At 36.4% G+C, this 71,141-nt stretch overlaps 8 protein-coding genes across 8 annotated transcripts in view; 1 reads left to right on the forward strand and 7 right to left on the reverse strand.

Moving 5' to 3' along the window:
* LOC18768469 (uncharacterized protein At1g32220, chloroplastic) lies at window positions 15,285–20,189 on the reverse strand. The gene is made up of 8 exons (XM_020553615.1): window positions 20,061–20,189; window positions 19,779–19,825; window positions 19,636–19,691; window positions 19,298–19,391; window positions 19,131–19,210; window positions 18,883–18,925; window positions 18,500–18,572; window positions 15,285–15,594 (listed from the first exon to the last, which is right to left on the reverse strand). Coding segments are annotated over exons 1-8 (456 nt in total). The 5' UTR covers window positions 20,063–20,189; the 3' UTR covers window positions 15,285–15,533.
* LOC18768989 (carbonic anhydrase 2) lies at window positions 24,325–27,824 on the reverse strand. The gene is made up of 9 exons (XM_007201324.2): window positions 27,710–27,824; window positions 27,092–27,150; window positions 26,606–26,740; window positions 26,184–26,232; window positions 25,969–26,085; window positions 25,784–25,837; window positions 25,588–25,673; window positions 24,934–25,042; window positions 24,325–24,779 (listed from the first exon to the last, which is right to left on the reverse strand). Exons 2-9 carry the CDS (start codon window positions 27,133–27,135, stop codon window positions 24,606–24,608), a joined length of 768 nt encoding a protein of 255 aa, XP_007201386.1. The 5' UTR covers window positions 27,136–27,150; window positions 27,710–27,824; the 3' UTR covers window positions 24,325–24,605.
* Window positions 34,612–35,776, reverse strand: LOC18767386 (germin-like protein subfamily 1 member 7). The gene is made up of 2 exons (XM_007199344.2): window positions 35,617–35,776; window positions 34,612–35,270 (listed from the first exon to the last, which is right to left on the reverse strand). Exons 1-2 carry the CDS (start codon window positions 35,741–35,743, stop codon window positions 34,717–34,719), a joined length of 681 nt encoding a protein of 226 aa, XP_007199406.1. The 5' UTR covers window positions 35,744–35,776; the 3' UTR covers window positions 34,612–34,716.
* Window positions 40,073–41,160, reverse strand: LOC18767137 (germin-like protein subfamily 1 member 14). Its single transcript, XM_007201628.2, has 2 exons — window positions 40,994–41,160; window positions 40,073–40,806 (listed from the first exon to the last, which is right to left on the reverse strand). Exons 1-2 carry the CDS (start codon window positions 41,118–41,120, stop codon window positions 40,253–40,255), a joined length of 681 nt encoding a protein of 226 aa, XP_007201690.2. The 5' UTR covers window positions 41,121–41,160; the 3' UTR covers window positions 40,073–40,252.
* Window positions 45,976–47,000, reverse strand: LOC18766752 (germin-like protein subfamily 1 member 11). Its single transcript, XM_007201501.2, has 2 exons — window positions 46,812–47,000; window positions 45,976–46,574 (listed from the first exon to the last, which is right to left on the reverse strand). Exons 1-2 carry the CDS (start codon window positions 46,936–46,938, stop codon window positions 46,018–46,020), a joined length of 684 nt encoding a protein of 227 aa, XP_007201563.1. The 5' UTR covers window positions 46,939–47,000; the 3' UTR covers window positions 45,976–46,017.
* Window positions 54,970–56,201, reverse strand: LOC18766468 (germin-like protein subfamily 1 member 13). The gene is made up of 2 exons (XM_007200114.2): window positions 56,003–56,201; window positions 54,970–55,652 (listed from the first exon to the last, which is right to left on the reverse strand). Exons 1-2 carry the CDS (start codon window positions 56,127–56,129, stop codon window positions 55,099–55,101), a joined length of 681 nt encoding a protein of 226 aa, XP_007200176.1. The 5' UTR covers window positions 56,130–56,201; the 3' UTR covers window positions 54,970–55,098.
* On the reverse strand, window positions 59,241–60,523 carry LOC18768448 (germin-like protein subfamily 1 member 13). Its single transcript, XM_007199155.2, has 2 exons — window positions 60,308–60,523; window positions 59,241–59,964 (listed from the first exon to the last, which is right to left on the reverse strand). Exons 1-2 carry the CDS (start codon window positions 60,432–60,434, stop codon window positions 59,411–59,413), a joined length of 681 nt encoding a protein of 226 aa, XP_007199217.1. The 5' UTR covers window positions 60,435–60,523; the 3' UTR covers window positions 59,241–59,410.
* The window catches only part of LOC18768161 (serine decarboxylase), a 2,740-nt gene continuing 671 nt past the window's right edge, over window positions 69,073–71,141 (forward strand). Inside the window, exons 1-5 of the mRNA XM_007200950.2 lie at window positions 69,073–69,567; window positions 69,660–69,891; window positions 69,999–70,192; window positions 70,304–70,440; window positions 71,051–71,141. The exon at window positions 71,051–71,141 is cut by the window's right edge and continues 671 nt beyond it. Coding sequence (XP_007201012.1) covers window positions 69,255–69,567; window positions 69,660–69,891; window positions 69,999–70,192; window positions 70,304–70,440; window positions 71,051–71,141 — 967 coding nt within the window. The 5' untranslated portion in view covers window positions 69,073–69,254. The remainder of the gene's footprint in view (window positions 69,568–69,659; window positions 69,892–69,998; window positions 70,193–70,303; window positions 70,441–71,050) is intronic.

A 71,141-nucleotide genomic window follows, 5' to 3' on the forward strand; every position in this document is an offset into this window, starting at 1 on the left:
ACCACTACAACTTCTATATTTTATGGCATTAATTAATACCAATTTTTTCTTCCTAAATGCCATTGAAAGGATCTTTAATAACATTTTTACTAATTTTGATGAAAGAGTTTGATCTAAAATTTGGCATTGTGTATGAATTAAGAGTAATGCTCTCTATTTTTTAGTTAAAATTTATCTAAAAACATATAAAAACTATTTTAGAAGCTCTTTATAAAATTTTAACTCCAATCAAACTCTCTAGTTTATGGAGTAATAAATGCTATAACTCTTTTTTAATTGGTTCATCGTTTAAAAAAATATATATAATAGTTAGCATTAATTAAAGGTTTAAAATACTCATAAAATAAAGCAGCATTAAATTATAAGGAGCAACTAAGAGTCATTTCTCTCTCTTAAGTTTTTTATTTTATTTTTATTTTTAGAATTAGTGATAGATACATTGCATTGGAAAGGGGGACACTTATCCTGGGATTCGAACGGGTAACCAAGGGGGGGAAGGGGGAGGGACCTCACCACTAAGGTAAACCACTAGGTCCAAGAAGTCTCCCTATTTTAGGAAGTAGATAGAGAGTATGATTGGAGTTGTATTTTTTCAATTCCTCCCTAAATTTTTTTTTTTTTGGGTCGAAACATAGTTTCATTAAGCGAAAAGGAAGAGAGCCAAATACACAGCCCAACTAGCAGCAACACACCCAAATATACAGGAGCCAGACAAACATCTATACACAAACCCCAGGCAACACTACAAAGGGCGAAGCAGACCAGCTACACTAGACAAACCCAAAGATAAACACAAAAAACCAGCTAGGACAATAACAAAGTAGGATGCCACCCCAGTAGTTGAGTGTCAGATCCTAACTGGACAAAAACCTTACACTTGTGGAGGACAGGGAAATCCATCGCTTTGAACAAACACCAGGGAGGATGGGGGTTTGCTGATCCAGACCTCATCGCACATCTTCCTCTTTGCTTATAAAGCTGTAGCATCCACTGCTTTGTTTGCTTGCCTTGGGATCCACTTCTAGAAGCAAGAGTCGAAAAGACTGCACTTTTCCTTTAATGCAGCAAGAATTGTGTAGATTGTCCATCTACCTTTTTGAATATTCCCCTTAACGCATTGAATCAACTCCTTTGAATCAGACTCACACCCAAGATGAATGCTACCCAATTCCGAGGTGAGCACCAAACCATTAAAGCTGCATGGGCTTCAGTTTCAATAGGAGAAGAGGCCAATCTAACCATTCCAGCTCCCTTTATGTATCTACCATGCTCATCACGAATGACAGCCCTTAAGCCAGCAATTAAACTATTCTTGTCCCAGGTTGCATCCACATTTAGCTTTAGAGTAGCTTGGAGGGGAGGGAGCCATCTCAGGATTGTATCAACCACCTGAGGATTAGGCTCCTTCGCGCCAAACATTTTTTCCTTAAAAAACACAGGCATATATGCTCATCCATGAACTCTAACAAATAAAACTGATATGAAACAAACCCAATTAAGATTAGTCTTAACCAACTTACTAGTCACACAGAGAAGCCACTCGTCAATGTTGTTATACTCTGTATATCAACTCGGTAACTGAGCGAACTCCCAAACCAAACACTTGAAGTCCAACTATAGTGCAGCAATAAGTGCTCGACAGTTTCCGAAGTATTTTCACAAACCAGGCACAAGGGGGAGGATCCCAAATGCCTACGGAAAAAGAGAACATTTGTGGGAAGGCAACCTTTTATTGCACGCCACATAAGTTTTTAATTTTTGGAATCAAAGGGAAACACCAAATTAACTTCCACACCTTCTTAGAAACAAAGTGAGATCCTGAAGCACACATATTTCTTTGAGTGGGATGGTGGCAATGGTGAATCAAGTAATACCCAGTTTTAACAGAGTAGCAACCAGACACATTGAAAGGCCAAACCAACCGATCAGATTCGCAACCCCCTCCAATAGGCATGGCTTTTATCCTTCGAGCATCCTGATCTGAGATACTACCATTGAGATTCGATAAGTCCCAACTTTTTGTGATGGGGTTTATAATTTCAGACACAAAGGCATTTTCATCCACAAGCTTGTCATTTATATGGTGAAGCAGATCGTCTGGCGACACAGGACCATTTATCAGTCCATAGCCTAACTCTGGTGCCATTTAAAATTTGTCATTGTGAACCCCTCAACGATCACCTCCCTACCCTCTAACATGCTTGCTCACGCTTAAGAAGCACGAGCTCCTTTACTAGCTTGAAGAAAGTTGTAAGAAGGGAAATTTCTGCTCTTTATAATCAAAGCCCAAAAAGAATCTTGATCAGTAAGCAATCTCCAACTTTGTTTAGCAAGTAAGGCCAAGTTGAAATCATGAATATTACGGAAACCTATTCCACCCTCCATTTTGGGCATTCCCAACTCTGCCCAACTAATCCAGTGGATTTTATCTTTTTCTTCATTCCCCCACCCCCACCCCCACACTAGAATTTAGCAAGAATCCCATCCAACTCTTTGCAAAGAACTCATGGGAATAAGAACACAGACATAGGATAAGTGGGAATTGCTTGGGCCACAGCTTTAATAAGGATTTCACAACTAGCCTGAGTGAGAAGTTTCTGCTTCTAACCCTCATCATTCTTTCTTTTACGCTCATCATTCTTTCTTTTACAAAATTTAGTGCCTCATTCTTTGATTTGCCCCACATTGTTGGTAATCCCAAATACTTCCATGGGTTATCAGTAATGTTAACAAATAATATGTGCCCTAAATTCTCCTTGAGCTGCTGAGGAGTATTAGGACTAAAATAAATACTTGATTTTTTAAAATTCACTATTTGCCTGAGGAATGGCAATAAGAAGTCAAAATACTTTCAACAGCAGAGCAATTTTGTCAGTAGCCTTTAGGAACATAATAGAATCATTTGCAAAGAATAAATGGGATAATGTAGGACCGTCCCAACTGAATTTGATCCCTTGCACAATACCCCTCTCCATTGCTTTGTTTAGCATAGATAATAGAACATCACTGACCAGAATGAAGATATACGGGGAAATAGGGTCTTCCTATCTAAGGCTCATGGACAACTTGAAAGGATTCCCGAATTTATCTTTTAACTGCACTGTGAAATGGACCGAGGTTATACACCCCATAACTAGGCACACCCATGTTCGTTCAAACCCCAATTTTAGCAACATTTCTTTAGCAAAATCCCATTCAATTTTGTCATAGACCTTATTCATATCCAGCTTGAGCCTCATCTCATAAACTTTGGTCTTTTTCTAGAGTTTCAAAGCATGAAAAGCCTCATGAGCTAACATAATATTGTCTTGTATTTGTCTTTCTGGGATGAAAGCACTTTATTGAGCGGATATGATCTCTGCTAGAATTGGCTTCAATCGATTAGTAAGAATCTTTGAGATGATCTTATATGTGAAGTTACATAAGGCCATAGGCCGAAACTGAGTGATAATTTCTAGGTTTGGGACCTTAGGAATTAAGGCAATCTCTGTCACGTTTAAGCAATGAACAGAAGACTCTCCTTGGAAAAAATCTTTAACCATCTTGCATAAATCCTCTTTGATTGTTTCCCAATAATTATGGTAGAATATTCTGGAAAATTCGTCTGGACTTGGAGCTTTGTTTGCTCCCAACTGGAAAGCAGCCTCCTTTATCTCCTCGTTTGACACTAGATTGCACAGGCTATCATTCATCTGTTTAGTATTAACAGGTGATATAAAAGCAAGAACATCCCTCCAATTTCTTCTTCCCCCAGCAGAGAAGAGGTCTTTGAAAGCCTTTCGAACTTGACTATCATTTTCCCGCCAAACCCCATTCACACCTTTAGTCGTACTAACTCTGTTTCTCCTCCTTCATTGGAGAGTACTATGGTGGAAGAACGCAGTATTGGAATCTCCCATTTTCAACCATTGGATCCTCAATCTTTGTTTCCAAAAACTTTCCTCTTGCCTTCATGTCTCATTTAGCTCAATTTTTATTTGCTCCATTCTTTTTTCATTTTCTTCCCAGTCATGTTGTAACAACTCGAGCTCAACTGTTAACTTTTCAACTTTTATCCTGGCATTTGGATATTTTCCTCTGCTCTATTTTCTTAAATCATATCTGCATCTCCTTTGTTTTTTATTCTAGCATGTCACTATACCCCTCCAATTATTCATGTTCCAACTCCTATAAATCACTTATCCACATTCTGGGTCAGCAACCTAGTAAGCTTCAAATTTGAAAGGGCGAGACACCTTTTCCTGTCTTCCTTCAATTAGAATTAGAATACGACAATGATTAGAGCCCACATCTGGGAGATGAATAGCAGCAAAGCATGGCCAAGCCTCTTGCCAGCTAGAATTTATTAGCCCTTTATCAAGACGCTCTTGTATCAATACTTCTTCTGCCTTGCGCCATCTCCAAGCATACGCCTGCCCTTGGAACCCTATGTCCATTAGCTGCATCTGATTCATAAAATCCTGGAGATATCTTCTATCTTTGTGATTAAAAGCCCTTCCCCCTTTTTTCTCAAATTCCCAAATAATTTCTTTAAAATCCCCAGTGAACATCAACAGGATCACTCTCAGATGAAGACAATTACCAATCCATCTCTAGAAATCAATCTTCTATTCTTTATTGGCAGTGCCATAGATCCAGGAAATGCGCCAACTTATTTCCCCACCTTTCTCCTTTACCTTATTGTCAATTAAATGTTTTGAGAATTCCAAAATCTGAACCTCCACGTTGTTGTCCCACCTCTAAACCTCCAGCCTGTCCGTGCAGTTCCACGCAAAAGCTTTCGGGAAAACCCATGTTGCAAAAACCTTCCCTATCCAATTTCATCAGCCACACCAACATGGATATCAGTTAAACCCTCCTCAGAGAAATCCTCATGAGAGAGCCTCTGTGGTTCCACCGCACACTTTGGCTTTCTTGGACTTGAAAGGTTCCTACGCAGTTTGTGTTTTCCTTATTGTATTTTTTTGTCTCTTGCCTCACGCTTTGAGGCTTTGCTATTTTAATATCATTTTTATTCTTCTACCACCCTGGATTAGCATCTCTTTTAAGATCCATCCTTACAAAAGTCTCATCAACATCTCTATAGTAGGTCTGATACTTAGAGGTAGGAATAGTGTCAAACGGGCTATTAAAATTTGGCTCAATGGATATCTCATTTGTGAGGCCTATATTCTCCTCATTTTGCCTATCCTCTTAAGGTCCAATTACAACCCAATCAGTGACATAATGCTTTCCAAAGGCAATATGAGTCTTTGCCTATTTTAGACGCTCCTAAAAAGGAATGGGTCCCACCCTCCCTGTAGGCCATTGCCAATAACTTGGACAGTTCTCTTCCACTAAAATAACATGATCATGTCCCGCAATAACTTCTGATTTGACAGCCTCAGAGTTCCAGTTGCAAATTTGTAATTCAGTATTTAAGTTTGAGGGATAAGCAACTTCTTTACTTTTTGTTTCTAACACACATCTTTGGTGACTTGATCTGGCTAAGGAAGTATCCGTTGTGTCAGCAGTATGACAAGGATAAGGCTCCTCTTGTTGTGTCAGCACATTTTCCAATACTTCTTGATTTGTGAGAGCTGGTGGTTGTGTGATACAGGACATACCACTACTTTCTTCTCTGGATTAGGCTACACGTGCCACTAGAACACTTGGGCTAACCACCCCTATTTAACCCGCTCTCCTTCGAACTCCTCTTGGAGCATGTAGGTTGATTGGAGCCCAACTATCACGAATTGCTCTGGTTTTCATCTAATCACCATAGGCTGTAGGTTCGGAGTTCCCTGGTTGGCTTATACTGGAACTGCAATTCCTTTGGCGTATCCAAGCTTACCACAGTTGAAACAGAAATCCAACAGCTGCTCGAATTTGATTTCCACCCATGTATCCTGTCCTTCAGCTCGAGGCAACCAGAATCCTTGAGGTACAGGATTGTTGGAATCAATCATAACTCTCATGCCCAAAAAGCCTCTTGAACCTTTTTCCCAAGGGTCTTCAACTTCTTTTACCTCTCCCAGCTTTTCTCTAATCTCTAAAGTGTTCCCTGCAGTGAGTAAATTCAAAGGTATCCTGTGAGCTTGGATCCAGTAAGCCACCTTATGGAGTGGGAGTTCCTCAATGACCATGTTACTTGGCCAACATTGAACATTGAAGCAGAACCCCATTATAGACCAGGGACCTTCATTTATAATTTGATCAGCCATGCCTTTATCTTTGACCACCATAGTGAAAAGATTATCCTTAATGTAAGAAATTTTTGCTTCTTCGAATATAGCCCACGCATTTTGGATAATAGTTTTTATTGCTCATCTTTTTTGGATTTTTCCTGCAATGATTGCTCCTACCAGTTTTGGCCCACTCTTTAAATTCGATATTCCCAACGATTCCTCCAACCTTATTACCAGATCTTCAGTACGGGCTTCAGCCATCTTGTACCACAAGCCTTTAAAACATGAAACAGAGAGGAGAGATTTCTTTGTGGTGTTTGTTTGTGGGCTGGTAGCTTTTTGTGTTTGGAGAAGCAAATTTCTAAGAACAGCTTGGTTTGTGAGTGGGCTCCAATAAAAAAAGATGTATTTGTTGTCTTGGTGGGAAAAATAGACTGAGCGTTGATACCAAATGACTAGAAATACTCCCCATAGAATCAACTTCAGATAACCAACACTCTCCATTATTCCTCTTAAGCCCAGTGGTTGGACAGCATTTACTCCCCCTACCGACTCTTCCACCCCAAATCTACAAATGTCAGAGATCTGTCTCTCATCTTTGGATTCTTCTCCTTTATAACTCTAGCCCTTTCCTTGTTTGACGAGCTTACTCGGATTCCACAAACCGGAGTTTGTTTAGAAAATTTTTTCTCACACTAGGGTAAGGGTGCTCCCATTTTAGAGAGAGATCTAAAGTTGTTCCCTAAAATTTGTCTAAAAAGCGCATTGTAGATGCTCTAACAATATTAGAGAGAGATATAGTGATGGTTTTGAATTTACAATAAAAATCAATATTTCAGTATCATGTACTTTTCAATCATTATACATATACACATTACTTGTGCAGAAAGTTTATACCAGACTGCTTTTTTTCCTCACATCTCTTTTCCAAATACAATTTACCAAACATTTAACTATTTTATTTCACAGCTAATTATTCTAGCAGCACAACATAAACAATTTTTTTAGGGCTTCTTATATATATATGTCAATTTTCATCAAGATGTAATGGATGTAATCCACATGCTCTCCCTTTTCAATTGCATTCCATTCTTGCCAAGTAAGTATGTCTATCATTTTTAAAGAATATATATATGGGTCAGAATTGGGAGACACACATTTTGACTGACTATTATAGCCTTTAGATGTTTACTCATCCCACGGTTAAAAATGCATCTGGCATTAATAAAAAAATATTATTGTTGTTATTTAAAATATGGATTAACATCAAAAGACCCCCTCAAGGTTTGAGGTCATTCTCAATATGGGTCATGATATTTGAATTCATCAATTTATACCCTAATGTTTTCAAATTCGACCAATTTAAACCTTCTATTAAGTTGACCGTTTGGTCAAACGTTAACTGATGACCTACTAACCAATCCCAAAATAATATTATAAAAAAATAATTAAAAAAAATATATATATATATAAAGATTAATAAAAAAAACCCAGCGCCTTCACCACCCCACCCTCTCTCACTCCAACCCCAGCCCCTTTCCTCCTCCGCATCAGCGCCAGCGACATCGACACCATCTACCTTTGCACCCTCAGAAGCATCAGTTCCAGTCCTACCCATCGGGATTGCGAGAAGAATCTTAAAAAAAAACCCAGCCTCTTCCCTACGCAACAACCCAGTGGCCCCACCACCACCCCCTCTCGCACCAGTTCTAGTCCAACCCATCAGGATTGCAGGTGTTCGTCTTCCTTGTGCTTTTAGGCCATGAAATTCATAGACAAGAAAGGCTCTAGCGTTGAATCAGAAGGCCCACAGAGCCAAGATCAAATTTAACTAGGACCTCTATTTCCATGTTTTATGTTGCGGAAGTTCTGGTGGTTTGGAATACCTCCATATGCTGGGAATCATTTACATGGACCTAAAACTTGAGAATGTGCTGAATTGAGGGGGATTTGTTCCACCAGTGAAGAAAGGAGCTGGCTTGAGACTGTCATTGGGTATATTTCTGGTTTTTTCATGGTTTTTGGTTGTGCAGCGAAAGAGGAAGGGGGCAGTGCGAGAAGTGGTGGGGAACTGGCGGGGGGTGGGGAGCCTGGGTTGTTGGGCGAGAAGGAGCTGGGTTTTTCAAGCTTTTTTTATTTTTAAATTTTATGTTATTATATATATATATATATATTTTAGGGTATTGATTTTCCCACTCCCCTTTTATCCACTTACACTCCATTTTTTTAAAATTGTATGTTCTCACTCCTCTTTTGTTCACTTACACTCCCTTTTATCTTATAGTAAAAAATATTTTTTTTAAAAAAAGAGTGTAAGTGGATAAAAGGGGAGTGGAAAAATCACCACCCTTTTTTTAATTGGTTAGTATGTGGGTCCCATAGTGGACACGTCATCAATTAACGTCTGACCAAACGGTCAATTTAATGGAAGGTTTAAATTAGTTAGATTTGAAAACGTTGGGGTGTAAATTGATGAAATTCAAATCCCATGTCTCACATTGAGAATGACCCCAAACCTTGAGGGGGTCTTTTGATGTTAGTCCTTAAAATGTTGGGTTTGCTACACCAACACATTCTACGAGGTGTTTATCTCTCCACCTCTTTACTTCTCTTTTCTTTTCCTTGCCCCCAAAACTCTTCTCTCTCTGCCTTTGGTGGAAATATGAAAAACCTCATATGCAGGTATATGAATCTAATCACGTCCTAGAGGCATATGCAAAACTCTCATCTCCTCGAATCCCTCTTAATCTAGAATTGAAACCCGAACAACTCCAACAACATGGGCCTCCTCTCCTATACAAATTTTGGTCCATAACAATGCAACCGGAAATGATTCATCTATTTAATAATTAAATAAAAATAAAAATTTTCTTGATGGAGTTCCGATATGGGAAAGAAGCCTTCATTTTTTGTTTGTAATATTATGATATAGAACCTAAATGAAAACTCACTTCATTGAAATTAATTTCTTTAAAGTTAACCGTATAAGATTTGAATCAAACCAAAAAGAAAACATTTTAACAATATTTTTAGATTAGTGAGATTTGTCAAAGTCTCAACAATAAGAAAAAAGAAAAAGGAAAACTAGATATGCAGATTGTATGAAGATTTCCAATCCCCTTCCCCTGCAAAGACAAAGACTTCAATGTTTCTCTATCTTTTCTTTTCTTTCCTTGAGGTGTTAACAGCATAAAATCTTTTATCCTTTGTTGTGAGTTGCATAGTCAATCACCATGCTAAAAACTGAATTTCTTTATGAGGAATGTTTTGAAACTTTTTGATATTTTTTTCTGAAAAATTTCCCATAAAGAAGCGAAGTGGGAAATGCTTGGAGTGAGAAAACGATGAGAGAGGAAAGAGTTAGTAAAGAAGCTGTCAAATATACCTCGTATAACTTGCACCAAGTTAATTTGTTAATTTCTCACGTGCATTCTCAACCATTAGATGGTAGATGATCCAACGTTTGAAAAAGTGTGTCAAAATTTGTGGCTTTGCACGTGTTCCCCAATCTTGACCCTATAAAATGCGTTTCCTTATACATATATAATGTGTTTACTTGTATATATATGTACATGCCTTACATGTAATCGTTTTTTTCTTAAGCAATTTTTTTTATGGAGTTTCATATATATATATATATATATATATATATATATTTCTACTAGCCTCTCTGCGTTACCTTATATATTATGTGTTTTCTTGTATATGTATGTATCTGTGTTATAGGTAATAGTTTTTTTTTTTTTAAAGGACCTTTCCTATTGAAAGGGGTTGGTTGGATAGTTGTAACTCCAAAATGGTTTTTGAATGTGAGGGAGAAGGGAGGTTTTTAGCTTAGAGAGAGGGAAAGAGAGAGCTTAACATCGCGCAAGCATTGAGGATTGAGAGATTCAAACAATTGAAGCCCCAACTACTACTGAAGCTCAAACTATCTTGAAGGAATTTATTTGACCCGTCACATTGAATACGTGGTTCACAAGATCAAACCAAAGAAGAGTACCAACAACGAAGAGAAAGTGATCTTAAATAGTGTCTCATGCCTGGTTCAAACGGCGAAATCCTCGCCATTCTCAGCCCCTCCGAGAGTGGCAAAACTACTCTCCTAAAGGCATATGGAGACAGGCTCAACGGTAGACTTGGTGGCACCATAACCTACAACAACAAACCATTGTCAAATGTAGTGAAAAGAAACACCAACTTTGTAACCCAATATGACTTTCTCTACCCCTACTTGATGGTCACCGAAAACCTATTTTACATAGCCCTTCTTTGCTTTCCCAACATACTATCGAAAGCCAAGAAAGCTATGGAAGCTAAGGCCATGATTATACAACTGGAGTTAAACAAGTGTAAAAACGACGTCGAAACGGTGGGTCATGGGCCCAAATTGTAGCTCGAGCCCAAATTTGGAAGTTGCCAGTTTTGCCTTTGCGAAGAAAGATAAGAGATGGGTGAAATTGAATCTCACTCTTGAGTTGTTATTTTTCTGATTGGTAAAAGATACCTAGTTGTTACTAATTTTTATTTTTTAATCCCTACTATTTGGTTTGATCGAACAATCAAAATTATTTTCCATACTAAATGTCCGCACTTAGGTGTACTTAAGAGAGAAAAAAAAATCGAGCCTAAAATTTGAATTTTTGCCCAAACGGGTCTAAAATATATTTTAATGTCCTTAATCTACCTACAAAAATTCTATATTTGATCAACATTTTAATGGTCTTAATTTACCTATTGAATTGGTTGGATAGCTGTAACTCCAAAATAGTTTTTGATTGCGAGGGACAGGGGAGGTTTTAGCTTAGAGAGAGGGAAAGAGAGAGCTTAACATCGCGCAAGCGTTGAGGATTGAGAGATTCAAACAATTGAAGCCCCAACTACTACTGAAGCTCGAACTATCTTGAAGGAATTTATTTGACTCGTCACATTGAATACGTGGTTCACAAGATCAAACCAAAGAAGAGTACCAACAACGAAGAGAAAGTGATCTTAAATAGTGTCTCATGCCTGGTTCAAACGGCGAAATCCTCGCCATTCTCAGCCCCTCCGAGAGTGGCAAAACTACTCTCCAAAAGGCATATGGAGACAGGCTCAACGGTAGACTTGGTGGCACCATAACCTACAACAACAAACCATTGTCAAATGTAGTGAAAAGAAACACCAACTTTGTAACCCAATATGACTTTCTCTACCCCTACTTGATGGTCACCGAAAACCTATTTTACATAGCCCTTCTTTGCTTTCCCAACATACTATCGAAAGCCAAGAAAGCTATGGAAGCTAAGGCCATGATTATACAACTGGAGTTAAACAAGTGTAAAAACGACGTCGAAACGGTGGGTCATGGGCCCAAATTGTAGCTCGAGCCCAAATTTGGAAGTTGCCAGTTTTGCCTTTGCGAAGAAAGATAAGAGATGGGTGAAATTGAATCTCACTCTTGAGTTGTTATTTTTCTGATTGGTAAAAGATACCTAGTTGTTACTAATTTTTATTTTTTAATCCCTACTATTTGGTTTGATCGAACAATCAAAATTATTTTCCATACTAAATGTCCGCACTTAGGTGTACTTAAGAGAGAAAAAAAAATCGAGCCTAAAATTTGAATTTTTGCCCAAACGGGTCTAAAATATATTTTAATGTCCTTAATCTACCTACAAAAATTCTATATTTGATCAACATTTTAATGGTCTTAATTTACCTATTGAATTGGTTGGATAGCTGTAACTCCAAAATAGTTTTTGATTGTGAGGGACAGGGGAGGTTTTAGCTTAGAGAGAGGGAAAGAGAGAACTTAAAATCATGCAAGCATGGAAGATTTAGAGATTTAAACTACTGAAGCCCAAACTTTCTTAATGGAAGCGATTTGACCGGTCACATTGAAGATGTGGTTTACAAGATCAAATCGAAGAAGAGTACGAAGAAAGAAGAGAAAGTGATCTTAAATGGTGTCTCAGGCCTAGTTCAAATGGTCAAAATCCTCGCTATTCTCGGCCTATTCGGGAGTGGCGAAATGACTCTCCTAACGAAACTCAGAGGCCAGCTCAGCAATCGACTTGGTGGTGCCATAACTTACAACAACAAACCATTCTCAAATGCAGTGAAAAGAAACACCGGCTTTGTAACCCAAGACAACTTTCTCTACCCCTACTTGAGGGTAATCAAAAACCTATTCTACACAACCCTTCTCCGCTTGCCCAACACACTATCGAAAGCCGAGAAGGCTATGCAAGGTGAGGTCGTGATTATACAACTAGAGTTACACAAGTGCAAGTACATCATCAAAAGGGTGGGTCATGGGCCCAAATCGTAGCTCGAGCCCAAACCCTAAACCCTAAACCCTATACGCACATATTCTCATTTTTCTCTAATATGGAGGTATTTATATAAGTACAAAGATGTGTTAACCCTAAAGAAAATATGAAATATATCTAAATTACAATAGGAAATAAATCTCTATTACAATAGGACTAAATAATAATTGATAACTAACCAAAATCCTAACTAAGTAAGGACTCTCCAACACTCCCCCTCAAGTTGGAGCAAAGATATTTCGCACGCCCAACTTGACAAGCGAGTCATAGAACACCATACTCGACATTGACCAATTGAACAACTGTACAGAAGGCCTTGTCATAAACCACAAGTAAAACAACTGACAAACCCTAACAAATAAGCCACAAAGAAGAACACATAAAAATAAAACACAGAAACCTTGTGAGCATGGCAGTAGATAAGGCAGAACACAGAAACTCTGTGAACACGATAATAGATAAGGCAGAACACAGAAACCCTGCGAGTACGGCAGTAGATAAGGCAAAACACAAAAATCCTGTAAGCACGGTAGTAGATAAGGCAGAACACAGAAACCCTGTGAGCACGTCAGTAGGTGAAGTAGAACCAGAAGCAAGTGAAGAAATAAAGGCATCAACATTGGGCATGGTGATGAATGGTGGGGTGGCGGTAACGGCGGCAATAGCAAGGTAAGCGGTAGCAACGGTAGCAAGGTAGACAACGGCGGCGGGCCAAGATTATAGGCTAGGTATATAATGCAGCGGAAATAGGTTTAGGGTTAGGGTTTTTTATGTTGTAGAGACAGATCAAAACACAGCAACATGGCATCGGCAATGACCATAGCATTGGAAAGCGAAGCAAACAAAGGCAACATCAATGGCGGCAATAGCAGCCACAACAATGACAACAGTAACGGAAAACGACAATGACAAATTCTTCCATATTAACTTTAGTTAATTCACGCAGACACAACTTCTCTTCACTCCCCCTCTCCCTCTAAAGAGAAAGGGTCGTCGTAGCCAAGAAATAAACAATTTCTTCATGTGAATACGTCAAGGTAATGGGGCAAGCAACACACTTAAGAGAGATAAGGTATAAGAAAGAGAAACAGATCCCTTTTCACTCCCCCTCCCCCTTCTCCCCTTTGAAGATGAGGGGAGGAGAGCACTTCAATTGCAAGTAGAATGCAAGCACAGGTCACAAGAGAACCTAGCTCTGATACCAAGTCAAACAAAGTAGGGCAAAGATTCAGTTATGCTAAGATACGCACATATTCTCATTTTTCTCTAATATGGAGGTATTTATACAAGTAAAAGATGTGTTAACCCTAAATAAAATAGGAAATATATCTAAATTACAATAGGAAATAAATCTCTATTACAATAGGACTAAATAATAATTGATAACTAACCAAAATCCTAACTAAATAAGGAACCAAAATCCTAACTAAGTAAGGACTCACTAACACTCCCCCTCAAGTTGGAGCAAAGATATTTCGCATGCCCAACTTGACAAGCGAGTCATAGAACACCATACTTGACATTGACCAATTGAACAACTGTACAGAAGGCCTTGTCATAAACCATAAGTAAAACAACTGACAAACCCTAACAAATAAGCCACAAAGAAGAACACATAAAAACAAAACACAGAAACCTTGTGAGCACGGCAGTAGATAAGGCAGAACACAGAAACTCTGTGAACACGATAATAGATAAGGCAGAACATAGAAACCCTGCGAGTACGGCAGTAGATAAGGCAAAACACAAAAATCCTGTGAGCACGGTAGTAGATAAGGCAGAACACAGAAACCCTGTGAGCACGTCAGTAGGTGAAGTAGAACCAGAAGCAAGTGAAGAAATAAAGGCATCAACATTGGGCATGGTGATGAATGGTGGGGTGGCGGTAACGGCGGTAATAGCAAGGTAAGCGGTAGCAACGGTAGCAAGGTAGACAACGGCGGCGGGCCAGGATTATAGGCTAGGTATATAATGCAGCGGAAATAGGTTTAGGGTTAGGGTTTTTTATGTTGTAGAGACAGATCAAAACACAGCAACATGGCATCGACAATGACCATAGCATTGGAAAGCGAAGCAAACAAAGGCAACATCAACGGCGGCAACAGCAGCAACAACGGCGGCAACAGCAGCAACAACAATGACAACAGTAACAAAAAACGACAATGACAAATTCTTCCGTATTAACTTTAGCTAATTCACGCATCCCAACGTCAAAATGTCTTCCTTCATTAGATGTATTCTCACAAACCCAAAATCACTAACAAACGCGTTCGAGAAGTTTCGTAATGGGTATGGCGCGGTGGATGCGGTGGCTAGCACCTCCAAAGTTGTGTATACCGTGGCCACGCTCGGGCCAATGGCTGCAGCTGCAGCTGCTTGGAAGGCCTTCAAGTACCAATCTGACTCTGCTGTACTGGAAGAGCGAGTTAAGAAATTGGAGGACAAAGTGAGTAACTTCTCCATCCAACTTGGGGTGATACAAGAGGACCAAAAGGATCTCGGCAAACAATATCAAGAAGCTACGAAGAAGTTGAAAGAGATATCCAATATCAAGATGGAGCAGAATACCAAAAAATAGAACCAGAAAATAGATTTAGGGTTTATGTTTTATGTTTTATGTAATGGCAGGCAGACTTATGCTAGGAATATATTGTTAATTGGATACGTTGATTTGGTGGTTATGAGACTGATTTTGCAATTAAAATTTTTTTGGTATCAGAGCCGGTTTTTATTTTTTTTATTTTTTTTATTTTTATTTTTTATAAAGGTCTGTTTGTGTTGGGCTTTAGTAGATATAAGCCCCTGTTTCAGATTCCTGTACAAATTTGGCATAAACTTAAATAATTTCTACATCCCAAGCATGTGCATTTTAACTTCCAAATACAAAATGTGGTCATCCAATCCAAACATACAAAACATGGTTATCCAATCCGAACATACAATCTTAAGAATTATACAACCCAATGTAAAAATTGATAATTAAATTACAAACCAAATTAGAAGTTCGAAACATAAGCCAAAAATTAAAACATAACACCAATGAAGGCTTCACATATTAAATGATCATTGGAACGTAGAAGGACTTGAGTTGGTTGGTGCCGGCAAATTTGTAAGATCTACAAATAAAAATATAAACACATTAAAACATTAGGCAAACATGCAAACTACATATATAGTAATAGTATACATAATTAAATTACATAAAACTAAAAACAAATACCTGACTCAATGGATTCATAAAACTCAATTTCTTGAATGGTTGGCTCATATTGTATAACGGAGATGTCATCGGACCTTAACCAATTTTGAGAACAAATTAAGGCCTCCATAATCTTAGGAGTTAAAGAAGCACGGAATGAATTAATCACTCGACCACTCGTGCTAAAGCATGATTCCGAAGCCACGGTTGATACGGGAATAGCAAGCACATCCTTTGCAATAAGTGACAAACTCGGATATTTAACCCCATTCAATTTCCACCACTTCAAAATATCGAAGTTGAGAACCATTTTTTCAATTGGGTCGGTTAAGTACCTATCAACTTCATGCTCCAATATCATGGTGTTACTTACTTGAGATTCTTTTATCCAACCTTCTTCCATTTCCCAAAGGTTCTTTCCTCCTCCTTTTTTGCTAGAACTTGTTAAAGTAATACTACTAGTAGAACTAGTATTACCATTAGCACTAGTGCATTGAGTAGGAGGTGGTGGGATAGCATACTCCTCATAAAGCTTCATTAAAAGCTCTTTCACTTCATTTTTCTTCTTAGTAGCATCTTGCGGGTTTTCAAACCTCCTCTTTAATACAAACTCCAAATTCCCCAACTTGTACCGAGGATCAAGAACAACTGCTACCATCAAAAGTTGATTCACTTTATCAAGGTCACCCCAATACTTTTCAAATTTCACCTTCATGCTACATGCCATATCTTTCAAAACCATGGAGGTGTGAGTTTCACTTGGTAATTGCTCTCCAAAGAACAAATCACCAATTTCACCCTCAATTGCAATCAAATTATGAAAGGTGGTGTGAGAAGCCGGATGCAAAGAAACACTCATCTTCAATGTCATATCATAAAATACCTTTAGAAAAATGACAAAGGTAAGAGCATTGCTCCAATCTTCCTTAGTTGGTGGCCCTACCCTCTTTTTAGGCCTATGAGATACAACCACACCCTCATCTTCCCAAACCGGTTCATCTTCACTAAACCAAGACGCAAATGGGGCATCATCATCTTCTCCCATTCTTACAAAGGCTTTTACAAACTTCAAAGCGGCATCCAACATCAAATATGTTGAATTCCACCTAGTTGGAACATCTAACACCACAAGCCCTTTGCATTCAATTCGCTCATTCAAAACACATGTTTTAAATTCCTCTAACCTTTGTGGAGAGGATCTTACATACCTAACCGCATTCCTTATTGCCAATATGCTTTTCTCTAGTTTTTTCAAGCTATCTCGAACAATCAAATTGACAATGTGAGCACAACACCTCACATGCATATACTTTCCTTCCAATACAAGACTACCATTCTTCCAATGACTCATCTTTGACTTCAAGTAATCTATTGCCTTCGTATTTGAAGAAGCATTATCGGCCGTGATTGTGAGTATCTTCTTCAAATCCCAATGAAGCAAACAAGTCTCGAGGAGTTTACCAATTGAGTTCCCCTTGTGGTTAGCAATGACACAAAAGTTCAAAATTCTTTTGTGCAAATTCCATTCACCGTCTATAAAGTGTGTTGTGATCACCATGTAATTTACGTTTTGAACACTTGTCCAAGTGTCCGTTGTGAGACACACTCTATGTGATGCTAATTCTCCTTTCAACTTTTGTTTCATCTCTTCATACATAACCATAAAATGCCTTACAAGTGTCCTACGAGATGGCACTTGGAAATGAGGGTTTAATGATTCACAAAATCTCTTAAACCCTTTACCTTCAACCGCACTAAAAGGCAACTCATCCATCACTACCATTTCTACACAAGACCTTAACCAATCTTCTTTAGTATGCCCGGTTGTTGATAGACCACCAAGTGCTTAGTCAAACGACAAAGTCTTTTGCCTTTTATCCTTTCCAACACTCCCAGGATATTTCTTACATGTAGACTCAATATGCTTCTTCAAACTTGACGTCCCATTCAAATTTGGGTCCGCGGCATAACTAGTAAAGCAATACTTGCACCTAGCTCTCTTTTTACATGTCAAAGATTTGCTACCATCCTTCTTCACGGTCTCAACCACATCATCATATTTTTTGAAGTGATCCCACACCTCCGATTTTTCTCTTGATGATTTTCTAGTCTCTAAAGGAGGTAATGGTGGAAGACCACTATGTTGAGGAGGTGTTTGGGCTTGATGTTGGGTTATTGGTATAGTAGGTGATGGTGATGATGCGGAAGCGGACGCGGATGCAGAAGAAGAGCATACTTCATTACTATTACTAGGCAACTGTTCACATTGGTCCATCCCTCTTTTAATATTTAAAAATTAGCACCTAATTATTTATCAATACAAAAATCAGCAGCATAACTTAATATGAACATACAGCAGCAATAAACTAATAGAGAGAGAGAGAGAGAGAGAGAGAGAGAGAGAGAGAGAGAGAGAGAGAGAGAGAGTGAACTGAAATTCTAAAGTACAAGAACATATCTGTCAGTCCGACATACCAATATATAAACGTTATCAATTTGAGAGAAGCATGAAGCATATTTAAAAGGAGTAAGTCTCAACTTAATATAGGTAAGACAATACAATTTTTCTAAATCTTTTATCTATCTATCATGTGTATTATGGATCATTTCCATCATGCTACATGACAAGATGTACACTAACTTAAAGGCACTACAATCCTGATATGATGACCCAATACTATCAAATTAACACACAAGCTAAAGAAACCACCTTTATCTGATTAATTTTCACAAGTTCACAACAAAGATAAATTTATAAACAGAAAGATAAACCTTTATAATAACCCATTGCTTTCTCAGAGACAAGAGATGGTTTAACTTACAGTGGCAGCTCACACGTCAATCCTTCAGATAATAATTGATTCACTCCAGTTATAAATCCAGACGCTTCTAGTCCTATAAATAAATCCAGGCCTCAAAATCAGTCCTGAAAAGCGCAAGTAAAATTTCATGTAATAGAAGATTCCATTATTATACAAAACAAAAACGGTCCTTATAACTAATACTCTAGTCACTCGTTATTGGTTTCAAGAAACATAGTAAATTAATGTTTTTAAGAAGATATTGATTGAAATTAGAGGGACAGGATATGTAACAACTTGTTAAATTTCCAGGAAAGTTTATTAATCTCTCAGATCTTAGCCATTTATCTGATAAATGAACAGCTAGGTATAAGATGTTCATCTGACAGAGTAAGAAAGCTCACCTCCATAAGGGAATTTGGTTAGTAGCTCTGTTGCTGCAGCTCTCTAGATTGAACAAGATGCAGCAAAGGAATTTGTGTCAGATAACATTAAAAACATTAAAAATTGTTCCCAGCAAAAATACTAGAGCATGGTGAAATGGGTACGAGTAAAAGACAAACGTTTATTAAGAAAAGAGTCCCAGCATTAAAATGTCTCGTACAAGTAAAACTTAAACAAAGCAAATAGGTGCTATCATTCAGTATGGTACCTTCCCCTTATAATATCCTCGCAGTAAGTAATTTACCACACCAAAATCAGCAGTAGAGACATACACAAATCGTTTCACACCTGCAGGATCAACGGCAATAGTTTAATAGAGGTACTAAGGAAGTTGCCAATAGAAAAATGAAATTTGAAACATATATGAATATATACCTTGTTCAGAAGCAGCTCTAATTGCATTTATATTAGCAGTCCCATTAATCTTATACATGTAAGAATTGGAGCCAAACCCACCAACACAGGATATCTAGGACAAGAAAACTCATTAGGAAGACAAATCAAACATTTCACCTAGGAAAGAAAGCTAAGTGGCAGGATAAGTAAGAGAGAGTTTCATTCTATAATCCATACAATAAGCACATTTTGAACTACAAATGGAAGGGGGGAACAATACATTACATGGATAGAGAAAGTGTCAGTGTGTGCATGTGTCTTTGCTACGTATTGGCTAATAACAGTCAAATAAAACAGAGCATGACGAGAATGCATACAACAGACGTGACACCATCGAGAGCATCCTTCAATGACTCAGGTGATAGAAGGTGTCCTGGAAAATGAAATTTTTTTTTTTTTAAGAAACTGCTACCCAAAAAAAAGTGAGGTCATCAAGAAAAGACTACGCAAGAAAGCAAACCTTTATGTCGGGTCACATTGTTGGCCCATGGATCATGTAATGATGACCTACCAGAACAAGAATAATCAAACAGGATGATATTCAATCAAACAGAATAATCAAATATATGGAGATGGAAGTGTAGTATTTTCCTCTTAGTAAATAGGCAGCTACAGAATTATTATTCCCTTCTGATATAGGAAGCATTCAGATCAGATACAAGCCAACTGATCAACGCTGATGAATAATTCCTAAGCATCAATAGGTGACGCAGCTTAACAATTGTATAGAGAAAATACATACATGCTAAGGCTAGCAACGGACAATCCAGAGAGAGACGGAGAAGAGGAGCGGCAGCTTGGTTTGAGAGAAGAGAAGCAGACATAGAGAGAGACGGAGAAGAGGAGCGGCAGCTTGGTCGAGACTGAGGGAAAAGAAAACCTAATTTGTGTAAACTAAAGTGGGCTTGTTTCTTTGTAATCAGATATGGCCAGTTCTATTCTAACAAAATAGAACTGGCCTAATAAAATAATATTTTTTATATTGTATATTATATATAATATATTAAAATATATATTTAATACTGGACCGGTCCGGTGCTGTCTTGTGTAAAACCGGAACTGGAATCGGTTTGAACCGGTCCGGTCCGGTTTTGTTGACTTTTTAGTCAACTCAGTTTTTTCTGATTTTTTTTCGTCCGGTCCGGTTCGGTTTTCTAGTTTTTCGGTTCATATGCTCACCCCTACCTTATTCCTATAAACTAGGAATTCATAGTTCTATCGACTAGAAATTTTAGATCAGATATCTCCTAGATACAATGTATTGGCCCAAACATATAAAATTGTATTTTACATTTGAATTTATTAATGAAAAGGATGAAAATATTAAAATATTATAATATCAAATTAATATTGTAACACCTCGACTCCAAATTTAATCCCTTATTTAAATTATTTAAGTGAAATTATAAATTTACCCTTGGGTAGGGGTATTTTGGTCTTTTTTTACCCGGAAAGAGTTTGGGGCAGTGACTGGTATTTTTGGGTAGGTCGTACTGAGATGAGTTCGTAGACATGTAGTAGGCTCGATTCGGAGTTGAAACGAAGAAGTTACGAGCAAAACAAGCTCAGTGGCAAAATCATAAATATTTCGAAATGAGTTTTTTTAATAAAAAAATCAGATTTCCTTCTCTCTCTCTCCCTCCCTGTGCGCAGAAACAGCCCCATGTTACTGTTCACTGCGGTGGTTTTTGGGCTACCACCGTCGCATCCAACCACCGCTTGGGGTGGCACCGGTCCCAAAAGAACCGGGCCACCTCCCTCTTCCCATCCCGACCAATATCAGCCGCTGGAACCACCTGTGGTCGTCGGAAAATGTAAAAATCCGAACGGTTTTAACCCAAAATTCACGGAGCTCGTTCAGACGCCTCCGGCCACCATTTTCGTCGATCTAGGTATGCTTTCTCATCCTTTTAATGTGTTCTAACTGATGGTTGGGTAGGATTTCATTAATTTTGAGGGTTGATGGGTCGATTTTCAATTTGAAAATCTGCCATTTTTGGATCGCTATTCCGGCCACTTCCGGCCATTTTTCAGGGTATGTCCAAGAACAAAAGTAGTTCCAAATGGGGTGTTACACTTAGGATAGGAAGCTTGGCCGGCGGTTTGGAGTTTTTTCGGCCGTCGAAAATTACTCAAGGCACCCACGCGTTGCCAGCGCGTGTGGCAGTTCGTGGGCTAGGAAAATGGACCGGGTTTAGGTCCTAAAGTGATCTCCTGGTCCTCACGAGTGCGTAGGTGTGCTCGGATTTCAATTTGGATACCGTTTGAGTCTCGAACGGATATCGTCTATTGTGCGTTATCCGGGTTCGATAGGTTTGAACCATTGGATAGTCTTAGATTTAATATATGTTGATCTAGCATTTCTAGGATTATGTAGGAATTCACGGATCGTGAATCGGAGCCCCGGATGTTCTGATTTAATAATTTAAAGTTTATGTTTATAATAACCATCAGATCGTGCGATGTGAGCGATCCGACCGTCCGATCCGGACCAAACTTACATGGCGTATATCCTAAATCTTATGGAACCTATAGGAACTTTCGGATCAGAATTTGGAAGTCGTGGGCCCCGTGGGTCCGTTTAACCAAGTATGGGGTAATTTGACTCCTTGGTTGACCGTAAGTATCCCGAGGTAGTTTTACTTTCCCATGAGGATTAAAATGACCATAATGACATGTCTTGATCGTTAGTTGATTATGTGGGATTGAGATATTAATTTATTGTTTTAAATTGGGGGGGTGGATTATCGGATGCTAGATTGTTATTGAGGTTTACCCAATATTAGAGGTTAATATATATACTTATATATATTTATAAAGGTATAAAAAGAGTTTAGAATGTCAGTTTGAAGTGCTATACGCACTACTTTAAGTACCACCCTGTGATTGTTGGGTCCCACGTGGCGTAGGTTATCCGGCGTGAGGACAGACTCCATACGTGGCGTTGGAACTTTTGGCGTATGGGGAGATGATATGATGGTTAGGTCACACGTGGCGTAGGTTATTCGGCGTGCTGACAGATCCTATACGTGGCGTTGGAACTTCCGGCGTATAGGGAGATTATGTGATAGTTAGGTCTCGCGTGGCGTAGGATTTTTCGGCGTTGAGACAGACTCCATATGTGGAGTTGGAATTTCCGACATATGAGGAGATTATGTGATTGTTAGGTCCCACGTGATGTAGGTTATCCTGCTTGAGGATAGACCCCATACGCGGCGTTGGAATTTCTAGTGTATAGGGAGATGCTATAATTGTTAGGTCATACATGGCGTACGTTATCCGGTATGCTGACGGACCCCATATGTGGCGTTGGAATTTCCGGCATATGGGGAGATTATGTGATTGTTAGGTCCCACGTGGCGTAGGTTATCCGGCGTGAGGACAGACCCCATACGTGGCATTGGAATTTCCGGCGTATGGGGAGATGCTATGATTGTTAGGTCACATGTGGCGTAGGTTATCCGGCGTGCTGACAGACCCCATATGTGGCGTTGGAATTTCCGGCATATGGGGAGATTATGTGATTGTTAGGTCTCGCGTGGCGTAGGATTTTTCAGCGTTGAGACAGACCCCATACGTGGCGTTGGAATTTCCGGCGTATGAGGAGATTATGTGATTGTCAGGTCACCCGTGGCGTAGGATTTTATGGCGGAATGACAGACCCCATATGTGGCGTTGGAATTTCCGGCGTATGGGGAGATTATGCGGTTATTAGAGAGATGAATTAAGGACTATTACTGAGTTGAGAAAGAATAATGTTTGAAAAAGGTTTTGTTTAGGATTTCTGTAATTGATTGCATGTTGATGGTTTTGTAAATTTTGTATGAAAGAACTACATGTGGCTTGATCCCTCAGTAAGGGTACGTAGGCAGCCTAAGGTTATTAGATGCAGCCACAAACATAGATGTGATTGTGTTAGGAGGTTAAAACCTCGTATGTTGGAATTGGAAAAGTTAGATGATGTATGTTGTATTTAGTATTCATAATTCATATTTGAGTTTATTAGTTGCCTTGCCAAAGGCAATATTTTGGCTCAAGGGCTTTGTGGGTAGTTTGGTTTCCCTTCGGTTTTTGTGAGGGCTGAAGGTCAAGTTTGTGAATTGCATGAAATTATATTGTGCGTGCTGCCTGTTGGAATATTAAATGTGTTTTATGCAGGTTGAAAAATTTAGGGAATGATCAATTTACAGGGGAGACTGCCGAAATTTCGGCAGAAAGTCCCGGTCTTTAGTAAGTGAGCCCGGCATCGGGGTGATGTCGAGAATTCCACAGGATTCGTCTCGGATTTTGAGAAATTCGGGGCGGGTCCTGTCAAATATGCTACCATGAGTTTAACAAAATGAAATTATAAAAATTCAAAGTAACATGGGATGGTGCTTTGGCCCAAGGATGACTCAACTCAATGTGTACTTGGGCTTTGGGAAGGACTGTTGGTTTTTGTTTTGTTTTTTTTTTTTTGGGTGTAAATTTTTATTTATCTTTATATAAGTTTTAATATTTTAAAAATGCTTTAAATATATTTGAAATTAATAGCTAAAATTATTAAAATGTTCATGCCACATCAGCAACTTAACAGTTTTGTGGACGGAAATAGTAAACTGGGACATAGAGTAAGGTTCTGAAGGGGGTGCGACTTTTTGAGTTCCAAGGGGTAAATTAGGATCGACATTCAAGCTGGGGGGTAAAACCGGAATTAAGCCCAAAAAAAGGGAGGTGCGTTAGTTACTAGCTTTTTACATCAAATTTGATTATATCACCAGTTAATTATTTACTTAATTATTTATTAGTTTTATATTAACGAGGACGGGGTTCAAAAGTATCATTAGATTAAGAGTTTCTTAATTCTCTAATTGGCGAGGTGGGGTAGCATTAGTAGAGACGTGGATGAACCGTTATTTGAGCGAAGTGGATGAATCGTTATTTGAGCGTGCTGAAATTAGGGATGAATCAATTACAGATTTGTAGTTGCTTAAGAGCTGCTTCTAAACCCAAGAAAGAAACGACAATTCAACTAAGCATGCCAAACAAATATCATATAGAGGGCAGCAGATAATAGCTGCTAATTATTACACAGTTTCCTTGAAATTACAAAGGGGACATGAAGTTCTTAATTCAACTAAAGAAAACAAGCAACATTACACAAACATTGACAAAAGAACCAACCGAGAAACTGATACAAGACCAAGCAGTACCACTATAAGGTCTCATCTGCTTTATTTATATATATTGTCACTTTTATTGGCAGAGGCACATACACACCTTGATGATGCTTCATGTAAGCTAGCAATTAAGGTGCTGGAATAATGATGGGGGGTGAAATGTGTGATTCAAGCTCCCAGAGCTCGAAAACTCCACGGACAAAGTCATAGTAACCACCCCGGAGTGCTAGATTTCTGTTAGAAATCGCCTTTTGAACGTATGGATAACTTTGCAGGTTTACCAGTGATAAATTTACTGATTCCTGCATAAAATCATTGTTCAAGAAGATGCTGGGTGAGATTTATTTCAATCATGGAGAACTGAACCGAGTGTACAATGTATATATGCCTTGTAAATTTACCACTGAGTTAAAGATGGAAAAGTATAAAAGAGTTGGTGCTATATAATTAGCTTACCCTTGCACAAGCTTCACATTGTTCATCAATATCATGCCCACCCAGTCCATTTGCTATAACCTTAACCTTGGCTGGTAGACCAATTTTAACCCATTCATCTATGAAGTCACTGCAAATTCCAATCAAAATGGACGCAACGTTGTATACCATTAGCAAGTTATTATGATTTGTGCTCCCCTTTGGTGATAAAGTTTTTCATTGCTTAGTTGCTAAAAAAAAGGCATTTATAGAGTTTGACTAAAATATACAAGAATAGCACTTTTAGTGGTTTTTGAAGAAGCAATAGAACCTTTCATGTGTTTGGAACAAACCACACTACTAAAAATAGGTCGATGGAGTTGTGTCTACACATAGAGTTTGTATAGATACTCTTCGTGGCCAATATTTTAAAGGAGTGTCGTATAGTAAGCTAATAACTTTAGCAAGCCCACCCATTAAAAAATTTCTAGTTCCGCCCTTATATATTGTGCACGAAAAAGTGCTAATACAAACTCTATTTTTTGTAGATACAAATGCCTGTGCTCTTTGAATTTTTTTAGTATTGGCGTTATTAAATATTAAAAAATTGGTAATGAACAAAAAGCATTTTATCCTCAAAAACGATTATATATGAATCTTCCACAAGCTAAACTTTTTGTATGCAAAAAGCCTTACAAGGGAACAGAACCATCCTCTGGATGAGTCATAAGCCTCTTGATCCCTCCACAACGACTGTGTCCAATGACCAAAATGTTTTCTACCTGTCAAATTTTCTTCTCTTGTTATCATTCATAAATATTGTAATAAGAAGTGAAGAGAAAATACCTAGTAATTAATAATTAATTAAATCTAAAGTTTTTGGAATGTTCACCCCAAGTGCTGTTATAGCATATTCAATGGCCGCTCCAACCCCTACGTATTTTATCTGCAAGCCATATAAACGAACTTATTTTAGCTGTCTAATACATGATTAGTGTGAGATAAATTGTTAAAAACTATATTTAGTTTGATTAGAATAACTAATCACTTGAGAGAGAGAGAGAGAGAGTATTGAACCTGGTTAAAAGCAGGAACCATGTTAGCAATGTTGCGAACCATGAAGGCCTCCCCAGGTTGGAAATTAAGGATATGAGAGGGGCTTACTCGGGAGTCCGAGCATGCAAATACCAGAAACTGCATTGAAACAAAACATAAAATTTTATTAATATGTTAAGCTATATAATAATTAATTTTAAGATGCTAGGCCTAATCTAGTGAAGGACAAATTGTACCTTGGGGCTTTGTCCTTCAGCAAGCTCATTGAAACAGTCCGGATATTTTCTGCAAGATCAGCCCAAAAAGATAGTTAAGAAACAATGAAAAATATTATTAGATTTTAAAATTTTCAAGAATATCCACCTATTATTTATTTTGTCCTTTGGGTATAAGATGGCTAACTACTACCAACACTAATATTATAAAATTTAATAAGTGTGAGGTTTTATTATAAAATGGTCTCGATGTTATTAGTAATGGAACAATTCATTATATGTTGTACTTTATTTGTCCAAGTTTCGATGTTAGACTTTATGTTCTTCAACAAAGTCCTTTCAATGATGATTTTTTTCTGAATTGTGGCAGTGGTTGAGATGCTTTTCACGAATTTAATCATTCATATATGATTTAACGTTTGAAAAATATATCCGATCTTTACTCGAATTTGTTGGTCCTGAAGTGGATGAAGCCATCCACAATTCTTTGAACTGGGTTAAAATCACCAGGTTTTTCCAACTCAGCCGTCAACTTCTCAATTTTGGCAGCAGCCACATCGTCCAGCTCTCCCTTCTCACTGCAACCATATATACCAACCAAAATTGTCAAATTTTGCATAAATTGTTAAACTATAAATTAAGCACACGGTTTTGGAAAAGATTTTGTAGCCAAATATTATATTTAGCCATGGATTGTTTTTTTTTCTTCTAAATTTTGGTGGCTGAATTATCATATGTAGTCTATGAACACTTTGTTATTTTAATTTATAAATGAAAGATATACAACATGTCACGGAAATATTGAAGAATTTCTTGTACATGATGCTATTGTTACTCAAAACAAAAAAGAACTTGATCAGTGCAGTATAGCTCAATTGGTCAATCGTAGGAATCTACAAAAATTAAAATAAAATAATAATAAAGAGTACCTGAGGAGATTCTTGAGTCGTTGGAGGGCCAATTGGCTAGCCATTGCCTACTTTCTTTTCTGCATATTCAAATAACTTTAGTTAGAAGAAAATATTCAATATATATAAGTATATATTTGTGTGTACATATATATAAGTTGTTCCTCTTAACGTTCGCTAGTTTTTATCACAAAAATAATTGGGCAAGTAGTTTTTCTCTGAAATTAAATGGGTGTTTTTCATTTCAAGTGAATTAAAACTGGCTTAGGCTTCTAATGAAAGACTAGCACTACTCTAGCACTACTCATGCATGCATAACGAAAGTTCCATTCACTAACAATACTTAACAAGTACACACATATAAAATGAAGTTCACAAGTTTTACAAATGTATATATAGTCCGAAAATCCTTTTGGTTTGGCAGAAAGGGGTTTCGATTTCGAATCGTTCCTGAATTTCAAAATGAAAAGTCATTTGAATCAAAACTTGCAAAATCCACTCACAAAAATGCATACATAACTGGAGATAACATTCAGAATAGTTTGTCAAATGCATGGCATGCAGTTTATAAAAGCAAAAGTGTAAATCAAGTAAGCTAAAGTCTAAAGACAGTATAAAGAGATTATATTTTGGCCGAACCGTGTAAGTTTTCAAGAAACTTGTCTATATAGCTGGAATTCAAGGAGAGATCAAATTTGCAACAAACACACCACAAATGCATGCACATCTTTGCAGCGAGGAGTGGAGCTACTATTTATAGAGACCAAGAGTACTTACTTTTTTTTTTCCAGAAAGACCCAAGACTTACTATTTAATCGGCATGTTTTAATTACTAATTTTGAATTATTGAAGATTGGACAACGAGAGAAAGGCACAGATGGACCACATTTAAGTCGTGACATGGTAAAATGCAAAGGGCTGACAGCTTCTTATAACAAACATCCTTCGATTTGAACAGTTTTGTTTCTACCAAGTTGTTTAGTAGTGTAAATTGCATATTGCCATGTGAAAATTGGTCCCCTCCATTTTCAAAGGTTATCCAAATTTCTTTTTTCGTTTTCAAATATGTATAACCCTAATTTCCTTTTCAAATGTATATTTTTTTATTTAAAAAAAATTATGTTTAAAGGGGGAGCTTTTGTGGAGGAATCAAGATCGCATTTTTCCTTTTAATTTTCTGTATTTTGCTATTGTCAGTATATACCCGGTGCGGATCCTCTTTCGAAGAATGCACTGCAATTTTGTTTTCTGATTTTCATGTATGATTGAAGATGGACCTCTTTAGCTATCTGATGTACTACATTATGATATTTCTATCTATTGCTTCATATATAAAGCTATTTTTTTAATTTAAAAAAAGGTTTACCGAACAACTAATCAGTTTTACCTATGGTGTGTTGGTTGGATATGGCACAGGTATTTGATGTGCTCCCAAGTGGTTATGGTTTCAAATTTCCATGGTATATGTGTGTGTGAGTTTTCCCCCACCTCGTTCCTAATGGGTTTTTTTGTCTGGATGAATATTAATTATTACTGGAATATCTCCCAACAAAGCAATCCCTTTTCTTTTCTTTTTTTGGCTTTTTTGTGCTAGTGAAGTTCTTATGGCAATCGCTTATGCACAAAGGATGATGAAAACTAAATCTTTTCCGGTTTGCATATATACTTCTCTCTGGTTATGTTTCTGTTGAAAACTTGGTATTTACTGACTCAATTGAGGCTAATAATTCTAGATAGAGTTTGAAATTAACGTTGTGTTTGAATGAGGAAAATAAAATAATATCATATAGTTCTAGGCGGCCGTCTCACATCATGCAAATTAACGTCAATTTCAACTGTTTGCATAGCTTATTAGAGTTGAAATTAACGTTATAGGCCATCTCATAATAAAATTTCATACGCCCACAAGAAAAACGCATTTTCTATCGTTTTCAAATACACGTACCCTTACACGCAAGTGCACATGCATATAACTTTTTGAATACAAACAATTTAGTTTCCCTACCACCACTAGTAAGCACATGAAAAATGCTTTGTATATACATATTGGTCCAATGTCAAATGGCCATGTGTAATGCACTGTGAATGTATATGAGATGAGATATGATTGAGCTAGTCCCACTCTTGTTTTACTTCTTTAGTTTTTATTTGATGCAATTTTTTCTCTCCCACACGATTCACGATATTGATATTGAACTATGTTAAAGGTTCTTGGTATCAAATTGTTTTGCAACATAAGAAACTTATGTTCCGTCGGCTTTGATATTGTATAAATATTGTATAGCCGCCGACCTAAACATTTCTTATGTCACCAAATGGACTTTTGCCTAAAATATTGTACTGCCGGCCTAAGTAATTTGGAAAAGAACATCAATTACTCAACTTATAGATTATTTCTTCTGATTATGGGATCTTAGCATTTAAGCTGCATTGGTGTGCTACTTTTGACTATGAGATTGGTCCGTGACTCACTGTGTCCTATAGTAATTACCCTTGCTAGGGCAGGTGTCTGTTGTTATTACCCGCACTACCACGCCAAAAGAAAGAATGAAAGAATGAAAGAGAAAAGGAAAAGGCAATAGTGGTGGAAATTATTGTTGGTAGGCTCAAATTAGTTGTAATTACCCACATTGGAAGAGAGTTATTTCTTTTTATGGTTTATAAGTATCAATACTTTAGAAGCTTTAAATAGGATATGGGTCAAGTGGAAGCAAAGTTGGGCCTCATCTTAGTTTGAGCTTGGAATATATATGACTAATAAATGTATATATATTTAATTGTGAAAAGATGGGCCTCGGGGTTTTGTTGATTTAATTAATATTTCTTTTTTATTAATTAGAAATTCATTTTTAGATAAAATCATTATATGAAATTCAAAAATGTATAAACAGTTATTATAATTGTTGGATGAAGAGGTATCAGACCTCTATATATTGACAATTCGTCCAAACCAGAAGATATAGAATTTGGAATTGCATTATTATTTTCACACATACATACTTACTGAGAGAGAGCATATCGTTGTTCGCTAGAAATCAAAGCCACAATGCTTAGGCTTTGATTTGTGATAGTTTAGTCCTGATGGATGGACTCTTATCGAACTACAAGCACAAGGGTAGAGGAGAAATACTATCTAAAGGACACTGCAACTCTACAGGACTCTACCATCTATCCAAGCAGTATTTTGTAATTCATTCTATTGCTATATTGATTTGATTATATAGATAGAATACATTTCATATTGTTTTTATTATGTTATTTGGTTATATTCTGATTGGCCTCCAACATTGGCCAACTGATGAGTAAAATGAACATAACAAGTTTTATTAGGGCAAATATTTAGTTATGCTCATATATGCTCATATTTTTATTCTTCTCCAATATGGAGGTATTTAAACAAGTACAAAGATGTGTTAACCCCAAATAAAATAAGAAATATATCTAAATTACAATAATAAATAAATTCCATTTATAATAGGACTAAATAAATGGTAAGTAACCAAAATCCTAAATAAATAAGGAACCAAAATCCTAACTAAATAAGGACTCGCCAGCACTCCCCCTCAAGTTGGGGCAAAGATATTTCACATGCTCAACTTGACAAGCGAGTCATAGAACACCATATTCGACATTGACCAATCGAACAACTGTAGAGAAGGCTTTGTCATGAACCACGAGTGAAACAACTGACAAACCTTAACAAATAGGGCACATAGAAGAACACATAAAAGCAGAACACAGACACTCTGCGAGCATGATAGTAGGTAAGGCAGAACATAATAACCAAAATCCTAAATAAATAAGGAATCAAAATCCTAACTAAATAAGGACTTGCCAACATAGAACACCTTGATTGTCATCAATAGTACTCGCCCAAGCAGAATTCGAAAAGCCAAATAGTGATAAATCAAAGGTCCGATGAAAGAGAGCACCATGCTCAAGAGTCCCCTAGATGTTATGAAAAATCCGTTGGACACTTTGAAGATGAGTGGTGTGAAGAGCATGCATGAATTGACATACGTGATTGACGACATAGGCGATATCAGTCAAGAAAGGGTGAGATACTAGAAGCCACCAGTCATTTATACTCCGATAGGCAAAGGGATCAAGTAAGGGGTCACCGTGGAAGGATGCTCTTAATTACTTGAGCTATAAGCCCCATGTGAAATTTGTAGTGGTTTGGATAAGGAAATTTGTAGTGGTTTGGATAAGGAAATTTGTAGTGTTTGGGGATAATTTAGTTTGATTGAATTTGATTGGTTGGAACTAGTAACTCAACCGAATAATATACCATACACATGAGCTATTAGGCCTTGCTTGGTTCACGGAACGAATTTTATGGGAAGTCATTTCCTAAGGGATAGGAAATGAAAATTTCCTCTCCCATGTTTGGTTTGTGTAAGATTGTAAAACAAACCTTGTTTAATTTTCCTATTATACCCACGTTAGAAATATGAACTAAATAAATACATAAAATAATGCATATTAATGCTATATTGTAATTCTAAATTGTTAATGGGGATGAAATGGTAATGAAAAATGTGCATTTAATGATGGCCTTAATTTTCCATGGGAAAGGAACATGAAACCTTCACCCAAGGGACTAAGGGGAGTGGGTTTCATTTCCTCTCATATTTTTCAATGCGTGAGACAACCATTTTCTATACTTGGACTTACCAAACACAGGGAATCGTTTTATTTCCCATGAACCAAACACACCCTTAGTGCTCCTTGTATTACAAATGTACAATAGAGGCAATTTTTGGTAGCTAAATGCATTAACCACCCACACCCCAACCTCGCCATCACCCTACCACTAATACATTCCTCCAAAAATATCACATATGATGACACTTGACAAGACCCGGCTCAAATTCTACTTTGGAATCTGTATCGAACCCTGTGTGTGTCCAACACCTGATAAGTGTCAAGCATAATGTCCAAAATACCCCTCTTGCACTGAACCGCAAAACGAAAACAAACTTAAGGGTTTAACTTATGCCAGAAAACTGGCAGAGTCTCCCCAGAAAAATGAACATTTCCCAATAAATTTCCACCTGTAAAAATATACAGTTAAAATTGAAAAATCTCAATCCTTCAACATGCATCAGACAAATAAATCTGAATGGCCTCAGGCCACTTTATACCGCATAAATCATTCAACCATCGGAATCTGGTCTCAACTCTTAGAATAACATAGATACGTTGTCAATTTTCAATATGACTTAATTGAACAAAGTTTCAGCACTTGATCTTGTGGCTGCACCTAGTAACTCTAGGCTGCCTATGTATACCCTTACCAAGGGATCAAGCTACATGTAGTTATTTATACATGAAAACAAAGTTCAACCCATATGTAAGCATATGATTTAAATGCTCCTTCACACTTCCCTAAAACCAAAAGCTTCAACTCTAATAAATGCTCTAAAACTTAAGCAAAAGATATTGATTTCAGAACAATCTTCCACCCATAACATATGTGCATATACAAATACAAATATATAATAGCTCATTACAGATAAGTAGGAAAAAGAGAAAGTTATCAAAATAACATTGGCCTCGTGAAAACTTAATATCAATATCAATGGTTTGAATAAAACATGCTTCCAAATTTCACATGTAAAAACAAACATATCACTTAAGAAAATAGTTGTGAATTGTATAAAATCCCTAAAATTTAGAAAACCTTCAATCATTGTCTTATAAATCGGAAAACATATACTAAAACTTTTACCAATTAGTGCTTGCAGAGTGGTCTTGTCTCTCTATTTTGGTTTGTAAAAGTGTTGTTAAGGGGTGTTAAGTTGCCGTTTCTGGCTTTGAATGGAGTTTCAGTCAAGGGGTGTCAACGGTAGAATTTCAAGGTTCAACTGATGTGTATAAGTTGTACACATGGCTGATGTTGGTTAGACAGTAAGTAAAGCCAGCTGGTACTACAGCAGTATTGTATAATTTCTCATTATGGAGGCCCCAAATTCGTGATTGGGTGGAAAGGAATTGTTTTTGTTGTTTTGGGTTAATCATTTTATTAGTTCCTGAACTTTGACCCGATTTGCATTTGAGTACCTCAATTTCCAAAATGGTTCTCGTGATACTTTAACTTTAGTTTCGTTTGGACAAATAGTCCTACAATCAATTTTATTAATTTTTTCTGTTAAATGCATGGGCAGAATGATATTTTTATATTAAAACCAAAAAAATGAATAAAAAATCATATCTTTAAAATAACAATAAAAGAAAATCAAATAAAAAACCGAAAAAAAGAAAAAAAGAAAAATCAAGTTTAGGAGAGTAGAAATCGGGATAGAGGGGGAGAGAGAGAGAGTTTAATTTTACTTTTTTTTTAATTAATATTTTTATTAATTTTTTATACAAAAATATTATTTTGCCCCTGCATTTAACAGAAAAGTTAACAAAATTGACGGCAGAACCATTTGTCCTAACGAAACTAAAGTTAAAGGATCACGGGAACCATTTTGGAATGCAAATCGAGTTTAAATTCAGTGACTAATAAAACGACTAACCCTTGTTATTTTTTTTATACAAGGTGAAAAGGAATTCCAGTTGGCTCTAATTAGCTAGAACTGTTGAGTTCCCTTATTTATCTTATTTTTTGATTGAAATAGTGAGTTTAAGAGGATTATCACATTTGACTAAAGGGTTTGTTGCCTTTGCCTAATTTGCCGGTATCGAACTTACCAATCTTGAAAAAGCAAGGCTCCTCAATTAATTAGTATTATTAAGGAATAATGCTACTTTTACCACATTTGTATACCACATCCTTATACCATCTTATGTGGCAACTAAGGTGGATAACCACATCAATTAAAATTATTTGATATTTTATTTTCTTTTATGATTTATTCCAGTGTTTGTTTTTCTAATTGTCTTAATTAAAATACACTTCATTGATTTAATTGATGTGGTATATAATATGGACATGTCACACCATGTGGTATAGAAATGTGGGGTAAACATGTGGTAAATATAGCATTACTCATTATTAAGTCCTCAAATGATATATAATTAGTTGAATATGTGTATGCAATGGGTTTGTTAAAAACAGTCCCGATCTTTTGGACCACAGGAGTCCAAGAGATTGTGGTCACCCACCGTTAGATATTAATCTAATGGTTCAAAAAAGTTTCTTAAAAGGAGTGCAAGAGTGAGTGAACCGTTGAATTTACATCCAACGGTGAGTGACCACAAATCTTTTGGACCCCTGTAGTCCAAGAGATCAGGACTGTTGTTAAAAAATATAAGTCGCATATCGGAAACTTAATTAAATTAAATAAAACATATAATGAATAGTTCCACTACTAATATTGCTGAGGTTTTTTGGGATAAAACATCACATCTACTGAGCTTTTTAGGTGATTAAGTTGAGGACAATATTGGTATTACTGTAGTGTGGCACTTACCCGTCTCTCTAAAATTTAATGTAATTTTTTTCAACTCTCCAAACTCTAGTAATTAAGAAATTTAAGAGATGGAAGACACAACCCACTATAATATTTTATTTATATATCAAAAACCACTGAGACAGAGAACCATCTTATTCAATAACTATTGGCGAACTTAATACATCCAAAGAGGTACTTGCCCTCCTAAATTCCTTAGGCTTTTTCATGTATAGGTTTGTGTTATTAATTGTTCTCGTACCAAAACTGTTTCTGAAGATAATCAACCAATTTGTTGTCCACTTGGAAGGCCTTGGCTAAAACATCAGGGTTGATGGGAGGCTTGGAGCCAAAAACTGCATTGGCTATGGTGATCACTCCTGGGTTCTGGCTGCTAAGGCCAGCAAGGGCTACAGCGTTGCCGTATCCCAGGTTGAGTTGGAAGTGAATGAGACCAATTGGGAACACAAATACATCTCCCTTGTTCAACACCTTGCTGATTAGCCGATTATTATCAGCATTTGATGTGACGAATCCGACATAGAGTGTACCTTCCAAGACTACAAGAATTTCTGAGCCACGAGGGTGAGTATGAGGAGGGTTTAGGCCATTTGGTGCGAAATCTATGCGAGCTAGGGAAATGCCAAGAGTGTTCAATCCTGCTATTTGGTCTACATTCACGGCTGTCACTGTTGAACCAACTGGATTTGCTGTGCTTTTGGCAATTTGAAGCCCAGAAAAGAAGAAATCATTTGCTGTAACGAACTTTGGATCCTTGCAGAATTTCCCATTCACAAACACTGCTTGTAATATGAAAACAGAAAAAGAAAAAGAAGGTTATTGTCTTTGTAGTATTAATTGTCACATGCATTAAAACGAACAATAATGTTGTTATTTGAACTACGTATGTTTTAATTGTATAGAGGCGGAATCACATAACTGTGAATTCACATCCATTAGAGAAGTGATTCATAAGATGATCAGAAAATATGGTACGATTAGCATGCGGATAAATAGTTGATGATGCACTCATTCAAAAACATATGATTAACAACAAAATAGTTTCATAATATTCTTAAGGCATTATGAGTATCTAATGTGCAAATACTAATATTAGATAAATGAAATATATATACTAGTATATACCAGCAGATGGGGGTTTATTAATTGCTACGCAGAAATCCTGCAGAGGACTGGGGTCATAGGCGGACACAAGGAAGCTTGTGAATGCCAATATGGCAACAGTGCTTGTGAGGAAATGAACACCTTTCATCGCAGTTTGGCTTTGCTAGGTTGTGTTGTTTTGTGTCGAAGGTAGATGAAAATCCTTTATGGGGCACTTGCCTATTTATAGATTGGAGAGAATGAAATGTTCTTGGTATTAGCTAGCTAGTATTTAGAAGCAGGTAAGGAATTGGCTGATCAAATCGTTAGTGGATGTCGACCAAGGTTGCATTACACTCCAAAATTTGATATTACTTTCCTCACCTTCCTTATCCATAGTTTCAATTTCTTAATGTCCGCATTAATCTTCTGGGAAAGAGTCCAAGTGCTTTACTTATCTTCTTTGGTCATATGGTGTTTATGGCCATAGCTACGTCATTTTAGCCTTCTAAACTAATGAAAAAGACATGAATATAAGTGACTGGGAAATCTTAAAGAGCTGGTATATACTTCGTTTATAGTCTGTTTTAGGTTTAGCTACGTCATTTTATGGTCATAACTAGGTCGTTTTAGGTTTCAATTTAACTGTATTTCTTGTATAAGTATATAGCATATGTGTAGTGTGTGTGAATTTAGTATGTTATCATCCCTCTCAATATAAGAAATATCCTCCAAAACAGTTTGGTATTCTTACATACGGACTAATGTTCTTTTACTAGGTAGAGATTATCTAGCATCATAAGATACTAACATATATTTTTGTGTGTATTTACATAGAGTAATGCTAGGCATACCACCTCTCTAATAGCGGTGGAGCCCAACAATAAAATGGGGCACACTTATATTAGAGAGGTGGTTTCCAATGTGGTATATAAATGTGATATATAACTAGTATTTTTTATTCAATATACATAAAAATGCAAGTGGGATATAGTAATGCATGACATCAGCACTTGGAACGGTTATCAGGAGTACTTGAGATTAGAACCAATTTACTACCACGTTTTTGGTGTATGAATAAACTTACCTCTTGTGAATGGCTATATATATAGAAAGCTTCAGTTGAGGGATCCTTCAAATAAGCTTATTTGAGGGACATTCTTGTAGGACCCACTTTGTATTATATTTCACTAATCCAAACTGTCTATTTTGTAGATATTCATTTAAAGATCATCTCTACAAAATATCACTTGAATCCGATATCATTTGACCACTCAATTGAAATTTTGAAATTTTAATACTTTCTTGAAGTACCGTGTTCATTGATTTTATAGGACATAATTGGAGGTAGAAACGGTTTCCGATTTGTCTAACTTTTTTTCAAGGATGATCTATAAATGTAGACTAAAAAAATAGATGGTTTGGATCTTTGAAAAAAAATTAGTAGGGGACCCTTTATATGAGGGATCCCTCAAAAAATATATATAATTTTAAAGGTGGCTAATGTCATAACATTCGACATTAAAAAATTTATGTTGTATTGATCTTTTATGGATTCATTAACACCTTTTTTTGTGGTCAAGATGGGTTCATTAACTCTATCAAAGAGGTGATGTATTTCACTCCGTCAGTTTGCATCAATATAACGTTTTGGTACCTAAGACACTAAAACCAATATAAAACACTAGAACTCAAAGGAGGATGACTCATGAGAAAGCACTAGAACTCAAGAGCTATCTCAATATCAAGAACAGATGATAAGTGCGTTAATTACTTTCCTTCTATCCCAATGTAATCTTGTATATACGATCGAGAAGAAAAATAACGTACAGAAAATTTCCCAAACACCATGTGTCTTACAGAAGTATTGAGAGAGTTGTTGAGCTACTCTGGCAAGAGACATCAACGAAATCACTGCTTTGGTGGTGTCTCTAAGTTGAAATTAGGGTTTACTTGCTTCCTACTTATATGGATCGTGTAAACAAGCTCAGCTGATGAATATCTACCGGTTGACTTGACTTGAAAGCTGCTTTCATGCTCATGCGTACATTACCCCCTTTCCTTTTTGTCAAACAAATAACGAATGAAAAGTTGCCCATTTCTAATGGCCACTGCTAAGAGTTGTCGTAGGAGGCATAATTAGGATTTTTCATAAGAACTTTCACAAGAACTTCATGTTGTTTTCTTCAATTATTAACTCTTCATAAACAATTTTAATTAGTGCTTTGGCTTTTATGTATATGGCGGTATAATGTAGCACTAATCAGATGATCCTTTTTTTATTTTTTTATTTATTACCAAACATACCTTTGTTTGTCTTCGGAGAAATTTCTCAATTAACATCATAGCTACGCAGACTTATCACCATAACTATCAAAATCATCTCTTCTATATAAATACCTAGTCCAAACCACAAGGAAAAGCACTAAGTAGTGGCAGCAGCCACTAACAAAATCACTTTTAGGAATCCAGCATGCTAAAAAGTTATGATCATGGATCCAACAAAATCATATCTCGGGTCATATCTTGTTTATGCAAATGTTCCACTTTGAAGGTCTTCAAAGAGGATAGCGATTTGAGGGTCGAAAACCCTTCATGGAACACATGCCGATTTATAGATATCACTGGAGGGAGATCAGACTCCCTGTTTTTTATGAGTAATATTTTGACACATGTTCTTACACTTAAACTAGCTTTAAAACTATTAAGTCCTAATGAAAATAATAATAATTTTTTTGAAAAAAAAAAAACCCATATTATTCTTCATCATCTCTTCAAGAAAATAAAAGTCCATTTTTCTTCAATCTAGCTCATATATCTGACTGCTCACATTCTTAACAATTAATACGAATAAAAATATATCTCATATATTATATGAAGAAGCAAAAAAATATTGCAAAAAAGAATGAGTGGGCTGGGATAGAAAAGAAGTTGTTTGACAAGTTTGGGAAGAGATACAATCGTGACAAATTGAAGCAGAAACTAGCAAGAGGCTTTAGTGAAGTAGATCAAGGAATGTCACACCCCAGATCGGCTCCGCCGTAGCACGATATTGTCCGTTTTGGGCCCCATGCCTTCACGGTTTTGTTTATGGGAACTCACTCGCAACTTCCCAGTGGGTCATCTATCTTGGGATTGCTCTAGCCCAAACTCGCTTAACTTCGGAGTTCCTATGACTCCGAAGTCAGTGAGCTCCCAAAAAGCCTCGTGCTAGATGGAGGCGGGCATGTACATATAAGGCACATCACCCCCTCTCCGTTGGCCGATGTGGGATATTACAAGGAACTAGCAACAAGAACAAGCGTGGTGCTTTATTACCCCCAAAGTGATCTTCCCTCAAGGTCAAAGTCATCTAAATCCACCAAAATGGATGAAGCCATTGAAGCTTGGGCAAAGTCTCTTAATGCCAAAACTGAAGTTTCATTGGCAAGGCTTAAGTGTAAGAGTGAGAAGGAAGTATCTTCTCCATAGAGAGAACTGAGCACCATTGAGGATTGCATGGAAATATTGGAGGCCATGGAGGGAGTGAAGGATGATGCATATGTGAAAGCTTTGGATAAGTTTACTAATTTGGATTGGAGGAAGATGTTCTTGAAGATGTCAGATCCACGGAGAAGAGTGTGGTTCAATAGCCTAGTAAAGTGAACGACAGTGAATCATTAGTCTTAATTTTTTTTTAATTGAATGATTAATTGAGCTTGACACTTATATATGATTAAATGTCCTGGTTTTCTGCTTGTGGTTTGTAATTAATAGGAGATTGGATTGGAGTTGTGAAAACTTTTAAATAGATTCAATGGTTATGTATTAAAACCTTGTGGATATGCTCTCTTTTTTTTGCTTACTAGTAAATATTTGGAGCACATAGTACCTCCCGATTTCTTGCTCATTTTTAGGTGCTTTCTCCTATGTGCCTTCTTCATCTATTGTTGTGTATTCTTCAATAAGTATGCTAATTGAGCTTGTCGATTATATATGTATGATATTAAAATATGAATGTTTAAATAGTATGTTTAAAATAATTTTAATAATGTTTATCAAAATATCTTAATTATAAAAAATGAAAAAAAAATTGTTTTCAAGAATTCAACTAAACATATTTTCAAATTTAAAAGATTCAAAACAGTTTTCAAGTTGCATACCAAACAACTTTTTGAATCTTAAAAAATGGATTAGAGAACTCCTTGTTTGTAAGACAAATCACATTTTTTTAGTTCCCTACTTGAATAGAATACCAAACATGCCCTAACTGGCTACAAGATGTTGCGTTCAAATATTTGTATCTATTGATTGATTCAAATAAAGTTCAAGAGGACTCATGATATTTGACTAAAGAGTTGTTGAAAATTCAGCCTCCACCTGATTCTCTATAACCTAGGCCAACATACCAATGTTGAAAAGGCAAGGGTGAGCATTGCTAAGTTGTAATGATATCTTTGTGGAATGCAGATGTTGCCGATTTGTCATTTTTCAAGTCAATTGTCAGCACACAGCACTACACACTATATATAATATTGCATTTATATCAAAATTCACAGGATAAGGCATCCATAAACAACCATTTTTATTCAATTCATATTAGATCATAATATTTTTTGTAAGTAGTGAAAAACAACCATTTGTATTTTGTAAGGCCTTTTCTACTTTCCACATATAATTATCTTTTTTTTTTTTAATTCTAATTGTTGTCGTACCAGAACTGTTTCTGGAGATAGTCAACCACCTTATTATCGACTTGGAAGGCCTTGGTTAGAACATCAGGATTGATGGGAGGCTTGGAGCCAAACACTGCATTGGCTATGGTGATCACTCCTGGGTTCTGGCTGCTGAGCCCAGCAAAGGCTACAGCGTTGACATGTCCCACATTGAGTTGAAAGTGAATGAGGCCAATTGGGAACACAAACACATCTCCCTTGTTCAACACTTTGGTGAATAGGCGATTGCCATCACCGTTGGATGTGACGAAACCAACATAGAGTGTTCCTTCCAAGACCGCAAGGATTTCGGAGGCACGAGGGTGAGTGTGAGGAGGGTTTAGGCCATTTGGTGCAAAGTCTAGGCGGGCCAAGGATATGCCAAGAGTGTTCAGTCCTGCTAGGTTGTCCACATTCACAGCTGTCACATTTGAACCAACCGGATTTTGTGTGTTTCTTGGATTTTGAAGCCCAGAAAAGAAGAAATCATTTGCATTGGCAAGCTTTGGGTCCTTGCAGAATTTCCCATTCACAAACACTGTTTGCACCAAAAAGAAAAAAAGCAATAAAGTTTTAGTATTAGTAAGTTGACAGCAAGTGCATTGACATGTACAATATATGTATTTAGACCATATATAATTACTTCCTCTCTAACAGAGGTAAAATCTCCGTAAGTGGAACCAATAGTAGGGAAAAATATAATATAGCACGATATAGATGTATACCACCATCTTTGATGTCCTTAAGTGCTACACAGAAGTCCTGCAGAGGACTGGGGTCAGAGGCAGAGGCAAGGAACGTTGCAAATGCCAATATGGCAAGAGTGCTTATGAGACAATGAACACCTTTCATCGCAGTACTCTTAAAGCAAGGTTGCCTTAAAACTTTGTGTAGAGAGGTTGTCTGAGGGTGGGATGAAAATCCTTCATGGCATATGAGTCTATTTATAGATTAAAGAGAATGGACTGGTCTTCTACTCTTGGATATAATTTTCCATGTCGAAGCGGGTAAAAACTTAAATATCATATTTAGAAGCAAGTCAATACTAGTGGGTACTATAATATATTGACCAAAATTTGATGTTAATTTCTTCCGTCCTGATGCATAGTACTTGAATTTTTTACTTCACATTGATTGCATCTTTTTTTGCATTTTTTGTTCTACTCGTAAGGAATCAAATGCATATGCATAGGCTTATTGTCTTTCGTCGACACAAGGGCTATTAGGGTTGTTTAATACAAGGTGAGGTGAAGAAGAAGATGTTTATATAATCATGATGGCAAAGACCAGGTATTAGGAGTTGTACCAGAAAGAGAGTAGTTATAGGAGACAATTATATTAAAAAAATTTAGTTGGTATTTAACCAATGGAAACGTTCAATATCTATGTTATATGGATTCATTCTACCATAGAAAATGATGGTGACAATACCTCAACATAAAATATAACGGTCCCCCAATTGCTCCTGTCATTTCCACCTGCTTGCACCTAGAAAGTCCAGTGCATGACTTTTTCTTCCTTTTTATTTTTTCACCTTCTAGAGCTAGTTTGAAACAGGTCTTGCTCGGCTGCTCGTGGTGGATTTTCTGTGAGTTAGTTTTGGGCCTTGTTTGTGATTGTGACTTGAGCCTAGCTATGGGGTTTTTTGTTCGAAACGTTTTTTCTTTTTAGGCCTTAAAAGACAGGTTAGGCCTTAAAAAACAAACCCATAAATTTATTTAAGTAGCTCTTCCCTCTAAATCTTGTCCAACACCCCATCATACACCAAATCAACCAACGATACAAGGTTTTACCGTACTTCTTCTAACTATAATACTTAAAACAACAGCAGTAACTATGATAAAGGGAAAGACTCAAAAGGATTTAATGAGCAAGACAAACCCATGCGGCAGGACCCATCACACTAACCCAACCAAAGCACATGAGGGCAGGACCCATCACACTAACCCATGCGACTCTCCCAAGAGGCCCTCACGGGCCTATATCATATCCTGCTGGCGTTTGTTGTTCCCCCCGAAAATGAAAGACACATGTCAGTCTGTCACCGATCACCCAATAGAATGGTTCCACTTCATCAGTCTCCTAAATTCTATATCGGAAAAAGACAATTAAGAGGTCTCATCTCCCCTGTATAAAAGGGAATACTTTCCAGCTTAAAAAGGTAATCTAAACTTTATCCATACTTAAGTACAATACTTTTAGCCTTCTTTGAGAAAGACTGATTGACTTAGGCATCAGAGAGTAGTCGGTGAACCCACCATCACCTCTTTTGTGACCCATTCTTGTTGCATTTTAAGGAGATTGGAGCTACCCAGCACTGTACTTGGTGTAACATGGGTGAAAAATGCCTTTAATTTTTCAACCCTTGCTCGGTACTTAGACTCCTCCTAAGTTAGCCTTTGCACCTCCAACTCGTGAGGCATCAAATTTCACGCAGCTACACAAAACAAGTGAATGTCAACACACCCAAGCAAGACTTGCCTACACAGGAAAACTCTCACACACAATATAGGGCAAGGTTTCCAACCTTCTATTTCTCCAAATAGCAAAGGATTACAAGCTTTTACTTTTTGTTGGACTACCACATCACTTGGTATCTCAACTCAATCTTCACACGGTATTTATAAGCATAAAACATGTAGATGACATCCCCATCTACTAAGGAAACGTTGGCAGCCTCTAGATTTGCCACCTAAACATTCGTTTCTATCACAAAACCTGTCCAGCCCACTCTTGACACCACCTTTCAACCCATTATGCCTTGAGGGCTATTTTTACTCCTTAAAAATCTCCCCCACTACTTGGGACATGCAGCCACTATCATGTAACCTCCCCCACTTACTCTAACACTTATCCACATCCCGAATTTTAAGCTACAGCACTCCCAGCCACGTTCAAACTCCTTTGAAACTACTCAAAACCGTTCAGCCACATCAGAATCCCTCTATAGCACGTCTGCCAGTATCCTGCCTCGTCCTAGTACACCTCCTGTCGACATGCTTTGAGCGCCCCTGCACTGCACGCTTGCCTACGCTGCGCTGTTGCCGAGTCTTGTTGCCACTCTCAGCCCAAAACTCACTTTTTCGAAATTGTCTTGCTTTTAGTGTGCACCTCTATTGCACCAATGGCTTGCCTTAGCATGGTGCAAAGCATCAAAACCACACCATGGCCTATGCCACTTGCTAAGGGTCTTACACTTGGCCACTCAAAGTGCGATAGAGACATACAGAAGTACGACTTCAAGACCACGTCCATCCTTGAGGAAGGGCTAACTGAGTTTGATGCACTCTGATTGGTGGTGTGAATTCCAAGCATCTCAAATATAGTAAAAACAAGACTTGACTAAATTGGGGGAAAAAATTAAGTAAAAACAAAATCAACGAGAAGGGTCGATTCGAGCTAAGGAGTTGTCAACTCAAATTGATTGTATTATCAGCAATCAAGTAGAATCACAACGGGAATAGTACGTTGTTTGGGAAATAATAGCAGCAGATGGCAGCGCAATCTTCAACATAGTTGGGGTTGTAATATGCATGAAATATGTTTAGGGATCAATTGTAATCAATTTGAAATATGTTGAGATAAATTGTGTGGAAGAGAGCCTCCATTCTTCTTGCTTAGGAATCCAACTCCTTGACGCTTAAAATAGCTTGGAGCAAAATTCGAGCTACTTTGATAAAATCTTCACTACTGGTAAGGAATTAAATGCATTATGCATAGCCTTATTTGTCTAGCTTGGAGCTAAGGTGGATGTCAATAACAGGAAGGATATGAGTTGTATTAAGATTCTATTGAAAGCATGTATAATAGTTGAGTAACTAAATCTCAATTAGGTTAGCTAAAAGAGAACCACAAACTAAATATATCAACCAAAATTCATTCTACCAACTAAATTTAGAAAGTTGAGTGCATGATGACTTTCTCTTATTTTTTCATTTTTCACCTTCTAGCTAGTTTGAAACTGGTCTTGCTCTTCCTTTTTAGAAGCAACGGCTGCTCCTCACTATCCTCCCATTTGTGGTTAATTAGTTGGTGGATGTAATTATGGGACCTGCTTTTCCCTCAAATTCTTCTCTTCGTCTTTACTTTTTCTCTCTAGTAATTAACTTTTTTCTTTTCTTTTCAAAGGTTGAATCAAACTTATTTTTTGGGTTTTGTCGGATGGAATCTTTCCAGTTGATCCACATGTGTGAATTTTGCATGCAAAATGGATTTTAAGTACGATTCAAACTTTTTTCTTTTTCGTGTCTACTTGGGAACCTAACTTTTGAAACCTGCAGAGGATTCCAATTCATTGTAGATCCAACAAAATCCAACTGCTCCACCTCCAAAACATAGAGATTTACCTGGGGTTGATTTTCGGATGCATTGGATCGGATTGAAAAAGGAGATTTCAATTCCATTCCAAAAAAAAATTAGAATGAAAATTCTTTTCCAATTTCGTTCCAAAAAGAATTTCAGAATTTCAATATCCATTTCAATTTGTAAAACTCGAAATTTTCAGAAATTTTGGATATTTTAGGAACTTACATGTTTCAGAATTTTCCCTTCCAACTTTTTGTTGGGTTTTGTTTGCTTCTTGCTTTTGCAAGATTTTGTCTCATCCCTAGTTCTCTAGGGTTTGTTTAGTAGCGTACTCACCAAAATCGGAAATTTTCATATTAGAATCGGATAGAACTAGGGATTCGAAAGTTCCAAAATCCAAAAGTTCTGGAAAAAAAAAAAAAAAAAAGAGAAAAAACGATTAGAAATAGAATGTATTTCAAGATTCTGAAAATTCCAAAATATATTAAGGGTTCAAGCTTAGTCTACACATAATGACAAGTTTCATGTTGAATTTGATATGACTTAATTGAAAATTTGAAAAATCATACGGAAAAGCTCGAAAATTTCCGATCACTTAAAAAAACAAGAGAGAGAAAATAAGTTAAACAATTGAAAACTAAAAATAAAATGATTAGCAAACAACCCCTAAAGAAGTTTATTCTATAATTGCCTAATGCCTCTAATAAAGATAAACAATTTTAGTGTAAAATTAGTTACCAAAGAAGTTCTTAAAGAAATTTGAACATTGAAAATTAAAATCTAGTTTTCAAATTCACCAAAAAATTATCATAATTCCAAAACTTTATGGGTAATTTTTTATTTTTTTATTTTTTTATCACTCGAGTTAGGCTCAAATTTAAATTTGATCACCGAAACTTCAATTTTCCCAATTTCATCATTGTACTTGTACTTGTAGTCGTTAAGAAAATATGCAGAAAAACAATGGGTAACAGAGTTTATGGAGACTCAATGGAAGCAAGAAATAGTAAATAAATATAAATACGGAATTACAACAACAATTACTCTGAAGTTTCAGATCACTGAGAGTGTAAGCTTTTCACTTTTATATATGGATCATGATTTTGGACTGAAGAGTTGTTGAAAACATTCAGCCTCTACATGATATCTTTGTTGAATGCATGTTATTATCAATTTGTCAGTCAAGTAAAATGTCCAAACTACAAGTATGAGATTAAGAAGAAAGCAAATAATAATATGTTTTCTATCAATATCCACTGAAAGATGAGGTATACGCATACATAAACGACCATCTTATTCAACTAATTTCAGCTAATACATAGTAATTTGCAGGTAGTGAAAAACATATTGGCCAACTTAATACATCCAAACCAAGCTCATTAACCGTTTCTTCCTCGGCCTTAATTTTTCTGCTTTCCACATACAATTAATTAATTTCTTTCTTCTAATTATTGTTGTCGTACCAGAACTGTTTCTGGAGATACTCAACCGCCTTGTTGTCCACTTGGAAGGCCTTAGCTAGAACCTCAGGATTGATGGGAGGGTCGGAACCAAAAACTGCATTTGCAATGGTTATCACTCCTGGGTTCTGACTGCTGAGGGCAGCTTGGGCTACAGCGTCACCTTCTCCCACATTGAGTTGGAAGTGAATGAGGCCAATTGGGAACACAAACACATCTCCCTTGTTCAACACTTTAGTGAATAGGCGATTATTATCGGCATTCGATGTGACGAAACCAACATAGAGTGTTCCTTCCAAGACTAAAAGGATTTCGGTGGCACGAGGGTGAGTATGAGGAGGGTTTAGGCCATTTCGTGCAAAGTCTATGCGAGCCAGGGATATACCAAGAGTGTTCAGTCCTGCTATTTGGTCCACATTCACGGCTGTCACTGTTGAACCAAGTGGATTTTGTGTGCTTCTTGCAATTTGAAGCCCAGAAAAGAAGAAATCATTTGCATTGGCAAGCTTTGGGTCCTTGCAGAATTTCCCATTCACAAACACTGGTTGTACAAAACAAAAGAAAAAAAGCAATCACACTTTTTACTATTAGTAAGTTGACAGCATACATTAACGTGAACAATATATATGTATGATTATATTTGGACCACATTTAGCCAAGCATAAATAGTTAACAGAAAACCAATATCTTCATAATATTCCTAATTCCTAACAAAAATAATTAATGTGAAAATAAATAGTAGGGAAAAATATAACATAGTACATAATATATTGTATACCAGCAGATTTGGTGTCATTAAGTGCTACACAGAAGTCCTGAAGAGGGCTAGGGTCAGAGGCAAAGACAAGGATGGTTGCAAATGCCAATATGGCAAGAGTGTTTATAAGAAAATGAACACCTTCCATCACAGTTGGCTTAGCTTAGCTAGGTTGCCTCAAACTTGTTGTGTAGAGAGTTGGTTTGAGGGTGGAATGAAAATCCTTCATGGGATATGAAGTCTATTTATAGATTGGAGAAAATGAACTGGTGTTGTAGAAAAAGTAGGTAAAGACTAAAAAAAAAATTTAGAAGCAGGTTGGTAATTGATAAAATCTTCATTAGTGGGAAAATTATCTTACTAAAATTTGGTATTAGCTTCTTCCTTCCTGATCCATAGTTGTAATTTTTTTTAACTTCTAATTTGGTAAGGAATTAAATGCATTATGCATAGCCTTATTTGTCTAGCTTGGAGCTAAGGTGGATGTAAATAACAGGAAGGATATGAGTTGTATTAAAATTCTATTAAAATCATGTATAATAGTTCAGTAACTAAATCTCAATTAGGTTAGCAAAAAGAAAAATCATGATGATAAAGATCAGGTATTAGGACTTCTACAAAGAATGGTTAAAGGAGATAACAATATTAAGAATATTTTCACACGTCTCGTCTGTATTGGATGAACATACAAAAATTACTCCTACTTCATTTACCGATGGAGAATAAAATTCGTTTCCAAAGAGAGTAAAATTCATTCTACCAACCAATAAATTAAGATTAGTTAACGACTAATAGTTAATCATTCTACCAAAGAGTTCATTCTGTCATTAACATTGATGGAGACTTCCCACCTCCACCTGCACCGTAGAGAGTTGTGTGCATATGATGACTTTCTCTTCTTTTACATTTTTCACCTTCTTGCTCTTCATTTTTAGAAGCAGTGGATGCTCCTCACTATCCTCCCATTTGTGGTTAATTAGCTGGTGGATGTAATTATGGGACTTGCTTTTCCTACTTAAAGTCTTCTCTTCGTTCTTACTTTTTTTCTTGAGTACAATTAGGTACATTAAATTTGTTCACCAAATTTTATTTACCAAATAGTGTGTTAGTGTTGAATTTATTCATATATGATACATATATGACATGTTTGATTTGTTCATTTCCATTCTTAAGCAATTAAGCATAAATTCTTAGGGCAAGCCCAATGATGGCCGTAAATCGGGCTGCACCATCTTGTGAAAAACACATCTAAAAAACACGCAAAAATGAGTCTCTAAAACTTTGTATTCATAACTTCAATAACTCAAAATTTGAGATGGTGCACCGTATTATAATATAAGAATTTATAATAGGACGTGACAGTGTGCAAAAAATTTCATATTGTATCCACAAAAAGTACTTGACGTACCAAGTGTTAATAAATTAACCTATGAATCTTTAGTAAAAATTTCACAAAGAGATTCATTTTGTCCGAATAAAAATTATTACTCTTTTGAGTGGTCTTTTGCATGCAACAAAATGATTCCAGATTCGAATTAGATTTAGATTAAATGGTAATAACTATTATCATTATGAACTCTGTAAAAGGCTACACATTTTGAAAGTATTAAGTTTATCTTGTTAAATAAAACTTTTTTTTTTACAGTATTAAGTTTATCTTGTTGAATCAAACTTTTTTATTTTATTTTTTGTTTTGTTTTGTTTTGTCGGATGGAATCTTTTCAGTTGATGCAAATGAGTGAATTTTGCATGCACAATGGATTTTAAGTCAAACTTTTTTATTTTTCGTGTCTACTTGCGAACTTAACTTTTGAAACCAACAAATAGACATGTAATAAAAAAAGTAATTAACCACTTATCAAAAAGAAGAAGCAAAGTACCGTTATAGATCAAGCTGTCATGTCATATTGGTGAAAAATGACCTGCCTTCCCTTTACGGAAAAGAAAAAAAAGGCCTCCCATCTCTCATAGCCATGATTTATACGTTAGCTAAAATTTTTAGTCTAAAATATGTAACTTTGAAATTCACCAGGAATATATAAGTAAACCTCAAGATTTATTTGATAAATTGGAATAACAAAATGTAAACCTTGCCACGGGTAAAATCTGTTTAACTACTCCTAGAAACCCTAGAAATAAATAAGGAATTAAAATAAGAAAATAACAAAGTTTCCAAAAATTGTAAAAACTTTAAAACTAGATTTCGGACTGCTAAACAATCTCGGATGCCCAAAAAATCTCATTAATCATTGTGTATCAATGAATTTTACTCATGACGCCGTTCTTTTCGAATTGAAGGGTTATGGGCCCGAGTCTGAGCTCGGAGCCCAAATCTGCAGTTTGCTTGATTTACTCTTGCGCGCGCGTCAAGTCTTGTTTAATTGCTTCCGCCATTTATTCTACATCATATATCATCTTTGACAATCATATTCAAAATAAATGTTCATAATACAAATTACTTAACACAACGATATGTAGTATGATAGTATGATTTTAAGAGAATGATCATATTTAATTCATGAATTCTTTAAACCTCTGATGACCAAACACAAATAAAGAAATTAACTAGCTACAAGATGTTGCATTCAAATATTTTTATGTATCGTTTGATTCAAGTAAAGTTCAAGAGAACCTTGATATTTTCATAGGACCCGCCCCGGAATTTCCCAGAAATCGAAGTGGACCCCGTCTTTGTTTCGACATCTTCTCGATGCCGGGCCCACTTACTAAGAAACCGAGACTTTCTACCAAAATTTTGGCAGAGTCTCTCCTGTAATTTAAGCAAACCCAACAAATAATTTAACCTGCAACATACATAAAATAAAAATCTCAACCAGCAGCATGCTTTCATAATTCAACAAGTCATACTAAAATGGCCTCCGGCCTCACAATTAAAATATACCATGGGCGATAACAGAGCATCTACTGAATTTAGATTACAAGAACAGTTGAGTAGAAGAAATTACTCAAATCCTAACTAGGAAGATTCACAGTTCGAGCCTCGTACACTACTTGCACGCTTCCTGGAGGGACTACTGGCTGGGGGGCGCAAAACAGAAAACATGTGAGTGGACAAAACTAGATTTGCAGTTAAAAACAATATAGTAACCCCACCATGTAAAAATAATGCTCAAGTCATGCAGGTTCACAATTCAATATATAATTACTCAAAACATGATTCAGTTAAAACTCTTCAAAACACAAGTCATCTCCTTCATAAACCCCATTCTCTCAGTCTTACAACTCCCGTCAAACCGCTGAAAAACTCTAATTCTTCACTCACTCAACTATACATATGCATATAAATATATATATATATATATATAAATATAACTATAAATAGCTATACGATATACTCATCACACCACCTAGGTACCGGGGAAACAATCCAACTGGGGGATCGTTTGACTAGTCCGCAGGATTTCTAGGTGTTGTCCTGCGTCTAGGGATGAGCGGTCCAACTGGGGGACGAAACTCCAAAGCTCCCACACTGGAACATCCAACGCCATGTGTAGCTCCCATACTATGTCCTACGCGCGCAGACTGGATCATCACACACCAGAACATCCAAGGCCATGGTGATGACCCTAAACACTATACAGAGTCTTTCCATACGCCGGAACATCCAACGCCGTATATGGAAAGTGTCTCACACGCCGAAACATCCAACGCCGCGAGTGAGACGGATAACCTATTCTTCCCACACGCCGGAACATCCAACGCTGCGTGTGAAAAGTCTAATAACTGGGGAAGATACTTACATAGTGTAATCATACAACTTCTCTCAAAATCAAGTTCTTCCACAACACCCTTCAACAACCCAAGTATCTCGTCTATAGAGAATATATATAAATATACTTCCCCACAACCCTTATAAAATGCACCCTCAATACCCACAATGCCAAACTCACAATATATTGCCAAGCACTATACAAACATCATATTCAACTCATGAATATAATATATTCAATAAGCCATTAAAACATTATGCAAAAATCTTTCATCAATAAAACCATGCATATGATTAAAAATAAAGTCCACTCACAAATATTCCCACGCTGCCTGACCACGTGAGGGTCCTGCCTGCTGAGTACGTGCAGTCGAAACACTTATTTCGAAATATGAACCATTAACTAATATAAAATTACGTCGAAGCGGAAATCACAATTTAAATGCTTAAAACCCCAAATTCCCAATACGTGCACATTGAAGAAGGTATCCTAAGGTCCGATTACAGGTTTAGGAATCGTTCACGATTATACGGTTATCGCTAACCCGCAAACTTTGCATTATTGAATCGGAACATCCGGGGCTCCGATTCATAATCCGTGAAGTCCCATACGGTCCTAGGAATACCTAGAACAACACATTTTAATTCGGAAAGGATTTAACGGTCGGAACCTATCGAACCCGGATAACGCACAATATGTGAAAATCCGTTCGATAGTCAAACGATATCCGAATTGAGATCCGCGAATTCCTATGTGCTCGTGACAACCTAAGGATCTCATCGGGTTAAATTGCAACTTCACCAGCCTCGCCCACGCGCCGCCACACGCACCGGCAACGCGTGGGTGTGTAGAGTAATTCCGGTGACGGAAAAACTCCACACCCGAGCTCACCCTTCCTATCCTAGCTTCTACTCAAGGTCAGGATCACTTCCTTCAACTACGAAAAGGTCCAATTCGGGCGGCAACTGGCCGGAATTTCATTTTGAAATGCGACCAAAACCTAGGTTTTCAAAATCAATTCCTACCCAGCAAATCGATCCAAACCTATACAAAAGTCAGCTAGATTTCGAAAAATGGATGAGAAACCATACCTCACCCGTCGGGATTAGTGGTCGGAGGAGAGAGAACGAGTGACTGAAAATTCGGACTAAAACCGGCCTGAAATTCGTATTTCCCGGCGACGTGGCGGCGGCTGACGGCTGGAGGTGGACTGGGGAACGTCGGCGAGGTCTGGCCAGACGTTTTGGGTCCGGTCTCGAGGCTGGCCGTGGCCTTTGACGGTGGCTGTGCAAATCGCAGTCGGAGGAGGAGGAAGGTGTTAATGTATGCATTTTGATTTTTTTCTTTTGGCTTCCCTTGACAACTTTGTAATAGGATTTCTATTATTATTTATCAAGCTCAAGTTTAGATTGAGAATAGCTTCTCTAGGTGCTCTTAACTAACAACTATCATATGGAGGTTCATGCAAATTGGTAAAGGTAAATTGTGCATTGCATAACATTGCATTATACTGTTTTCATAAAATGATGACTAGTCATCTGTTTCTTAGATGACTAGTCATCCTTGCTCTCCAACTTGATAACCAACTTTTTTGTCCTATTCCTTTTTCTCTCTCTGCTGCCATATGGGATTCTGACCTAAGGGAATTTTTTGGTCTGTATAGGCCTTGCGATTCCTCATTTTGGGAGCCGTGACTTTTGGGGACAAGTTTTGGAAAGTTTCATAGCAAACTTTCGCTTCTTCTTCCTCAAGAGTAACCTTCATATTTTTCATCTTTGAGTTTTCCAAATTGTTTCTTTTTGAAAACTGCATTTGAAATATGAAAACTTCATCTTGCTAGATCAAACACTCTATCATATACATCTAGGTCAGATTCAAGATTGATTTCTTCAAGAGTATGGTTTCTTGAAGAAATTGGTCATTTTCTCCATGAATCCAAATTTCATTTGTCTGAATTAGAGCTTGCAAGCTAGTGCCATGGGATGAAAGAGCTGGAGAAGGAGCTATCATTGCCATGAAGAACTGAGCTTCAAGCTTTGCTAAGTTGGAGAAGAAGATTGCACAAAGGAGGTATAGCTCATCTTCCTAAATAGACCTAGGAATTTCTTGAGCTTGCTAGTGTTCTTTGTAAGAATCTTTTTTGCTTAGTGGATTGCCTGGTCAGTTGATGACCCCTAGTTTTTCCCAATGGTGGGTTTCTGGGTGAACAATTTCTAGTTTCCATCTCTGTAAATTTTCTGGGTTTGTGTTCTTGATAGTTGACTAGTCATCTGGATTTGTGCGGTTGACTAGTCATCTTTTTCTGCTGTTTGGTGTTTGCTTGATTATGTTGTCTTCACACACTTTCACTATAGTTGTTGCTAGCACAAGGGATGCCTAGATTGATGGGTCCTTCTGAGTGCCTAGGTTGTCACTAGTAATTCTCTATGCCTGCAGGTACATCTTGGTATGCTCTGTGTACGTTATTGTTTGGTATAATTCATATCTAACAGTTGACTAGTCATAAGAGTATTTGGTCAAGGTCTAGAGTGTGTGAAGTTTGTTGCGTTCTTGATTGAATATCTTTTAAATTTACCCCTCGTCACCTAAGTACCAATTTCAGAAGGAACGACGCGGGAGAGAGAGAGAGAATCAGGAGAGAGAGAGAGAGGTGAAAAAAATCTGATTTTTACCAAACTTTTTGAAATATTTACAAGTTTGCCACTGATAATGTTTTGCTCGTAACTTTTTTGTTACAACTCCAATTCAAGCCTACCGCGTGTTTACGATTTCGTCTCAGTACCACCTACCCAAAAATACCATTCGTGGTCCCAAAATCCTTCCGAATAAGAAAATGACCAATTTACCCCTATCCTAAGGGTAAATTCGTAATTTATTTTAAATCAATTAAAATAGGCATTAATTTTGGAGTCTGGGTGTTACATATTTGACTAAAGAGTTGTTGACAATTCAACCTCCACTTGATTCTCTATAGCCAAGGCCAACTCACATCCTTCCAGTTAACCCGAAGAGAGCCATATCATTATACCGGCTAAATCCAAAACCAACACAACTCGTCCATCTTGTTATTGCAATTCCAAATCCATGTTGAAGGCTGGTGTACTTGGGTCAAAAGACAACGACTATCAAGGCGATAACAACGTTTTACCTCGGCTGCTTTCACACCACAAAACACGATAACAAAATATAATAAAGAAGCTGAGAGAAAATATGTAGAATGCACATAAAATAAAAATTATAGAAACGTTTTTTTTTTGGGGGGGGGGGGGGGGTGGGGGGGGGGGGTAGTAGAATTGGGGCTAGAGCCCAACAACAAAAGAAATACTACATAAACAATTCCTAGTACCTTTTAACTACTTTTTATTCATATGTTTTCTTTCTCTTACAAAACAAACCCTAATAGGTTAAGCTGGGCCGGTAGGTGAATGGTCGTTGCTAAGTTTTATTTTTTGCTTGAAATTTTTGCTTTAGTTTTCTTTTTTTAATTTATTCAAAGCTAAACGACTTAAGTTGGGGTTAAGTATATAGATAAGTGTAAACAAATCCGATGCAAACATGCTTTTGGGCGTGATTAAACGGCTTTGGTTATTGTTAAATGTCTAGGAAGAGCTGCAAGAGGATTCTTCCAATCAATCAAATGGAAGGCTATAGAAAAAGGAAAATTTTGTTAGACATGAATGTATATACGAGTCATGCATTGGAGGAAGATCTGTGGTTTGACTAGTTTGCCTTGTATCAGTACTCTCCTCAAATTCAAGATGTGCTTGAGAAAGCATGATATTAGGAGAACCATCATATTTGATTGATGAATTGAATTGATTGTTGTTGTTTTATATATTGATTTAGTACAGAGATGTCAAACAAGGACCTTGAAAATGAGCTTGATGATAAAGTGAATTGGCCAAAGCCTATTAAAGACCATTTTATTCATCTATTATATGAAGAGGCAAAAAAAGGCTTGCAAACCAATACTTTAGATAAGAATGAGTAGGTTGCGATAGAAAAGAAGTTGTTTGACAAGCTTGGGAAGAGATACAATCGTGACAAATTGAAATAATTTAAGAAATATCACAGTTTTTGAATTCCATATTTGGATAGGATACCAAACATGCCCTAACTAGCTATAGGATGTTTCGTTCAAATATTTGTATCTATCGATTGATTCAAGTAAAGTTCAAGAGCACCCATTGATATTTGACTACAGATAGAGTTGTTGAAAATTCAGCCTCCACCTGATTCTCTATAGCCTAGGCCAACTTACCAATGTTGAAAAGGCAAAGGTCCTCAATTTAAGTATTGCTAAGTTTTAATGATATCTTTGTGGAATGCAGATGTTATCGATTTGTCATTTTTCAAGTCAATTGTCCAAACTACCAACTACGAGATTAAAAGATAGAGCACACAGCACTGCATACTATAATATTGAATTTATATCAAAATTCACAGGATAAGGCGTCCATAAACAACCATTTTTATTCAATCAATATTAGATCATAATAATTTTTGTAAGTAGTGAAAAACAACCATTTGTAAGGCCTTTTCTGCTTTCCACATATAATTTTCGTTTTTTTTCCCTTCTAATTGTTGTCGTACCAGAACTGTTTCTGGAGATAGTCAACCACCTTGTTGTCAACTTGGAAGGCCTTGGTTAGAACATCAGGATTGATGGGAGGCTTGGAGCCAAACACTGCATTGGCTATGGTGATCACTCCTGGATTCTGGCTGCTAAGCCCAGCAAAGGCTACAGCGTTGACATGTCCCACATTGAGTTGAAAATGAATGAGGCCTATTGGGAACACAAACACATCTCCCTTGTTCAACACTTTGGTGAATAGGCGATTGCCATCACCGTTGGATGTGACGAAACCAACATAGAGTGTTCCTTCCAAGACCACAAGGATTTCGGTGGCACGAGGGTGAGTGTGAGGAGGGTTTAGGCCATTTGGTGCAAAGTCTATGCGGGCTAAGGATATGCCGAGAGTGTTCAGTCCTTCTAGGTTGTCCACATTCACAGCTGTCACATTTGAACCAACCGGATTTTTTGTATTTCTTGGATTTTGAAGCCCAGAAAAGAAGAAATCATTTGCATTGGCAAGCTTTGGGTCCTTGCAGAATTTCCCATTCACAAACACTGTTTGCACCAAAAATAAAAAAAAACAATAAAGTTTTAGTATTAGTAAGTTGACAGCAAGTGCATGGACATATATAATATATGTATTTGGACCATATATAATTATCCTCTCTAACAGATGTAAAATCCCCCTCCAATAAAGTTTTGGTACGTATAAAATAGTATTTCATATATGTATAAGAAACAGTGTATATCTGTGCGTGAAAATGCCATGCAAAGGCATATATATATATATATATATATATTTAACAGAAAAACAGCCCTTCATATATTCTTAATGCCTTACGAAAATAATTAATGTGGAAATAATAGTAGGGAAAAATATAATATAGCAGGATATAAATGTATACCTCCAGATTTGATGTCCTTAACTGCTACACAGAAGTCCTGAAGAGGACTGGGGTCATAGGCAGAGGCAAGGAACGTTGCAAATGCCAAAATGGCAAGAGTGATTATGAGAAAATGATCACCTTTCATCGCAATTGGCTTAGCTAGGTTGCCTTAAAACTTTGTGTTACTGTTTTTTGTGTCTAGAGAGTTGGTGTGAGGATGGGTTGAAAATCCTTCATGGCATATAGGTCTATTTATAGACTGGAGAGAATGTACTAGTCTTCTACAGTACTTTTGGATATAATTTTCTTATCGAAGCAGGTAAAGACTTAAATATTATATTTAGAAGCAAGTCATGACTAGTGGGTATATATTGACCAAAATTTGATATTAGTTTCATTCCTGTTTTCACATTGATTGCATCTTTCTTTCTTTTTTTCTTGTGAATGTAAATAACAAGAAGGATATGAATCGTATTAGAATTCTATTAAAATAATGCATAGTTCAATAACTAAATCTCAATAAAGTTAGCAAAAAATAAACACTAAGGGTCTGTTTGATAATCATTTTAATTTTTGTATTTAGTTTTTATTTTTTGTGTTAGAGTATAGAGGAAAATGAAAGTGAGTGTGAGATTGAGAGAGAGGATGAGAGGGGAGGATGAGAGGGGAAATAACAAAAGTGAAAACAAAAACTTGAAAGTGAAAACAATTTCAAATATAGATTTCAGTTTTTTAATTTTTTTTTTCCAGTTTTGTTACTTCTCCCTCCCATCCTCCCCTCTTATCTTCCCTCTAAATCTCATCTCCACTCTCATTCTCACTTCCATTCTCCCCCTCGTTTCTCTATACTTTAGTGCAAAAAATGAAAACTAAAAACTAAAATTGAAATGATTATCAAACAGGCCCTAAATATATGAACTAAGGCTGATCAACCATTGAACAAGGCAAATTTTCTACATATATATGTTATTACTATTAAAAATAAACAAATATCAGTTGTGATAGAATTTTCAAGATCTTTGACTCAGCCCATTGTTTGTTGTTTCAATAAAATAAAATGCCCTTTGTAAAGGTCTATTAGGGTAGTTTAATACAATATGAGGTGAGGAAGAATATGTTTATATAATCATGATGACAAAGAACAGGTATTAGGAGTTGTACCAGAAAGAAAGAGTAGTTAAAGGAAATAATTATATTCAAAAAAATTTATGGAATTTAACCAATGGAAACGTTCAATATTTATGTTATATGGATTCATTCTACCCTAAATATAAAATATAAGAGTTCCCCAATTGCTCCTGTCATTTTCACCTGCACCGTAGAAAGTTTAGTGCATGACTTTTCTTCCTCTTCATTTTCACCTTCTAGAGCTAGTTTGGAACTGGTCTTGGTCTGCTGCTCATGGTGGATTTTCTGTGAGCTATGGTGTTTTAGGATTTAGCTGGTGGAAAGACGGACTGTAATGTTTTTCCCATCGCACTAACCCAGGCAACTCTCCCCAGAGGCCCGCGCACACCTACGTCATATCCCACATATGTCTGTTGCTCCCAAAAAAAGGAAAGGACACACGTCAATCTGTCACCGATCACCCAATAGAATGGTTCCACATTATCAGCCTCTCTTGAGTCCCACATTGAAAAAACGACCGTACTTGGCCAACACCGTACTTGGCCACTCCAAGTGCGATAGAGACATACAGAAATACAACTTCAAGACCACGTCCACCATGAAAAAGGGTTAAGTAAGTTTGATGCACTCTGATTGGTGGTGTGAATTCCACGCATATCACTCAATGTAGTAAAAAACTGGGGAAAAAAATTAAGTAAAAAGCAAATCAAAAAGTACGGTTGATTTGAGCTAAGGAGTTGTCAACTCGAATTGATTATTAGCAATCTTGAACATAGTTAGGGTTGCAATATGTATGAAATTGTTTTGGGGATTAATTGTAATAAGTTTGAAATATGTTGAGATAAATTGTGTGGAAGAGAGCCACCTCTCTTTTTTTCAACTTGCTTATATGTTGGAATTTAACCTAGCTTGAACAGGAATCCAACTCCTTGACGCCTAAAATAGATTGGAGCAAAATTCGAGCTACTTTGATAAAATCTTCACTACTGGTAAGGAATTAAATGCATTATACATAGCCTTATTTGTCAGTAATTAAATCTCAATTAGGTTAGCAACTAAATCTCAATTAGGTTAGCAAAAAGAGAACCACAATAAACTAAATATATCAACTAAAATTCATTCTACCAACTAAATTTAGATTCGTTAAAGACTAGTTAATGTCATATGGATTCATACTACCAAAGAGTTCAATCTCTCATTAACATTGATGGTGACTTTCCACCTGCACCTGCACCTGCACCTGCACCGTAGAAAGTTGAGTGCATGATGACTTTCATTCTTCCTTTTCATTTTTCACCTTCTAGCTCTTCGTTTGAAACTGGTCTTGCTCTTCGTTTTTAGAAGCATTGGTTGCTCTTCACTATCCTCCCATTTGTGGTTAATTAGTTGGTGGGTGTAATTATGGGACCTGCTTATCCTCAAAGTCTTCTCTTCGTCCTTACTTTTTTTCTCGAGTACAATTAGGTACATTAAATTTGTTCACCAAATTTTATTTACCAAATAGTGTGGTGGTGTTGAATTTCTTGCTCATTTTTAGGTGCTTTCTCTTATGTGCCTTCTTCGTTTATTATTGTTTATTCTTCAATAAGTATGCTAATTGAGTTTGTCGATCATATATGTATGGTATTAAAATATGGATGTTAAAATAGTATGTTTAAAATATTTTTAATAATGTTTATCAAAATATCTTAATTATAAATAAAAAATTATGAAAAAAAATATTTTCAAGAATTCAACCAAACAAGTTTTTAAATTTTAAAGATTCAATAACAGTTTTCAAGTTACATACCAAAAATGGATTAGAGAACTTCTTATTTTTAAGAAAAATCATAATTTTAAAGTTCCCTATTTAAATAAAATACCAAACATACCCTAACTGGCTACAGGATGTTTCGTTCAAATATTTGTATCTATCGATTGATTCAAGTAAAGTTCAAGAGCACCCATTGATATTTGACTAAAGAGTTGTTGGAAATTCAGCCTCCACCTGATTCTCTATAGCCTAGGCCAACTTCCCAATGTTGAAAAGGCAAGGGTCCTCAATTTAAGTATTGCTAAGTTGTGGAAGGCAGATGTTATCGATTTGTCATTTTTCAAGTCAATTGTCCAAACTACATGTACACAGCACTACACAATATAATATTGCATTTATATCAAAATTCACAGGATAAGGCATCCATAAACGACCATTTTTATTCAATCAATATTAGATCACAATAATTTTTGTAAGTAGTGAAAAACAATCATTTGTAAGGCCTTTTCTGCTTTCCACATATAATTATCGTTTTTTTTTTCCTTCTAATTGTTGTCGTACCAGAACTGTTTCTGGAGATAGTCAACCACCTTGTTGTCAACTTGGAAGGCCTTGGTTAGAACATCAGGATTGATGGGAGGCTTGGAGCCAAACACTGCATTGGCTATGGTGATCACTCCTGGATTCTGGCTGCTAAGCCCAGCAAAGGCTACAGCGTTGACATGTCCCACATTGAGTTGAAAATGAATGAGGCCTATTGGGAACACAAACACATCTCCCTTGTTCAACACTTTGGTGAACAGGCGATTGCCATCACCGTTGGATGTGACGAAACCAACATAGAGTGTTCCTTCCAAGACCACAAGGATTTCGGTGGCACGAGGGTGAGTGTGAGGAGGGTTTAGACCATTTGGTGCAAAGTCTATGCGAGCCAAGGATATGCCGAGAGTGTTCAATCCTGCTAGGTTGTCCACGTTCACGGCTGTCACATTTGAACCAACCGGATTTTGTGTGTTTCTTGGATTTTGAAGCCCAGAAAAGAAGAAATCATTTGCATTGGCAAGCTTTGGGTCCTTGCAGAATTTCCCATTCACAAACACTGTTTGCACCAAACAGAAAAAAATTAATAAAATTTTAGTATTAGTAAGTTGACAGCAAGTGCATTGACATGTACAATATATGTATTTGGACCACATATAATTACTTCCTCTCTAACAGACGTAAAATCCCAGTAAGTGGACCCAATAAATTTATGGTATAAAATATAGTATTTCATATATGCATAAGAAACAATGAATATTTGTGTGTGTATGTAAAATTACATACGAAAATGCCATGCAAAGGCATATATATATAACAGAAAAACAGTCTTTCATAATTCTTAATGGCTTACGAAAATAATTAATGTGGAAATAATAGTAGGGAAAAATATAAATGTATACCACCGTCTTTGATGTCCTTAAGTGCTACACAGAAGTCCTGAAGAGGACTGGGGTCATAGGCGGAGGCAAGGAACGTTGCAAATGCCAAAAAGGCAAGAGTGCTTATGAGAAAATGATCTCCTTTCATCGCAGTTGGCTTAGCTAGGTTGCCTTAAAACTTTGTGTTATTGTTTTTTGTATGTAGAGAGTTGGTGTGAGGGTGGGATGAAAATCCTTCATGGCCTATAGATCTATTTATAGATTGGATAGAATGAACTAGTCTTCTGTTTTTGCGATATAATTTTCCTTATCGAAGCAGGTAAAGACTTAAATATTATATTTAGAAGCAAGTCAAGACTAGTTGGTATATATAATATTTTGACCAAAATTTGATATTAATTTCTGCCGTCCTTATCCATATAGCTTGAATTTTTCACTTCACATTGATTGCATCTCTTTTTTTTTTCTTCCGTATGCATAGGCTTATTGTCTTTCTTCGACACAAGGTGAATGTAAATAACAAGAAGGATATGAATCGTATTGAAAGCATGCATAGTTCAATAACTAAATCTCAATAAAGTTGGCAAAAAATAAACACACTGAGGGTCTGTTTGATAACCATTTCAATTTTAGTGTTTAGTTTTTATTTTTTGTGCTGAGTATAGAGGAAAATGAAAGTGAGAATGAGAGAGAGGATGAGAGGGGAGGATGTGAGGGAGGAGTAACAAAAGTGAAAACAAAAACTTGAAAGTGAACACAATTTCAAATACCTTTCAATTTTTTAATTTTATTTTCACTTTGGTTACTCCTCCCTCCCATCCTCTCCTTTCATCCTCCCTCTAAATCTCATCTCCACTCTCATTCTCAATTCCATTCTCCCTCTTGTCTTCTATACTTTAGCATAAAAAAAAGAAAGCTAAAAACTAAAATTGAAATGGTTATCAAATGGGTCCTAAATATATGAATTAAGGCCAATTAACCATTGAACAAGGCAAATTTTCTATATATATGTTATTACTATTGAAAATAAACAAATATCAGTTGTGATAGAAGTTTCAAGATGTTTGACTCAGCCCATTGTTTGGTGTTTCAATAAAATAAAATGCCTTTTGTAAAGGTCTATTAGGGTTGTTTAATACAAGGGGAGGTGAGGAAGAATATGTTTATATAATCATGATGACAAAGACCACGTATTAGGAGTTGAACCAGAAAGAAAGAGTAGTTAAAGGAGATAATTATATTTAAAAAAATTTAGGTGGTATTTAACCAGTGGAAACGTTCAATATTTATGTTATATGGATTCATTCTACCAAAGAAAATGATGGTGACAATTGCACCTGTCATTTCCACCTGCACCTGGAAAGTTTAGTGCATGACTTTTCTTCCTCTTCTTTTTCACCTTCTAGAGCTAGTTTGAAACTGGTCTTGCTCGGCCGCTCATGGTAGATTTCTGTGAGCCAAGTGTTTTTGGAGCGAGTGGGTGGTATTTTTGGGCCTTTTGTTTGTGATTTGAGCCCAGATGAGGCATTATTCCTTAAGTATTGAATCAAATTGTAAGTGTTAGGTTAGCTTTTGCTTTTTTGATTTTTGCCTTCCTTGGAGAACATTGTATTTGCTACTGTAAATCACCAAGCTCAAGTTTAATTCGTCCAAGTTAGACTAGTATGGTGTGAGCTGCTATGGACAAAGCAAAGCTCAATGCTAATCAAGCCCAAAGGTAAAATATGCGTTGCATATACATTAGGACATATCGAGTCAACGTGATGATTAGTCATCAGTTACTGCTAGCTTATTTAAATTCTCATGTGAGACTCACGGGTTACCACCTTGTAGATTTTTCTTCATATTGAATTTTTTGTCTCATTATGAAGCCAATGATTGGCTACCAACGGGGGAAATTTAGGGTTGACTTATTTTGGATAAAAAGGGAGTCTTGGCTTGTAGCCGTCAGTTTTTACAAAGATAGTTTTTTTTCGGAGTCTTGGTTTTGTTCTGCATCTTCTTCTCTGAGGGAAGTCTCCATTTTTCAAAATAAGATTTTGAAAATATATTTGAAATCTGCTTTGAATATTGAAGGGCCTTGAGGAGCCGCTACCTTTGCATAGAGAGAAATTGAGAGCTTCATCTTCTCTGCTTTTCTCTCACACTGTGCAAGGTCTACAATTTTTCAAAATGATATTTTCAAAATCTGATTTGGTGGGTAGAGTCTATATGCTACATCATATCATTCTAACTAGATCAGATTCTTAGTTGATCTCTTCAAGAGGATGATTTCTTGAAAAAATTGACTATTTCATTTCAAAATCAATAGCTCATTCATCAGTTACAATCTAGAGTTGAGTTGCGATGTCATGGGGTGAAGAAGCTGATAAAGTAATAGTTGCTATTTTCATGAAGGACAAGTTACTAGCTCAACTAAGTTTGGAGAAGAAAGTTGCACATGGAGGTAGTGCTCGTTCTCTAAATAGACCTAGGATTTCTTGAGCTTGTGATTACTTTTTCTATAAGAATCTTCTTCACTTAGTGGATTGCCTGGTAGGAGTGATGACTCCCAGTTTTTCCAAGTGGTGGGTTTTTGGGTGAACATTTCTAGTGTGATGTTCTTGATTTTATGATTAGTCATACTATATTTATTATCTTCGAAATGTTGATGAATATTCACACATCAATCACTTTAATTGTTGCTAGGATAGGGGATGACTAATTGACGAGTCTTTCTGAGTTATTAGATTGTCACTTAGTTATCTTCTAAATTTTGCCAAGATTTGAGAATTGATTGTTGAATGGATATGTTTTCTATTGTGTGTTCTTAGATTTATGACTAGTTGTTGACTGGCCATATATTTAGTGGGATTACTTTATTGATCTAATTTGTGGTATGCTATATTAGAGTTTATTTTTGCTCCTTTCACCTAAGTACCAATTTCAATATGGCACTCACTACAGAATTCTACGTTTTTGGGGTTAGCTGGTAGATGTAGTTTTGGGCCTTATTGTGACTGTAGCCTAGCTAAGGGTGATTTTTAGTTTGTTTTCTTTTAGGCCTTAAAACAGATTTGGGTATCTTGAAAATGTAAAAAGTAAGATGGTTATGAATCAGTTTTATTCATATGGTATAAGATGGTCATGAATCATTTTAATTCAGATGGTGCTTAGCTTCACAAGATGTTCACCAAGTTGACTGAGTTCCCATTTAGTTTTTATTTATGAACTCAGTCGCTTTTTTTTTTTTTCTTCTAATTCAAATTATATTGGGAAGGGGAAATTTGAATATGGGATTTCGGGTGCATGTATAACTACTCTTATATTTGTTCTTGTTGCACTTCTATCTTTCTCTCATTTCCACCTATTTCTTTATATTTCATTTCCTCTTTACTTCTTCTACCTCTTTCTCTCTTTTATTTTATCCTTTATATACATATTTTTCTCTTCTTCCAATTTTTTTTTTTTCTGTAAGTCCTATTTCTTTCTTCTTCACATCATTATATTTTTCTCTTTCCAAATCAAAAATCGAGCCAAATTTTCTAGACACTTTTTATAAAAACTGAATCGAACCAAACGGTGTGTAAGTTCTAATTTTAGTTCTAATGCAAAAAGGAAATCAGATCGAACCCAACCAGATCCACACCACACGTAATATAAATTAAATATCAACGTAGCATATTAGAGAGTTGTCTATCATTTGTACCCCTTCTTTTTATTTTTGAAATTTTTTGCCTCCTTTTATTATTCATTAGAATGAGAATATACACGAACTCAACACCACTGCTTTACCAAAGACCTTTTAAGCTTCACAACATGTCACATGATTTTTGTTCAAATAGGTCAAAATTTGGTATTCAAACCATTCAAGAAACCTACAAAATTATAACTACTCAAACTTGAATTAGAGTACGTACCAAGACATGATTAATCATTTAGACTTTAAAAGGTTCCTGGACAGCTCAGCTATTCCTCTCTCTACCAAATTTACTTAACGATTCCCATCCCAAGACATGCACACACACAAAATTGAAATATGCTCTGACTCATAATATGTTTCGTACCACCTCGGTTTGCCCTGGTCTGGTCGTAATATGTTTTCCTATTTGCTGCACTGACTGCTATTGGGGATCTGGTTTTGTTTTGGGCCTGTTTTGGACCTTGGTCTCTTTGGGCATTGTTTTGTTTGTTTTTAATCCTTTTTTTTTAATGGACCAATGCCCAATGCCCACGTGACCATCACGGATTCGTTTCCGGATTGAATCGACCAAGCCTTAGCAAATCACGTGGGGAGCAAATCAAATCTCTTCATATTCTTAAGAATAGCCAGCCACATAACCCAAAAAAATCTCCTCCACTACACGACGAGAGATAGATTCAAGTTGGTGCCACGTGGTTCTATCTTTGTTGAATATTCATTTGCCAACAATGGGCCCCATCCTATCACTGATTCTACCACGGCGTCGTTTTCCAATCAACTGAGTTGGCACACCTACCCATTAATAATGACAATTTCGTACATAATTGATCTAGCAAAACACAAAATAAAAAATAAAAAAAACATTTTTAGAGTTCTTTTTTTTTTTGCCGTGTTACTCATATTATACGAATGTATTCAATTTTTTAAATTATATTTTGATCGTAACATATTAATTAGTCGTTCACCATATTATAACATGAGAATTTGTAATATTATGTGGTAGTATGAATTATATCCACAAAAAGTACTTGATGTACCAAGTGTTAAGAAATTTACTTGTCAATCTTTAGTAAAAATTTCATAAAGATTCTTTTTTTTCAATAAAAATTAAGCTTATTTACAATAGTGTCTTTTGAATCTATTATTGAATTTTATTTTGACTATAAGTTAAAGCGATCCACTTTGACCCTTGATCAAAGTTTGATATTTGACGTTGCCCCTTGTTGTTAGCTACATTCAAAAGTCTATCAAAATTGATGACGTGACATGAGTATTTAAGTAATTTCATACACATGAACTATTTACCCACCAATTTGAGTGGATGTTAAAGCAAAGTAGAACCCACCTTTATATAAACTAAAAACATAGTAAAATACTTTTTGACAAAACATAATAAAATATTCTTAATCTTTTAAAACAATTAAAGGAAAATTAACAATAAAAAGAAAATAAAAAATTTTAAGAGCCTTAATTAATGAAAAGTAAATTTCTTTTATATAAGAATTAAAATTTTAAATAAATAAAAAAATAAAATTTTAAAAAAACAGCCACCACTATCCTCTCCACAATACAAGTTACCAGTTACAACCACCATCTGGTCCACATTTTTTGATTTGACAACCATGTAATTTACACTTTGTTTTTTGAAAGTATGAAGTTTATCTTTTTGAAGCAAACATGTTTTTTTGGGTTTTGTCGGATGGAATCTTTCCAATTTATTCGCAAGAGGAACCTTTTTGCATGCATGGATTGTAGGAAATTTGCAAGCTTTTTCTTTTTCCTGTGTCTTTGACGCCACACCCTCTCAACCAGTTTTAGCCATCGAAAGAAGCCGGCAAAATCTGAACCATTGGTTATCAGGAATGCAAATGGAGACTTTGAATCGGATTCGAGAGTGCTGCAGAGTCAACGGCACAGAAGAGTCAGATGGAATTTGTACCCCATTCTCTCAACAAAAACAGAGCATCAAAGATATAGTCTTAGTGTTGGCCTTTCTTTCATTGTAAGTATTGCTGTATTATTCCGTGTGCTATGAAGGGATTTTTGTAAAAATGTCATTTGAACGTATACATCAGTTTTAATTTGTTATTTTAAAAAAAAATTAAGAGAAATATCATCTTAAATTTTTAAAATCTATAATTTTTTATCTGACTTTAATATCATTCAATTTTCCATCTATTATAAAAGTATTTTAGTCTTTCTAATTTGACTAATAGTTAGATGACATGACACTGCTAATAGTTTGACTAATAGTTAAATGTTAGTCTATTAAAATGGAATCATGTGTTATTTTAGTCTTGACTCTTTTTCATCTTCTACCTCTGTTAACATTTCCAATATGTAAACCCTCTTTTTTTATATAATAAAAATAAGACTTTTTTGGTGAGAAATGCGAGGCTTCGAACTGGGTGTAGTGTCATTGATATTCATTGTTTTCAGCGTGAAGAGAGAGAAAGAAAGAAATAAGAGATGGAGAAATTAGAGACTCGCCGTGTCGTCGATATCCATTGCCCTTTACAATGGTATATTGGTCGGGTTGGCTATGGGTGGGTGTCTTGAGGAATTTTTTTGGTGGACAGAAGGAGGAGTTTTTCGGTGGGAGAGAGACTCCCGTGTGATGGTTGGGGAGGCTTGCGTTAAACTTAAAACCAGCCAAAGGGCTTGGGTTAAAAGATATGAAAGCATTGTCCTATAAAAAGAGGGTTTACATAGCTTTATATATAAATAATAAATTAAAAAAATTTGTTTACATATGAAAAATACTAAAATACCTTTAAAACTAATGTATAAGTTCAAGTGACATTTCTACAAAAACTCCACAAAACAAAATTAGTTGCCAACTTAATTATGGACGGAAACAACCTTGCGTTCAAACTTGAAAGAGGGTGGACCGTGATGACCATCCCTTGCCAACTTAATTATGGACAGTGGACCATGATGACCATCCCTTGCTTTGAAACTTGAAGTCTTAAAGCCTTGATTGAATGTGTGTGTGTTTATTTATTTATTTAATGATAGGTATATTTTTTTTGGCTCTCTCTGTATTTGTACAGGGTTTAGAACTTGGCTACTCCAACACTTTTACACTCTATTGTACAATACTTTTATGATAAATTGTCGTCTTGTAAAATAAGACGACATTGTTTAGAGAATTCGACGTTTATTTTTAATTATTGTTGTTTTTTTTTTTAACTTTTAAATATTGCTCATTCTTTGAAAAATTTATAGATTCGTCACTGACTGAAGGTATTTTGGCTTTCTCTGACTAGGTAGATGTCGAGCGATAAGGCCCTTCACTTTTGGTGCTTATGGTTCCCTGTTAGTGCATAACTTGTTGTTCTATCATGATCTTTCTGAAGCATTGGTGCTGCGAGGAGTCTTACTGATCCTTTATCCTTCAACTATAAGTAAGTTGAGCTAAATTTTGTATTGTTTATTACTCACTGTCTTGCTGTGTTTTATTTTTTCATATTTATTATATGCAAGAACCTCCACTTGGAATATGCAAGAGATCTCTCGTACTTGCCCCCATGTTAATGAAATTCTATTTGTTCCAAAAACAAAAGTACTAATATGGATAACCTGTCATATTAGTGAAAAATGACCTTCCTTCTCTTTCCAAAGAAAAATGGTTTCCGATCTCATAGTCATGATTTTGATGTCTTGTAGTAAACAGAAGGAACAAATATCATCCACTATCAATTTTGTCAAAACATGGATTTCAAAACATAATCAGTTATCCATATTCAGCAAAAAGAAAAGGAGCTCTTTGTCCATTGCAAAATGCAAATTATCAACTATATCCTTATTACATTAGGTAATTACAGTGAGTATCCGAAAAGGATGTGCATGTACATGTAGTAATGGAAGCTATTTACGTTTTAAATTCAAAATATCTTTTCTTATTCTTTGATAAAAGTAGTCGACATATCAAAGTAGCTTAAAGACCTGTTTACAAGTGTTTTTGGGATGGCTAAAAACGTTTCTAGATCACCAAAATTATTTATGGCAATATTTGACATAAATAATTAAAAATGCTTTTCCGTGAAGTATTTTCTAGTACTCTTTTAGAAAGTGCTTAAATATTTAATAAATAATTTATTATACTTCTAATAAAGCACTACTAGTAGAAACACTTATTAATGTACGTATTTCCTACATAAGTATTTCCTAGTTTCATTTTATCACACACATCCAAATTTAGGGATGACTTAAATCTCCATCGGACCGGGTTCCCATCGAATTCCCTACTCTAATGGAGGGAGATTAGGAGTGGGTACAGGGATCCCCGAATTGTAAAAATCCCCAGTTGGGGACGGGCCGGAAATGGTATTATCATCCTTATCCCTATACTCGCCCCGATAAGTAATACATTTATTTTTAATTAATATATAATATAACCATGTATGATTATGATATAATATAATCAATAACTATATAATATAAAATTTATTTAGTTGTTTCAAATTGAATTGAGATTATTTTGAGTTGTTGAGTTAAATTTTATAATTCAATTGAATGTAATTAAGTTGAATGATAATTTAAGAGAAAATTTAAGTGTTATTATGTAGGATAAATATATTTTTAAATAAAAAAAATTGGAGATTCGGGACGGGTTTGGGAGGTAGTCCCTCGATGGAGACGGGAACGAGGATTCCTAATTTTTTTTATCAGTGATAGGGAGCGAGAACTGGAATAGGAATGGTATTGCCATACTCGACCCTAATTTGGCTCGTTGTCATCCCTAATTAAAAATTGTCATCCCTAATTAAAAACAGTTACTTATTCACCCGATATCCTCTTCTACCTACCATTCACGTGATATGCCACAGGCACATGCATACCACATGTAACTTCCAACATTTTCCACACGCATCAATGTGTGTATCTAGTTGCTAATCAAAATTAATTAAACAAACCAAAAGTGCTTATAGAGTTTTGACTGATTATTACATGCGTCGCCAAATCTGCTGATATCACAAAAAATAAAAAATCAAATTTAATTACCAACCCGAAAAATAAAAATATATTGCCACGATTTTAATTTTCATGACAGGTTGGCATTCTCACAGACTCACAGATCCATTTAGAAATGAGAAATGAGATTTTTTTGTTTTGGTCAAAAGAAAATGAGAGTATAAATAAAACCAAGGCTCCACCCTCTTCTTTCTCCTCACAAGACAACTCTCTCTTTTCTCGTTCTGCTGCTTCAACTCTCCCTACTTTCGATTACATTTTAATTTCTGTTTTTTTTTTGGGGTTTCAACTTTCAACTTTACAAGTTTCATGGATCGCAAGAATGAGGCCGTGGCGATGGACTTGCTATTGGAGGATTTCGATCCGACGGCTGTGGTTGCAGAGCCTCTGCCTACGGTCGTAACCAGCGACGTTAACTGCGATCTTATCGGAAAGTTGGCCGAAGATCTCAAAGGCAGCCTAGAGAAACCGATGGTGCTTGGCAGGAACGTGCATACCACGTGCCTGGCCGTGACGGAGCCCGAAGCCAACGACGAGTTCACCGGCGATAAAGACGCCTACATGGCTAGCGTTCTTGCTCGCTACCGCAAGACCCTCGTCGAAAGGACCAAGCACCATTTGGGTACTTTTCATTTCTGTGATTTTTTATTGCAGTGCTTTGAAATCCAAGCAAGAATCTTGAATCTAAATTGTGGGTTTTGCTTGGAAATGCAGGTTATCCTTACAATTTGGACTTCGATTATGGTGCTTTAACGCAGTTGCAGCATTTCTCCATCAACAATTTGGGGGATCCGTTTATCGAAAGCAACTATGGAGTCCATTCGAGACAGTTCGAAGTGGGTGTTCTAGATTGGTTCGCTCGGTTGTGGGAGATTGAGAAGAGCGACTATTGGGGATACATTACCAATTGTGGTACAGAAGGAAATCTTCATGGAGTTTTAGTTGGGTACGTCAAGTGTTTGATTAATTATTCGTGTGAATTTATTCTTCATTCTTTAGCACATTAAACTAAAACAATTCGATTTGATGTACAATTCATTTGCGTTCTTGCAGGAGAGAAGTATTTCCAGATGGGATTCTGTATGCTTCTCGAGAGTCGCACTATTCGATATTTAAAGCAGCGAGAATGTATAGAATGGAATGCGTAAAGGTTGATTGTCTGATCTCTGGTGAGATTGATTGTAAGGATTTCAGAGCTAAGCTTGTTCTTAACAAGGATAAACCAGCCATCATCAATGTTAATATAGGTATGTGTAAGAGTTAAGAGAGACATTGATACAAACTGAATTCATCCATATATTATAGGCTCCTTGTGATTTTGTTTGGTTGGTTGATATACTGAATTGCTTGAACTGCAGGAACAACTGTCAAAGGAGCTGTTGATGACCTGGATCTTGTCATACAAACCCTTGAAGAATGTGGATTCAAGCAAGACCGGTTCTACATTCACTGCGACGGAGCATTATTTGGACTCATGATGCCTTTTGTCAAACGTGTATGTCATCTCATTTCAACTCTTGTAGTTGTTGTGGATAGGAATCTGTCTCTTATACCTTGTGCCCATTTAACTCCTTTGGTTCAGACCAAAAAAATAAAAATAAAATAAACTCCTTTGGTTCCAAAATTTTGTGAATTTCGTATCAAGAGTTTTCCCACTGCAATTTTGTCGTGGATGTTATTTGTTTCTTATATTTAACCCTATACAAAAGCCTGCTCATTGGATTGTTCTGCTTTCAGCCTTTCTGGATGAGAGGGTGGATTTGGCACTAATATTTCATCGTGACAAAAATAGTTTATAATATTTCCTTCAAAGTTGGGCTAAATGAATGATACTGATATCTGTTATTGGATAGTATAGTAAATGAGCATAAACTACTATCTTTGTTTGACAATATTAATTTACTCGAAGATGAATAACCTTGGAGAAGTTTGGTCCCAACTCTGTTGGTATAAGAATGGGATTAGAGTGAGCTTATATTTGTAAAAGCTATTGTGAAATAGCTGTGGTAATATTTGGTGTTGCTTCTTCATTATAATCTGCACATGTATTTTGTGTGAAGGATATCTTTTTTTCCCCCTTTCTGACTATATTTGGTGGTAACCAGGCACCAAAAGTTACTTTCAAGAAGCCCATTGGAAGCGTCAGTGTTTCTGGTCACAAGTTTGTAGGGTGTCCAATGCCTTGTGGTGTTCAGA

This window comes from Prunus persica, chromosome G8 (assembly GCF_000346465.2).
Source record: "Prunus persica cultivar Lovell chromosome G8, Prunus_persica_NCBIv2, whole genome shotgun sequence".
Lineage (NCBI taxonomy): Eukaryota > Viridiplantae > Streptophyta > Magnoliopsida > Rosales > Rosaceae > Prunus > Prunus persica.

Bases quoted from the DNA above. Each gene is read 5' to 3' on its own strand.
- LOC18768469 (XM_020553615.1), bottom strand. The intron at 19,692-19,778 runs GTTTGCTTTCTT...TTCATTTTCCAG, and splicing joins CAATGTGACCCGACATAAAG to GACACCTTCTATCACCTGAG. The intron at 19,211-19,297 runs GTATATATTCAT...TTGATCCTGCAG, and splicing joins TAGAGCTGCTTCTGAACAAG to GTGTGAAACGATTTGTGTAT.
- LOC18768989 (XM_007201324.2), bottom strand. From the start codon at position 27,135: ATGGCTAGCCAATTGGCCCTCCAACGACTCAAGAATCTCCTCAG. The intron at 26,741-27,091 runs GTACTCTTTATT...ATATGGTTGCAG, and splicing joins CGACTCAAGAATCTCCTCAG to TGAGAAGGGAGAGCTGGACG. The intron at 24,780-24,933 runs GTAAGCTAATTA...GATTTTATGCAG, and splicing joins AATGTGAAGCTTGTGCAAGG to GAATCAGTAAATTTATCACT.
- LOC18767386 (XM_007199344.2), bottom strand. From the start codon at position 35,743: ATGAAAGGTGTTCATTTCCTCACAAGCACTGTTGCCATATTGGCATTC. The intron at 35,271-35,616 runs GTATATACTAGT...TATTACAAGCAG, and splicing joins TAATAAACCCCCATCTGCTG to TGTTTGTGAATGGGAAATTC.
- LOC18767137 (XM_007201628.2), bottom strand. From the start codon at position 41,120: ATGAAAGGTGTTCATTGTCTCATAAGCACTCTTGCCATATTGGCATTT. The intron at 40,807-40,993 runs GTATACATCTAT...TGGTGCAAACAG, and splicing joins TAAGGACATCAAAGATGGTG to TGTTTGTGAATGGGAAATTC.
- LOC18766752 (XM_007201501.2), bottom strand. From the start codon at position 46,938: ATGGAAGGTGTTCATTTTCTTATAAACACTCTTGCCATATTGGCATTT. The intron at 46,575-46,811 runs GTATACAATATA...TTGTACAACCAG, and splicing joins TAATGACACCAAATCTGCTG to TGTTTGTGAATGGGAAATTC.
- LOC18766468 (XM_007200114.2), bottom strand. From the start codon at position 56,129: ATGAAAGGTGATCATTTTCTCATAATCACTCTTGCCATTTTGGCATTT. The intron at 55,653-56,002 runs GTATACATTTAT...TGGTGCAAACAG, and splicing joins TAAGGACATCAAATCTGGAG to TGTTTGTGAATGGGAAATTC.
- LOC18768448 (XM_007199155.2), bottom strand. From the start codon at position 60,434: ATGAAAGGAGATCATTTTCTCATAAGCACTCTTGCCTTTTTGGCATTT. The intron at 59,965-60,307 runs GTATACATTTAT...TGGTGCAAACAG, and splicing joins TAAGGACATCAAAGACGGTG to TGTTTGTGAATGGGAAATTC.